The sequence below is a fragment of the Trichoplax adhaerens genome, genomic scaffold (genome assembly GCF_000150275.1).
Source record: "Trichoplax adhaerens TRIADscaffold_3 genomic scaffold, whole genome shotgun sequence".
Taxonomy (NCBI): domain Eukaryota; kingdom Metazoa; phylum Placozoa; class Uniplacotomia; order Trichoplacea; family Trichoplacidae; genus Trichoplax; species Trichoplax adhaerens.
Window position 1 is genome coordinate 3,419,768 of NW_002060945.1, and position 62,393 is coordinate 3,482,160.

The window sequence follows — 62,393 nt, forward strand, 5'->3', positions numbered from 1 at the left end:
ACTCATCCAATCATATCAAGAGACATCAGCAACTTGTTGAATCCATTTCCTATAATTATGATAGTATTATGAGTATTGGCAAGGCTTTAACTGAACGTATACGCCAGCCCGTTATTCGGATAGATAGCAAGATGACAATACAAGAGAAAAAGAATATGAAAAAGGCCATCCATATCATTGAGAAACGGTTGCTAGAATTACAGCATGCCAAGCATGATTTACAGGAAATCTGGGATTTCTATTATAATAAATATAGTGGCTTAAGACAGTACAACAGGTTTAACGAAAAAGCGGCTAAGGTTATTATTTAATCTAGTTGAAATAAATTACTATTTTCAACAACGTTAGCTTAAAATTTCTTGCTGTGAGAAGTAGGTGATTCGAATGTACATGCGATTCTTTTTCTAAAAATGATGACATCAATTCATAATCCTATTTCTTTCTTCTTAATAGTTATTGCTATGGATTGAAGAGAAAAATGCTCAAATTCGAAATAAGATGGCCATTGCATGTACTTTAGATGCGGCTAAATCAATCTATAATAAATTATTGGATGTCGGTAATGAAATTAAGGTAAATAAAAATTAATTTAGAAATAATGACATTGGCTAATTCTGGCTTATTCTTGTTGTGTTACTTATAAAAATCATGATGTCGAAATATAATTATTGCTTGTTATTAGAGGTTTCTAATATGTGCTAAAGATTTATATTCTATTATGTTATGGACTATAATGAATGACTCAAAACTAGTACTTATCCTAAAATAAAATTTCTCCTTAGTCAAAAAATTCCGAAATTGAGAAAGCACTCCGTGTTGGTCAGCAGCACTTGGACATTTTCCAAGAACAATCCAGTCAATATCAGACACTGGTACATGATCTGGAAGATTCTTGGGAAAATTTAAAAACCATGTCTATAAATTGGAGCAACGTGATCAAATGTGCAGTAAACTTCCACGAAAATATCGAAAAGGTATCTATAAATGTTTAATTGTTTTTAGATTAAATGATTATTAAATATGGCATTTTCTTTAACTTATCGGTAATATTATTCTATACACAGTTGCATAGAATAATTGAAGAAGCTGAAAAGAAAGCCAGTACCATGTCATTTGATAAATCATCTAATCTTAATCGTCAATTAAAAAACTACGATGAGATTATTGATCGTGGCGGTAAATATGTTGATGTGGTGAGCCAAAGTAGTCGAGAAATACTCAACTTAATCGAAAATTTGCAACAGCAAATGCAAGTTTCCGATAGTCCAATTAAACAAACACTATCATCGGCCAAGGAAAGATACGATCAACTTGTTCAAAAACGAAATATTATGCAAAGGAGTCTGGAGGAATCTGAAATGATTACAGACATGAGAAGTGATATTAAGCAGGTAAGCTGCTATGAAATAAAATCTGAAAATTAGCATTCTTGACGAAAGAGTCTTGATAAATATCATGTTAAAATTATTGCCATAAAATTCCAAAACAATCATAGATTGATTGGAAAGATAGAATTAACATCTTGCCTTTAATAAAGTAAATGAATAGAAGCGTACTGGTCCTCATATTTGAATCAATCTCTAATGCACTTAATAACAGATTTAATGATCATTTAGTAAGGACATAACGAATAAAACCAATTTATAATGATGTCTAATTATTTCGCTCACTGTATCCATAGTTGCAATTATTTATCGATGGGACGGTTGGTACTCTTCTTAGTAGAAATACTGATTATGGACGTAAATTAGCTCGAATCCAGCAATTTGAAAAGCTGCACTTAAATATCCAACAAGAACTAGAGGTGCATGGACTTATTTTTTATCAATATTTCTAATCCAAGTTATACGCCAGAGTTATTGGCTAATCAAATCAGATTAAGTCTACAGCAACATTTAACTCATCTTTTCATCTTCACTTTATGATAATAATTTGTAGAGCAATAATGAGAAATATCAAAAAATCAACAGTACTATTGGACAAGCAAAGATGGACCGAAATCTCGATCTTTCCACGATTGATGAAGACATTGATAAATTAAAGAATAGCTGGCCAGAATGCCAAGCTTTTCTTGAAAATCGTATATACTTAACTCAGATGGTAATTGAACTCCAAAATAAAGTCAATGAGGTAAGATGAATGATGGAGGCGAAATCTCATCTTTACAACTTTAAAATTTGAGATTTTTACTCTTGGAAAAACGCATAGAAAAATTGTTAAAGCACAGTATACGAAATAGAAATTAGCATCAAATCATTGAATAAAATTATAATAGCTTTTACACATATCAGTAAACTATTCAAAATAAAAGCAACGAGTTAGATTTGAGAAAGTAGACTGAAAAGGGATGCCTAGCTTTTTCGATAATTTCTAAAAGACTAATATAATCTTATGCTATTTGAGTAACATCTGTAGCCATTTATCACTAATCGAATTATCGTAGATTGTCAAGTCTACACTATTTATTAACTCTAAATTAATTTCCTACTTTATATTAGATGGTAAATAAATGCAACGATTTACTCTCTCAATCGAAAAGAAGCTCCCAATCGACACAAGGTAGTGATGACCCTCTGGAAATAGAGAAAGACCTTGAAAGCGATGTTGCTAGACTAAAGAATAAAAGGATAGAGATTCAAAAGTTCTTAAGCAAAGTTAGTATCTAGCCTAGCGCATATTTTCCCCATTTTCGAAATATAATTATAGCCATTTGATCGTTATAGTCGTACTGTATTGTAACTAGGGTAGTATTTCAGTGATGTAGGAATAAAGTTTTAATTAAGGATTCCTTTAAATTATTTAAAATTTGTGTTTCTTTTAACAGGATATATTTGATTCTTATTTGGATGGTGGTGCCATTATGGAAGCCGTCGCTCAAGTCTTAGCTGATTTGGAAGACAAAACTGCCAAAGCCAAAGTGGCTCTAGACACGAAGAATAAAATGCAAAAGTCAAATAAAGTAAAAGACGATCTAAAGAAGGTAAAAGTCTGGTTGTGTATAAAACGATATTTTCACAGATTTGAAATATTTTTGAGGATTAAATAAGTTCTGTATCACAATATGAACTTTCACACAACATCGTTAGCGACGGACTATGAAATATTAAAACTACTTTCAATTCTATTACGTTAAAGGCCCTACAAAACGTTCATGATCTTGATGAAGAAGTTGGGAAAGTGTCGATGGGAGAAGATTCTAGCAGTGTTGAAAAGGAACAAGAAAAATTGAAAGGATACAAATTTAAATTATCGGTATAGTCTATTCTTGTTGAAAATTGTTTCATCTAAATTGCATAACTGTGGTAAAGGCTGTATGTTAGATGTAAGTGTGAAGTAACGGAATATTCTTTCGCCATATTGTTTTCCTATACACCAACAGCAATTGAAACAACAAGTTGAAAAGTGTGCTAAAGATTGTACCAATGTTAGCGCAGGAGATGTTAATAGACTTCTAGATGATGCAAGGGATACATGCAATATCTTAGCTAAGAACTTATCATCATGCGAGTCTATGCTTGGATATGCAAAAGAATTCTTCTTATCTGCTGAAGAGGTTGTTCAATACCTACAGATTGTATTAATATATACTATATGATTTTCTTTTAATCACACTGAATTAGTGCATATTATGATTACTAAAGATAGTTTGATCAATAAGGTGTTAGCGTTAATCACAGTACTAAATGCATATTTGTTGCCATTTTGAAATTAGTATGAAAAATTAGTAGAGAAATCAAGGGAAATGATTAGAGGAAAACCTAAAACGACCGATCTACAACATGCTAAATCAATTATTTCTACCAGCGAATCGGCATTCCAAAAATTAGCTACGGCTTATGATAAAGTCTGTGATAATCACGCACAACTATGCGAATCGGTTAATTATTATCAAGAGCAACCAAATTCATTAGAACTGATTACTGATGGTATTCAACAATTGGCTGAAGACTTTACGCTGCACCATGAAGAAATCTCTGAAAAATGGAGTGATTACCATAAAGAGCTGGAAGCAAGTCTTGAAGTTAGTGCATTGGAACAAGTCTTGGACAAGGTTAGATAAAATAAACATCTTCGGTTAGACAACTAAAGTATTAAAACTTTGATTGGCTATAGTACAAAAATTGATTATGTTATGGGGGGATTCATAGTTTTCAGTTAACTTGATGAAATGGCAGCGGTATTCAGTATTAAGCTGCAAAACTACTTTCTTGTCCTCTCGGTTGATTTGAAAAAAACAATATACTTTAATTTATTGCCGTATTTAACAAGAATTAATCATTTTAGCCATGCCCGCTCATTTGATAAAAGAGTAAATTATACTTATTCCTAAGATAGAAATAAGGCTAGATCATCTAAAAAATGATCCTTGAAAGTTTGACCGCTAATTTTCAATTCAATAATTAGATTCGCACCCAAATCGATGCATTAGACAGCAGCATCAGTCAGAAGGAGAAAGTATTAATCTCGACATTACACGCTTGCAAGCGTGCCCGAAACGAATTTGAACAGTTTCAAGAAGAAATTAAGGTAATCTGTAGTATACGGTATAAATTATGTTTTCATGAATTCAATCATTTCCTATTTTATGTAATTATTATAAAACTGCGGTAGAGGCGAAGTTGCCAATTTTACTATATGTTATACCGTAGTTATAGAGTTGCTATTTGATAAGCTATCAAAATCTTTCTGAAGGTACTAAGTTATAAAATGCTCATTTTGGTCCTAGGAAACTGAAAAAAATGTAGAGCGCTTAACTGATATGGCCGCTGATCTAGAAACTTCTAATGCTGATAAAGCTGAAGAAATTGACACTAAAGCTGAGGACTTGGAGAAACGATGGCAAGAATTTATTGCGCGTGCTGAAAAGTATAATTTTACACTATCACTCCTCAGTCAATTCTATGAATATTGCAATGAGGTTAGTTGAGCAATTTCCAACATCTACTGAGTCTAAATCTCTTAGATACTTATGACTGTACTCGATAAATGCAACATAATTTTAAATTATGGTGATCTTATTAAAGTTATAGTATATTATATCTTGAGTGTCCTATATTGCTGTTAAGATAGAGTACTAGCATAGAGTTAGGAAGATATCCTGGTTTCACTTTGTAATTCGAGATGTGAATTTTAGGATGATTACCGTTAGTGTTTATACAAACGATATTAGTGTCGATAATAGTTTTGTTAAATCAACTATTACGTAGTGCAGGAACTAATGTCAATCCTTTTTTACGCAAATTGTAAACTTTCTAAATCGATATTTACTCTCTTGACTGGTTAACTTTGGTAGGGAGATAAATGGATAAGAGATACTAAAAAAATGATTGATGATTTTGGAGATAAAATCCCCAAAAGGCCTGGTCGAATTGAAGCTACCAAGATGCTAACAGAATTGATGAATAGAATTCAAACTGAAGAGATTGAAACATTGTTCATAGATATTGAAATTTTGGCCAAATATGTTGATGTTAAACCGGCTACTGACAAAGCAGGTACACTGTCAAAGAGATATAACGAAATTAAGCGAGATGGTGATAATTTACGACAGCAATTGGAACTCTTAAAGGAAGGGAAAATTAGAGGGCTATGGAAACTAACATCAGCTGCTAAAAATAAGGTCAGTAAATGGCTATGGTATTCTTTACATACAGTAGACTGATTTTACCCCAATATGATGATAGCATGTTTAACTTGACATCCTAACATTGGCGTTTTACAGGCAAACGCGATAGAAGATCAGGATGCAGATGCAAACAATGAGGATATTCCAAAACGTGAGAGATCTCCATCCAATGCTGTAAAAGATTTATTGGAAGCAGATCCTGCCTTTAAATCACCCAAAATGATAAGGAAGCGGCCTGGTCGAAAAGGGCGCTCTCTGCCAACGATATCTGAGACAGAAAGGAAAAATCTAGCTGAAAAGATCGGCCCGGGAGGAAAGAAATTGCGAAGGATTGCCTCTGATTCTCTAAATAATTCTCGCAATTCTAACCCTGGTAATTCACCTAAAATCGATATCAGCAACAACACTATTCCGGAGGTAGATGATGTCGATGGTGCTGAAAAGGAAGCTCCAAAGTTTGTAAAGCCACCACCACGTATTTCATCATCGTCGCTCAATAAAACTTCAGCTAGTAAGCCATCCGATGATCAACCAGATTCGCCGAGAAGATCAATCATTAATACCAACGGAAGAAGTTCATCGAATCTCAAATCACCTACAAGCTGGAATTCATCGCCCTCTACGTCGCTTGGTAGTCTGCCAGAATCGAGTCAAAAATCTTCGCCGGCCACATCCGTTAGTAGTAAACCACAAACCGATTTAAGAACAAATCGTCGAGTTTCATCATCTACAATGATCAGCCCTAGGTCTGAAACAAACGATAAACCAAATCAGAGATTTTCACGTTTGACATCGAATAATGCACCAGAAGATGACAAACCAAGCCAGAAACTATCGCGTCTGGCATCCAACAATGCATCAACAGATGATAAACCAAGCCAGAGAGCATCGCGTTTAATATCCAGTAATATATCAGCAGATGACAAACCGAGCCAGAGAGCATCGCGTTTAACATCCAGTAATGCATCAGCAGATGACAAACTAAGTCAAAGGCCATCGCGCTTAACATCCAGCAATACATCAGCATCAGCAGATGATAAACCAAGCCAGAGGTCATTGCGTTTAACATCCAGCAAATCATCAACAGATGATAAACCAAACCAGAAACCATCGCGCCTGATATCGAGTAATGGATCAGCAGATGATAAACCGAGCCAGAGACCTTCACGTATTTCATCAAGTAATGCATCGGATAGTAAATCAAGCCAGAAACCTTCACGCTTTCCATCAAGTAATGCATCAGATGATAAACCAAGCCAGAGACCTTCACGTTTTTCATCAAGTAATGCATCGGATAATAATTCAAGCCAGACGCCTTCACGTTTTTCATCAAGTAATGCATCAGATGATAAACCAAGTCAGAGACCTTCACGTTTTTCATCAAGTATTGCATTGGATAGTAAATCAAGCCAGAGACCTTCACCCTCTCCATCAAGTAATGCATCAGATGATAAACCAAGCCAGAGACCTTCACGTTTTTCATCAAGTATTGCATCGGATAGTAAATCAAGCCAGAGACCTTCACGCTCTCCATCAAGTAATGCATCAGATGATAAGCCAAGCCAGAGACCTTCACGTTTTTCATCAAGTAAAGCATCAGATGATAAACCAAGCCAGAGACCTTCACGTTTTTCATCAAGTAATTCATCAAATGATAAACCAAACACGAGACCTTTGCGCTTGACATCTAGCAAATCATCGTCGGAGGATAAGCCGAGCCCGTCCCCTACCAGTATTGAATCCAATGGTAATAAATCTACGAAAAGATCATCGCCTGTATCAGTTAGTAGTCGATCTCAGGTAGATGGTAATCTAGTTAAGAATTCGCCATCGATCCCTATGCGTATCGCAAGCTCATCTACAAATCGTAATTCATTGTCGTCTGCACCTAATTCACAAAAGAATAATGATAACATTAGAAAACCTCCGGCACGAACTGTCTCTAATGGTAGAATGAACAATGTTAATGCAACGTCTAAGCCCGTAACGCCAAACGCTAGTAATGAACCCCCTCGAAGGACGCCAATCACAAATAGTCGAAGAACAAGCGATAACAATCCTCCTGTTAGAAAATCATCGAATAGTGTACAAATTAAGAGAACACCATCGACGACATCGCCTGTATCTCCAGTTGCTCCCACCAGATCGGCACAAAATTCAACATCAAGGAATACTAATAACTCCGATCCAAATAAACGCAGGGTATCCGTAACAGCAAGGTCAAGGATTTCATCAAGCGATTAGCCATAGGCTAAACCAATAATTTACTACATAAATATTATTAATCGATACTATCACTAGCAAATTGTTTTTATCTATCGGTATGATAAGATATCTAGTAGTAATAGTGTATGAGAAAACAATATTTTTTATGGTAAACACATAACAAGCGAATCGGCTTCGAAAATTACAATATTAGCATCTCTTTATATATGAATTCAATCAATCTTGATCCTATTTTTTATGAAGTTAGGAAACTCTAAATAGCTATTTTTTTAATGTGTGATAAACCTATTTTTATTTAATGGTTGCAACGAATAGAAATTATAAGACCTATTTCTGTATACAAGTTTGTATATTACGAAATCATGATATCGCTAATTGTATTGCAGTTAATCCTCACACTAATACAGTAAATGCTGATGGCTGTAAAAATTGTTTACTAGATAACAGCATAATAAAACTGTATTATTACAGATTTTTGCAATAAAAATCTCTATTTAGCTAATAACTCTGCAACGCGGTCAGCAATAATTTCTACCTGATCTTGCCTTTTAGTGCTTTTCTACTACAAATCAAGAAAACAACTATTACATTACTATTGATAGCACAAGCCAATGTTTGGATTGATGTAAGAACTTCCTCAACCTAGTCGTAGTGATACGAGGTTAATATCTAAGATTAGGCTACCACCTTTTTGGTCTTATATACCATCTCTTATACTTTCATTCAATTACGATTATCATTTAGTTTTGTTATACTTCTCATCGACGTAGTGAATGCACTAAAGCTGAAGGTAAGAGTTAATTGGAGTTTGATTTTGGGTGCTATCAACAATTCTAAACAAGCGATTGTTTATTAGTCATAACTAGTCATTAATTTTCGTTCATTAATCGGCTAGCCAATACATAGCTTGAAAAGTAAACTTAATACTTAAAATTTCTTAAAGGATTGTCAAATCCAAAAATTAATACAGGCCATCATTAATACTAAAATATAGCTTTATTAACAGTGATATCAATAAAATATGGCAAAAATTGCATATTATGTATCTGTAAATAATTATATTAGGTGCCTTTATTATATTTCAGTATAATTGAGAAATAAATGACACTATATACACGTATAGGCAATCTATAGTACATTAGCCATTTTAGATTGGTGGATACTCTCATTACTTTACATAAAAGGATATAAACAGGAATAGAAATGTTTCGTTAGCTAGAAATGATTTAATATATGTAAATTTATCAGTAAATGCAAAGATATCAAATTATTAATGAATAAAAGCAGTTAGAATAAGATTCACATGGAAAAAGAGGGAAAGTTTTTAATTTTTCGCCAAAAAATACTTTTACATAGTCCTGTAACCTCTTTAATTAGTTGTATGGCAGTTAATTTAGTAAGTAGGTGTAGCCTTTCCATTTACGATAAATTAAACGCTTGCTAACACAATAACCGGGTAAGTAACTATCACTAGTACGTTAAATCTCCTTTTACATATAAATTATATATTCTCTCCAATCTTTAAATTATTTAATATTAATTATAATTATAGAAGTTTCTAAATAGAAGGGAGGAATATTAAAACAGGCTTACATGAATAAATAGTGGTGTGCTGCCCCGTATTAAGATACAGCATAGTAACCCATTAAAGCATTATATAGAGTAACAGTTTGTTAGGCATGAAAGTATATAAGATATGCCTTCATCATACCACTATACAGCTTTGAAGTTAAATAATACTTCGATGGTTAAACTAAGTTAATAAAGTTTACATCAAGTTGCGATCGATCATCTAGCATAACTATGAGAATAAAGTCATTAATCGTTAGAGCAACTGAATAAAAGAATATTATTGGAAAGTATTCACAACAAGATTAAATGCTCTAGAACAGTATTATTAGTTAAATGGCTATTTCCTACGTTCTTACTCCAATAAGACAGTTAAAGCTTTAAAGCAACTGAGTATTCTACCTCTCTTTAATGCCTAAAGTTACCCCATTCGATGCAGATAACGTTATTTTAGGCTCAATTCGTAAGGGAATTTCAGTTTCTTGTACTGGTTCGAACATCATATCTTGTAACACCTTCACCAATGCCATTTTAGCTTCCATAATTGCTAATCTCATTCCAATACAATTTCTAGGACCGTTGCCAAATGGAAGATGAGCAAATGGATGACGTTTAGCTTTTTCTTCTGGTGTAAATCGTTCTGGTATAAATTTTTTTGGATCTGGCCACAACTTTTCGTTATGATGGATACCATAAATTGGTATTGCAGCGACTACATCTTTTGGTATCAAGACACCACCGATCACAATGTCATTTTTCGCAATTCTGTTTACAATATATGCTGGGGGATATATACGTAATGACTCGCTCAATACCATGTCTAGATATGGTAAACTGGAGACTAATTCAGAAGTGACCGTTGTGCCTTTTGGGCATTTTTCGTCAATTTCGTCAAGAAGACGTTGCTGGACATCTGGATTCAGAGCTAATAGGTAAGATGTATAAGCCAATGCACTAGCCGTTGTTTCATAACCAGCCAATAAAAAGATAAAAGACTGACTAATGATTTCTTCATCAGTTAATTTACCATTTTGACCAGCTTCGACTAATAACTGCAGTAAATCGCGGCGATTTGTTAGACCTTGTTGTAAACTTTGACGCCTTTCTGCAATAATAGCTCTGCTAACACTGGCAATGTGATGAACGGAGTTTACTCTAGTTCGCATAAATTTACTGATATACGGATAAAGAGAAGGCATTATTGCACCTAAAGCCATCGCTAGATTTGAAGTACTAAAAAAACTAGCCGCTTGTTGTCTGATCTCCTGGCCCCTGACATCTGCAGTGACATGTACACCAAATGCAGTTGCCATAATAACTTCCATACTATATTCGCCATAAATTTTCCAAATGTTCGCTTTTCCTTGCTGCTTGTTTAAATTCATTAATTTATCGAATAAACTATCGCATGCACTGCTAATAATAGATTCTATTTGCTTCAATTTAGCAGCGCTAAACGTTGGTATGAGCACATTCCGAACGCGTTTCCAGTCATCATCTGTGATTGCTAGGAGATTCTTGTGAAATGGTGGAGTAGGTGGTATAATAGGGAAGCGATTCGTGAAATTACTAAAATGCTTAACCATAATATCTTTTACCATCGGCAAATCGGATATAACCATTACAGGCCTCCTGCCAAATAGAAGACCGTACACTTTACCATATTTCTTAATGCAGTTAATTTGCTTCGATTCTTTACTGAATGCACTTCCAATCAAAATATAAGGTTTAGGTCCGGGAATATTTAGCTTCTTAAAATAGCGAAGAGGATGAATGAAATAATAGTGAAAAAGTAAAGTTAAAATTAACACTGCAGCTACCCAGGCAATTTGTTGTGGAGTAATATTAGCAAAAGTCCACATAGCTGAAAAGAATAATATTAGCACGTCTATGATTACCTTTAAAACTAAGTGATAAAAGGTAAGCTCTAGGCTACTACATCGAAAAAGTGCTTTAGTAAACAATGTTTCGTCGCAATAAAATGGCTACCGTTATATATTAAGTAAAGACTAATTATGAGCAGAGAATTTAGTCAGAGTCTGTGCGTCCACTGGTCTGTATTCACTGCCAAGGTCATAGAGTGTTTGCAGGCTAGACAATATGGAAACTGGACTAGATATAGCTAGGGACTACTCTAAAAATTTGCAATTTTCTATAGTATTTACTAGCCAACTTGGGTCTGTTCTGGCATCCTGCAGTTTTATTGTATTATTATGGATAAATTGACTTTAAATAAACTCTATCTCTTATGTATCCTACCTATATAAATGCTTAGTTATAGTGAATACAACTATATCCTTTTATAATATTCAGTTCTACTGCTTTATTGCGCACGAAATTAATGTTTAATAACGAGAAAAATTAAGACTATTGAGGTGAGTAATCTTATCTAAAACTATCGACTTGCCTTATCTTAGAAGCTCCTAGATTACACAATGTGATATGTCACGTACACACCACACATAATTACGCCAATATATTCCTGAAATAAAATTTCAATATCAGAACTCGATACATCAAGAAATTGATTATATCATAAGACATGATTTGTCAGCCTATCATGTCATATAATCAACTATTGATTAACAGTAATACAGTGTATTTGACCTTGATTCCGTAGAGATTTGTTTACGAATTGCGTCATGGCGTCATTGGTAAATAAATCTAAACGGAATCAATGTCAAATAGACTGTGTAGTAATATCTCAGGTAGATGGACAAAGATTGTAGAGATAGAGAAAAGATCTTTATTAAAGAAGCAGATATACCTAGCTAGCAGAGATCAATTTTAGCATTACGTAATGAAATTAATTATACTCAATTATAGAGGAAAATAGCTGTATCTTTTGTACAGTTTATTAGTTCCATCTACTTATGCTTTTAGAACAGACCTGTCTATAAAGATGAACGATTACCGGTACTTTACCAGTATATCTTATTTATTCTAGTATAGTAAACATTTGGATTTATAATTCATTCTTAACTATCATAACACACCTACAGAGGGACAGCTGCCATACAGTAAAAAGTGAAATCGAACTTTTCTTACTCTATACAGCCGCCTGTTTGCTATAATGTTCAGTATAAGCAGTAGGACTGTAACAGCATCTGCATTGGTCCACCTAAACTCCATCTTGAATTCATTGTCATAGCTACCGGTAAGCATTCTTTTAGCCAACTATAGTATCAATACACTCGTTGCATGCTTACCATATGATTGCATCATTAATAAAGTTATCATAGTTAGTTTCCAAGCATTTTTCTACAAAAGTATCCACACCCAAGATATCATGGTCGGGTTGATTGATATTTCTACCCAAACTGCAGCTATAGCTGGCGTTACAATTTTATCTTTAGCGTACGCATTTTATCAGTACTTCGTTCAGCCGCTTTATTATTTTCAGAAATTAAATATACCGGGCCCTAAGCCTTCATTATTTGTTGGCACTGCATTTAACAAAGAGACAGGCGGACATCTTGGACAAATACATTGCATTAAAAAATATGGTAAAGTTTATGGCGGTTTACTAGGTGTAAGGCCAATCATGGTTATAGCTGATCCAGAAATGCTTAAAGAGGTTTTGGTGAAACAATTCAGTAACTTCCCTAATAGATATGCTGTTATACCGCCTGCTCCGGAATTTAGTAGAAATCTTCTTGCTATCAAAGATGATGACTGGAAACGTATCAGAAACGTACTTATACCAACGTTCAGTGCTACAAAGTTAAAACAAATTGAACCGATTATAATCGACGCTTGCGATACTCTAGTAGGTAAAATAATTAAAGAAAATCGAGAAAATGGGAAAGTTAATATCTGGAAACTATGTGGCGAATACAGCATGGAAGTCATTATGGCGGCTGCATTCGGTGTACACGTTACTGATAAAGTTAGAGGACAAAAAATTTGTAAAGCCGCGGCTGCATTTTTTGGCGGATCTGATGTAGCTTTGTTAATAGCATCAGTTGTACCTTCATTGTATCCTTTTCTAAGCTTTCTAGCTAGAGAAAGGACTAATGCAGTAAATCATACCGTTCAAGTCGCTAGAGCTGTTATAGCCGAGAGAAGACGAAATTTACAAAATGGCCTAACTAATCGTCGAGATTTATTACAATTAATGATTGAAGCTGCAGAGAATGGAAAATTAACTGATGACGAGATTGTTAGCCAATCCTTCATATTTTTATTAGCCGGCTACGAAACAACGTCGAATGCGTTAGGCTATACGTCTTATCTACTAGCATTAAATCCACAAGCTCAGCAACGTTTAATAGACGAAATCGACGAGAAATGTCCTAAGGGTACAAATCCGACGATAGAGCTACTTTCCGAACTTCCTTATCTAGATATGGTTTTCAATGAATCGTTACGAATATATCCACCAGCGTATATCGTAAATAGAGCTACAAAGCATGAAACAGTTATTAAGGGAGTTAAGATACCTCAAGGCCTGATAGTAGCGATTCCAATATACGGTATTCATCATAATGATGAATTATGGCCAGATCCAGAAAAATTTATACCAGAACGATTTACACCCGAAGAGAAAGCTAAACGTCATCCATTCGCTTATCTTCCATTCGGTAACGGTCCAAGAAATTGTATCGGTATGAGATTAGCTATAACCGAAGCTAAGTTAGCTTTAATCAAAATATTACAAAATGTAGTACTTGAACCAGTAAAAGAGACTCCAATTCCTCTAGAAGTTGAACCAAAGTTAACATTATCTGTAGCAAACGGTGTAATAATAGGTGTAAAGGAACGTTAAAAATCATCTGATGTAATCACTTTAATTTTCTAATTCATCAATGCTGTACTCTCGTTTGAGTTTTCTACCTTTGCGTTTAACTACTTATAACATAATAATGTCACATTTTAAGTAGTAATTGTTGTATAAAGTGAGTGAAATTTATATCTCCAATTCGATATTTTTATACTTTATATTTATGATTACTAGTAGAATCCACACTCGTAATATTTCAGGTACTGCATCCACTTATACTTTTTACTTTACAATCTAGATATATCTGCATCCTGTTATTATTATAATTACATGCTAAAAGTTGCAGATCGATTGTATCAACTGTAAACCTATTCAAGGTTATACACAATATATCAATGCAATAATGCATGAATAAATTTGCGTGAAAGAAAATTTATAGTATAGTATAGTACTATACTATACAGTAGTAAGTATTAGTAATTCTTGTAATTGGTCGTAACGTATATATATCGATTATTCTGTATATAAACTATGTGAACTTATAGCACAGTATACATCGCATATAACAATACAATGTCGACCTTTAATTACTTACTACATACTTTTACGATTATAATAAAATCTATTCCAATTGTGGTTATCCTATCAATCGATTTCTACGCAATATGTGTGAAGGGAAACGAAGAGAAATGAAAAGAATTTCATGGTCGTAATTACTGTCTGTAAATCACGAGATTTATGTGGCATAAGATATGAATCAATTTATATCATCACTCTCTATTCAACAAAATCTCGCAATTAACCACACGTAAATAATAAATGATAACTGATCTAGATAGCAGATATTTTAATAAGATAGTGACTAAAATCGCTGTGCACGCTGGCTATATGGCAATTATAATTTTAAATGAATTGACGGCCATGATTTATGTACGTTACTTGGTACGAACATAATAAATATACTCGTACTTTAAAAATATTACTATTCTAGAAGGGCTTTCTAACTCTCATGGCTGTAGGTTATGCCATTCAATATTGCAATGAAGTAACTACAAGGCATCATTATATGCACAATTTTTTTTTAGCATACTGTATTAAATACGTAAAATACATAGGTTTCCATTACTATGAGGATCAGATTTTGACATCCTCAGTTTACTTGTATGGCCAAGAGTCCATGAAGCGTGGGTAAAGATAAAAGTACCTTAAAATATCTACCGAAAGAACAGTTCCAGTTACTCAATGCTGATTTAAAGTAAATACTGTCCTTTTGACAATAATATTTGACAGTGACTACAGTACGCTGAGGCATAATGTTATAAATTACATCATTGTGATATTTATTTAATGCTGTATACATGTGGTTGTATCTTCCAGCTATCAGTTCTATTCATTTACCATTTAGCATAGAGTATACATACATATCGAAGGGATCTTTGCAATACGATTAATGCTATACTTCAGTTGCTGAGTAAATCTTGTAAAATTAAATGGTAATATACAGTATATATGTTACTCTACATATACTTTGCAGGATTGATAATTTTGACGGCGATCAGTCAACTTTTTTGTAAAATAAAGCTCTTAGGACTGTACAGCATTTACGAGATACTATTGTAGACTTATGGAATCTGCATTACTAATAGTCAGAATACAACATCAACAAAGGGCAATAATTTTGACTATAAATAGTCAATTATATTATTGTTTAGAGCTAACAACGCAGGAAACAAAACACCAATTTATTTTATTTTATTTTACCGTACTGAACGATATATATTTGCACCTGTATAGTTAATGCAGTATCATACGAGTTATTGTGTAATCTGAGTCAGTACTTTACATATCATATACTGTATGCTACGGGCAAATACAAAGCTCAATATGCTATGTAACCTCTATTACCATCAAGGTATGCTATTTTTAACTTACCATTAATAACTACAAGTCTACTTGATAACTGTCCTATTATATTAAAAGCAAAGAGGAAAAGCTGGCGTTAGAGCTGGAAAATTGAGCTCAACTTGCAAAGCTTGTAATATCAATCGCAATCATTCGGATATTGTATTGGTCTATCGAATATTAACACTAGAGAGGTCTGTTTGACAGTAGTAAATGTTGCACTGAAGCTATAAAATGCAGTACGTATAATAATACAGTATTCTATGTTGTGATAATTTGGTAGCCCTCCTATTTGCTTGTTAAAACTATAACAGAAATATATCATCGAAGTACCTAAATACACCCTGCTGATTTTTGACAGCTAAAAGAGTAGAATTCATCTGCTATACTCGACTATTCAGCAATATATTTAAAAAATATTATTGTATTACGTTATCCAACTCTTATAAGAGCAAACATCGACAGCTAATATACGTGTATCATGCTTGAATTCATCGGCATTTCTACCCACACTGTAGCTATAGCTAGCATCACAATTTTATCTTTAATATTCGCATTCTATCAGTACTTCGTTCGACCGCTCTATTATTTCCAGAAATTAAATATACCAGGTCCTAAGCCTTCATTATTTTTTGGTACTGTATTTACTAAAGAATATGGTGGACATCTTGGACAAGTACGTTGCATTAAAAAATATGGTAAATTCTATAGTGGTTTACTTGGTTTAAAGCCAGTTGTTATTATATCTGACCCAGAAATGCTTAAAGAGGTTTTGGTGAAACAATTCAGTAACTTCTCTAATAGATTCGATGTTATACCATTTGATCCAGCAGTTAGTAGAAATCTTCTTGCTATCAAAGATGATGACTGGAAACGTATCAGAAGCGTACTTATACCAACGTTCAGTGCTACAAAGTTAAAACAAATTGAACCGATTATAATCGACGCTTGCGATACTCTAGTAGGTAAAATAATTAAAGAAAATCGAGAAAATGGGAAAGTTAATATCTGGAAACTATGTGGCGAATACAGCATGGAAGTCATTATGGCGGCTGCATTCGGTGTACATGTTGCTGATGATGCTAGAGGGCAAAAAGTTTGTAAAGCTGCGGCTATATTTTTTAGTAGTTCTGATATAGCTTTGTTAATAGCATCAGTTGTACCTTCTCTATATCATTTTTTAAGCTTTCTAACACGAAATAGAACTAATGCAGTAAATCATATCGTTCAAGTCGCTAGAGCTGTTATAGCCGAGAGAAGACGAAATTTACAAAATGGCCTAACTAATCGTCGAGATTTATTACAATTAATGATTGAAGCTGCAGAGAATGGAAAATTAACTGATGACGAGATTGTTAGCCAATCCTTCATATTTTTATTAGCCGGCTACGAAACAACGTCGAATGCGTTAGGCTATACGTCTTATCTACTAGCATTAAATCCACAAGTTCAGCAACGTTTAATAGACGAAATCGACGAGAAATGTCCTAAGGGTACAAATCTGACGATAGAGCTACTTTCCGAACTTCCTTATCTAGATATGGTTTTCAATGAATCGTTACGAATATATCCACCAGCGTATATCGTAAATAGAGTTACAAAGCATGAAACAGTTATTGACGAAGTTAAGATACCTCAAGATATGATGGTAGCAATTCCAATATATGGTATTCATCATAATGATGAATTATGGCCAGATCCAGAAAAATTTATACCAGAACGATTTACACCCGAAGAGAAAGCTAAACGTCATCCATTCGCTTATCTTCCATTCGGTAACGGTCCAAGAAATTGTATCGGTATGAGATTAGCTATAACCGAAGCTAAGTTAGCTTTAATCAAAATATTACAAAATATAGTACTTGAACCAGTAAAAGAGACTCCAATTCCTCTAGAAGTTGAACCGAAATTTACGTTATCTGTAGCAAACGGTGTAATAATAGGTGTAAAGGAACGTTAAAATCATCTGATGTAATCACTTTATTCTACTGATTTATCAATGCTACATTCTCGTTTGAGTTTTCCACTTTTCCGTTTAACTATTTAGAACATTATAATGTAACATTTTATTAAAGAACGTTTATTATTTAGAGAGAGTGACATTATAATCCTAACTGCGATATTTTCGCGCTTTATAATATAGATACTATCTGTATCTTGTTATTATTCCAATCATAACACTTATGATGTATTTTTGATTACATAGAAAAGTTATAGATCGACCGTATTAACTATAAACCTATTCCTAGCAATTTAGCATCCATCAATGCAAATAAGCATGAATTAAGAATGCTTTAAAGCAAATTTGATATTGCACTATGAACCATTAAGATCTTTCTATGAGCACTTGTTTTCATTGACCTACGTTTTGATGAACTATTAAGTAATACACAGCAATATACTTTGTAATCATTCTATGATTTCAAAGATTCATTCTGGCCATAAATCGTATGCATTTACAGTACGTAAATTCATTTTATTAATCATATCAGACTACCGTAAATTAGCCATTTCTCATAAGCTTGAAACGAATAATAATTACGTTGTAGCTTTGATAGCTAAAGGTAATCTTTTGATGTCTTCTTAACTAAATCATGTTATGGCGTAATTACTTTGCATATCTATAATGCTGAATGTGTTTGGACCTTGGATTGTATGTTGAGACGTTGCTAAGATTTAGTTTGTATTACGATACGATGGACTGCTACTAGTTGGATGATTAGTACTTTTTGATTCTTTTATAGCCTGCAGCTCTTTCATAACTGTTACACTGTCTTTTATTATGGCTGTGATACCTCTATGTATAGCATTTGGTAATGCCAACGATATACAGCATTTAGCAGTATTGTTATTAATAAATGATGTTAATATATGTCAACAGAGGTGATTACATCTGTATACGTTAATATGCTTTATATACTCTTACTTATATTTATATTCAGTTTACACATATTAGTAGGTAAGTGCGACTTGAATAGGAGATTTCTGGTATTTTCTCGTTACAATTTTTTCTACTTGTACTCATATGCATTAATTACTAGTAATAAAAGAATCATCTTGTGTAATTGAATTTATGAAATTTTCAGTATGCGTGTATGTAAGTACGTCTCTATTCTGTAAATTTAACAGAAACCATCATAGACTTTAAGATTTATACAAATTATAGGAAGTTATCGAGCAGTATAATTGAATTACTATTGTCTTATTTGCATACTCATAACATGCAATATGACATTTAAGTTGAGGTACTTTTGTATATACTTGCGACTAGAATAAATTTTTTTCTAATTGAGGTAGTCCAATCTATTGCATTCCAGTCAATATTGGTCAAGAGGAATGAAAAGAACTTTAAACCGGAATTATTTTATGCAAATAAGAAAATTTAATGTCATCTGATATAAATCCATTATGTCATGACTTAATAACATTCGGTAAAGTCTCGTGATTTAACATAAACAGTAAATTCAATTGATAACTAAAATCTTGTTTTTAGTAATGATCATATGGCAGTCACGTATAATTTAAAGACGTAACTACTCGTTCTGGCTAATAAGATCCCTAAATAAATCGATAGCAATATTGTACTCTATATGATATGGGTATAGCTATTTTCTAAAAAAATAGAACGACCCTGGAAGTGCTTTCTTACTTCCATGACTATAAGTTTTGTTGCGAAATGATATTTTCGTTGTAGTTTCTGGATAGTGCAATATTGTAAGTTTACCTCGACGTTAATCGATTCTGTTGGTGACACTATCAAGATAGTAACCTAAACATTTAATGTTGAGTATTCTAGTGAGTGAACAATTTCGATTACCAACTCTCGGTTTACAGTAAATCCAATCGGTTTGGCAATGACATTTGACATTGGCTATATTGCGCTATGTTCTTATGAATTACGTCATTGCAATATGCCATATAAATACTATATCATTGGCCATCATACTCTTTATCCGGATATCCATTCCATCCACTTACCATTTAGTTTCAATGACTACAGTTTACTGTCCGCAATTGACATCCGAGCTAGCTGGTAGGTTGGTTTTGTGCAGTATGGTATATGTTTTCATTCATACCTTATAGTAGAATGACCGGATAAATGATCAGCTTCGCAATTATTTTGCATTGATAGCCGTTAGCTATCCCGTAGGTTTCTTTTTTAGTAGTTCCTAGCTATTACTCCTGCTATTACGGCATACTGTATACTTCTGGTAAAATTTGAATGTAATCTTGGTAGGCAACATCATCGATGAAGTCATAATATTTGCTGTAAATACAGTACTTCAAGAATTTAAAGTTCAGTTTATTATTATGACTCGTATTGATACACCTAATAAGACAGTAAATATAACACAATTTACAGTAATATGTTATTTATTCGATGACCTTGAGTGAGAGAAAAGCTCTTACCTCCCACCGGCATGGGTACAGTACACCATGCACTTTAACAATGTAATATTCAGTCTTGTGACCATCATTAATGATCACAGACAGACATACTGTAGCCATAGCGTAAAGGAAAAGCGGTGAACAGATGCTGACCTTGACCAAGTACTATTGAGTTGAATTCGGAAAGCTATAAATATTGATTGCTTAGAAGTTGAACTTGTTAGTCTGCCCAACACTTATATTAAGGAGATCCATTTCTGATTGCAAGCTCTGAAGTTGTGCTACACAGTAGAACGGTGCATCTTGGCTGAATTGTGATACTCGACGGTTGGCTCTCCAATTGAATTGCCATCACTGTACATGTAGGTACAGTAAATAGAGATAGAATTGATCCAGTTACCTACGCTAGGAATTTCAATCCAGTAATTACCTCGAAGTCATCAATCGATTTGACCTATTCGTGAGATCTTGTACTTGTTTCATTGCACCCAGTTCTTATAAAAGCAAGCATCAACATCCAATCTAATCATGCTTGAATTTACTAGCCTTCCTATTCAGATTACAGCTGTAGTAGGCGTCGCAATTTTATATTTAGCATTTGCATTCTATCAATACTTCGTTCGACCACTTTCTTATTTCCAGAAGTTAAATATACCTGGACCTAAGCCTTCATTATTTGTTGGTACTGCATTTAGCCAAGAATATGGTGGACATCTTGGCCAAATAAATTGTATTAAAAAATATGGTAAAGTCTATGGTGCTTTTCTTGGTGTAAAACCTGTTATAGTATTAACAGATCCAGAAATGATTAAAGAGCTTATGGTAAAACAATTTAGCAACTTCCCCAACAGATATGATGTCATACCACCTCCTGCAGCAGTTAACAGAAATATTCTGGTTATCAGAGACGATGATTGGAAACGTATCAGAAATATACTTATACCAACATTTAGTGCTGCAAAGTTAAGACAAATTGAACCTATTATGATCGATGCTTGTGATACTCTAGTAGATAAAATAATTAAAGGAAATGGACAAAATGGAAAAGTCGATATGTGGAGATTATCTGGCGAATACAGTATGGAAGTTATCATGGCGGCTGCATTCGGCGTACATATCACTGATGATGTTAGAGGGCAAAAAATCCGACAAGCTGCGGCCACATTTTTCGGCGGTTCAGGTATAGCCTTGATAATAGCATCAATTATACCTGCATTATATCCTTATGTAAGCTTTCTAGAAAGAGAAAGAACCGATGCAGTAAATCATATCGTTCAAGTCGCCAAAGGTGTTATAGCTGAGAGAAGACGAAATTTACAAAATGGTCTAACTAATCGTCGAGATTTATTACAATTAATGATTGAAGCTGCAGAGAATGGAAAATTGACTGACGATGAGATTGTTAGCCAGTCTTTCATATTTTTATTAGGTGGATACGAAACAACAGCGAATGCAATAGCCTACACATCTTACCTACTAGCATGCAATCCAGATGTTCAACAACGTTTAATAGACGAAATCGACGAGAAATGTCCTAAGGGTACAACTCCGACTTCAGAGATAATTTCCGAGCTTCCTTATCTAGATATGGTTTTCAATGAATCGTTACGAATATATCCACCAGCGTTTATTGTAAATAGAGTTGCGAAACATGACGCAGTTATTGACGGAGTGAAGATACCCCAAGATATGATGGTGGCAATTCCAATATACGGTATTCATCACAATGATGAATTATGGCCAGATCCAGAAAAATTTATACCAGAACGATTTACACCCGAAGAGAAAGCTAAACGTCATTCATTCGCTCATATTCCATTCGGTAATGGTCCTAGAAGCTGTGTCGGTATGAGATTAGCTGTAACGGAAGCTAAGTTAGCCTTAATCAAAATTTTGCAAAATCTGATACTTGAACCAGTGAAGGATACTCAAATTCCTCTGGTTGTTGAACCGAAATTAACCTTAGCTCCATCTAAAGGTGTGATAATAGGGGCCAGAGAACGGTGAAGTCGCTATCTTAATATCTCTTTATTCACCTCGAACTATCAATACCATACAAATTCTTATTAGAATTTAATATCTACATATGTTAGATTAGACTTATAAATTGTAACGCCATATTGTATTCCAATATTCTTACACAGTAGTAGTAATGCTATTAAGGAAGTAACTTTATGTCCACTTTGATAATAACTGCAACTTATAATTACGAATACATTTGAAAGCATGCTACTATGCTAACTGTGCACCTTTGGATAACTGATTATATCTAATGATTTGTAAATCAAACCAAGCTAATCTCAAACCTTTTATCGCTATTTAAATCTATCGATGCAACTATATATGTATAAATAGGCATGCAAAGGGAAATTTAATTATATAGTTATGTAGTATTAAGATCTTTATGATGATTAGTAACCTTATGATATGGATTTCTAAAGATTTTCGTAACCTTACAGTATACGCACGCAAACATAAATGCTCAATATATTCGAAATACAATTACTGTATGAGCGCCATCATATTCATTTTAGTACTCATACATGTATATTTTTATATTGGTCATCTCCACTAATCTTATAGCAGACGAGACTCGCTTTAATCTGAAAAGCTATCTTCTGAAGTTTTAGCTAGCATGTCGCATTTTTTACGCATAATATAATTAGTAACTTTTTTGTTTATCTGTAGATCTTAATTGCGATATTGACGTTATATAATGGAAAATGCTTCTGCGTTTTTAAATACACTTATTTATGGACTAATGTATGCTTAGTAATTACAAATTATCCCACTAGATAATAAGAATTTAAACTTTAGCTGTTGTGTCTGGACGTTATGAAGGTAAATGATAGATTATTATCTGTCTCTTTTAATGTTTTTCCGTTACAACATAAGATTAATATTGCGGAATAAATCGCATTAAAGACCTCAAATACCTACTAATGTAGCAACTAGCTATTCCTTTTCTGATATGCTGTCGCTATTATGCCATCTATGAATATGAATATTACGTCTAATGCATTCCAATAATGAATACATGTTTATTCATTTTTATGCAATAAAGGTATTTAAGTATTTGTCTGGATCGCTATTATTGGGGCAAAATAATTACCGTTATTGCATAGACACACTTGTCGATATGCGCCTGTCATAAAATAGTCTTTCATGGCCTACTTACTTGACAAATAGCGAATTATATTATAAGTAGATCGAAAGACAAATTATAATGAGAAAAATTTTATCAGTGTTGTTAAAATTTCATAATTTACAAAAATACTTCGGATTAACAGCTTTTGAGCTCTAATTGAATATCAAGTAAATATTCATTTTTATTATTTATACTTTGGCGAAACAACTGTGTGTGTTGCCAAGCAACATCGCCTTTTCCTCCGCTCAAAAACGCCGTTAGAGTAACTTCTTGGCAATCATGTACTTCTGGACATTCAATTACTTCTTTTCCTTCATTAAAATAAGAAAGTTGATGGTACCTTGAATCTATTTCTGGATACTCGATTTAGTTCAACTTATTTAGTTATGCTTACCTCCTGCCCACGACTTTTGTACTCCGTTTTCTCCTTTAATTGTCCATATCACTTGACCGTCTTCGTAAATTGCCGTAGAAGCAAATACAGAGATGGACTTCACTGCAAGACTAGCTTTCGATAAATCGATCTTCCAAGTTAATGATGCAGAATTGGTTCCTTCAATTCTAGCTAAGTAGACCTTTGGATAGCGAAGATAGAAAGAGAAAGCATGAATCTATCCTATCTTTAGTATTAAATTACGAAATTCATATGAACTATATTATTTAATAAATCAGATATAAATACATACCATCTTCCAATCGTGTTCAACTTTACGAAATAGAGAATTGGCTTCGTAAGTATAATTATCCCATCCACTGAGTTCATCTACTTTATCGTGTACATCGTCATTTGAATGTACGTAGACGTCGGTTGAAGGGCAATATCTCAATCGAAATCTGAAAAGATTAACTATACGGTAATTATGGGAGTTCTATTTCGTGTAGATACATCTCGTTTACGATAAACGTTGATACCGTAACTCACTTTTTATCAGATATGTCTTTTTCATTGGGCTCAAAAACAAAAGATTGACTTCTAGATGACGCATTTTTCGTTTCACCACGTGATTGCCTCCATGCTAGAGATCCAGATACCCTTCCACCGTAACCTTGCCCATCGGTCTGTTTTGGTGCAAGGAATTCCAAAATTTCAGCAAAGGATCGCAGTTGCAGCAACTGAACCCTTTCTGTAGGTTTATCTGACTGTAACTAAGTATAATGGAGCAAATGAATGATTAAAAATAGCACGAAATAACAAGGCTATTAGTTAAACTGTTTAAACATTTAATAAATCTATCTTTTATCAAATTTTTACCTTCCGATTAAATGAATTTATTGCTTGTGTTAACCAGGTTTCGCGACATTCCTGACGTCTTTGGCGAACTTCTTCCGATTTTGCGGTATAGCGCCACGTGACATCGACAACCTGCAGGGATTCAAAGATATTTTATGGCAGAAATGGTGATGGATGAACACTCGTGTACATAATAAACAAATTCATATCGAAAAGTGCATAGCACACATTTTCAACCTGCTCAGACGAAAAAGCAATGACATATGTTAATTTCTTCCCCCAACCAATTTCGTAGAGTAATGGTTTATCGCATGCATCTTCGCAAGGATCGCAATGTAGCCATCGTTGTTGACGATTAGAGAAGACCTCAGTCCAAACATGGTCTGTCCAATCAATTACAAGTCGCGCCTCAAATCCCATAGCTCGACAGCATAGTGTGAAGCAATTAGCCCATTCTCCACATCTTCCTTCACGGGTATCAAGCAATTTACTGGGGTGATTAAATCGTGGAAACCTTGTTATTAATCCACATATTGTGCATTTATAGGCTTCAACTCGTGATGCACCCCATTTTAAGTCGTCAGTAGTAGGAGGAGCATTTCCTATATTTGACGTCTGACCACCACAGGAGTTGCAAGGCGGCTGGTCAACCCATGAGAAGAAATTATTTTTAAACCAATGTAACAACTCTAAAAGTAAGTAGTCCATTATGATTTGGTCAGATTGATCTGGTCCGGCGGCGCCATCAATTTCCCGCTCCGAGAGTTTGATTGCTTTGGATCTAAGATCATCGACAGGGATTACAGAAAGTGCTTTCGCTTGAGAATCTTTCTGTTCGTAAACCATTACTTGTTGAGACCATGTTTCTAACTTTGCATAAAAAGCTTCTTCTGATCTAGCCTTAAAATAACATTTATAGATACCATGGTATTATTCAATAGCGTTTCAATTTGTTCGAGATATACATCGCATAACATTCAATAATGTATAATCAGAAATTCTTACTATCATTACGAGTTGTATACGCAGTAGATACAAAATTAAGACAAGTTTGAAGCACAGTACGAGTATTCATGTGCATGTACATGATCATTGGAAGGGGAAAGTAATATTCAAATTGATGCTATCTTACAAGCTGTGATGTCAGTTGTTCACGTGGCGGTGCTTGTTGAGATGCTTGATTTAAGTTACTTGGAGTAAGAGCTGGTGTTGCTACTAGTGGCGGTAATTGTAGATTTCTTCGAGTTCTTTCATTTATTAGCGATTGATGAATATCCGTTAAATCATGTAGCGGATATTGCAATGGTAGAATGTAATTGCCATCTTCCTATGTAGGAGAATGCAAGGAAAAAAGTTTATCAACAAAATTTAGAATGCAGGTAGGATTCAATTTCAGACAAGACAGTTTGTACCAAAGAAGCAAGGCTTACGAAATGTCTATTGAGTTCTATCCGTCTATACTGTATGTATGAATTAAAGCTAAGTATTTCTATGTCTCGATTTTCTTACACTATGTTATTAAGAAAGATGTATGTGGGACTGTCGATAGCACGTATGACTAACGATAACTATATTTTGTTATGGATCACTCGATCTCTAACGCTATCATTTCATTCAATTCCCGTCTACTGTGCTGTACTGTAGATCAACACAAATACGAGTATTGATATCGGTATCTTTACAATCTACATGTTGCTATTTTGTGATAAAGAAAGACGTTATTGGCCATCAATTACACTTGGAAAGACACAGTTATCCTTCGTATTATTCATAGTAACCCTCTACATCCGTAGTAAACACGTCTATACGAGTATTTACAATATTTTATAATATGCTCGTATTTACTTATGATGATGATTATACTACAGTACTGTCCAGTAGATCGCTTGAACAATACTCCAGTATGCGGTACTGTACTTTGTATTTGCCATCATTATAACTGGGAAAGGAACACTTGCCTTCGTGGATTATTGATTGTACTCAATATAACATCATACATATACATATAAGAGTTTAGAATATTATTAGTTGCTCATGATGAGCGAATGATGACTACCTGTCGAAATCCCATCGCCAGAAGGCATTCAATAGCGCCATCAGCAGGTAAAATTCGATTCTTAAAGATATCATTGGTAGTTTTAATCTTGCGAAACTTGATAATCTCTGGCTCTTTTAATATGTTACTAGTATAACGAAGTATAGCATATGAAGCATCATCGAAAACTTTCCCGCTATTTTTCTCTATCAATCGAATTACTGTAGCGTGCACCATCTTGTCTAGTAGAAGTTGGGAAGTTTGGAGTTTACGTTAATGCAGAACGATTTGCGATTTTACTTGGAGTTCCAAAGCTGCAGAAAATAATTTCCCTTTGAATGGGTTGAATTTACAGTTCTACTGTACTCTGCGCAGTACTGACTCAGCTGGCACTATAGTATAGAGCACTGTACTGAACAGTACGATACGGGGCTGTAGTGTACAGTACGTTCTACAGCTACAGACAGTGTACTGTACGGACAAGGCCAATGGCAATCTCAGATTCAAAAAATTTCTTTCCAATGGTGAACTTCTCGGAGCGAAATTTAACCAGCATAAATAAAGAATTCTTGAAGGCTGGTAATTGATTATCTTAGAATTTACAGGAATACTGCCACACCAAGTCAAAAGTTTCAAAAATTTCTAATCAGGAATTTCTCATGACCAAACTTAGCCAGCGTAAATAAGAATTGTTGAAGGCTGGTGTTTACCTTACAGTAAATAATGCTGTCGAATTTGCACCAATACTGCCGCATGAAGCAAAAAGTGAGCATTGCTAACCCCAACATCTTGGTATGCCACTTCTCGTTCGTTATTAATTACCGCATTATTTCAGGAGCTTTAATGAATTAAATTACTGTATTGTACACTTGCACAAGATAATGTTTAGACGTACACGGATAAGCCCATGGACTTGTATGCTGTAACATGGACTACTAAATTACATTTTTAGGTGCATCTAGTAATCCATGTCTGTAGGCATTGCATTCTGGACCGAAGTAGTGCGGATTCTCGCTCGTTAGATATGTGCCGACTACGTGCAGTAGTGGATTTTCAGAGGAGGAAGCTGAAAACTATAAATTAACAACTCGGGAAGGGATCTCTTACTAAAAGACAGATATCATACGTTCAATGTACTTATACCATAGTACAGCATGAGATCGAAATCACCTTGAAAGATATAGTAACTTGCACCTTATCGCTAAACAAATAAACCTTGCTCAAGATGGTACTTCTAAGGCGCATCAGCGCGATCAAAATCGCTTATTCCTTGTAGCTTTCTTTATCAGTGAATTTTGAGAACGCTATTAAGTAACTTGAATTACAATACTGCACAGGGTTTAAACGGGAAAGTATTTATGAAAATGATTGATGGTAATTACAATTCTGTGGCCATCATCGATTGGAGCTGATTCGACTCTATAACTTCACTAGTTAGAATTAAATTCAAGCATTTAACAGGCATGCTTTGCTTACAACTATTGTAAAATTGACATCTAGCTAATTACACTACTGTAGGATACCTGAATGTATGTTGAAAATCTCATTTCGTGGTCCAGTTGTGGACATTAAATTAAACCAATGATCATTGGTGATGGAAAGCAGGTGCAATATACCATAATACGCAAAATTTGCATACAAGTTTTTCGATTTTATCGAGCCTTCTTGTGCTATATTATAATAATATTTGTTTACGTATCATTAATTCATCTGTAGTACAAAGACAGGGAGCTTCTTCCCTTGGGACTACAGGCTGGCTCAATCTGTACCACTCTTACAACAACTCTCACTACTTGACATGTAGATTCTAAACTTCTAGCCGAACATTTGTAAAAGGCTTGTTTAGAATATAAAATAATCCGCACAGCATATAAACAGAGCAACAATCAATAGATCGTTTTCGTCGCAGTTTTCATCATCTACGATCACTACCTTAACTATGCTGTAGATGTGGTATGGTAATAAAGTTAGTACTTTGATTTTGGTGCTCTTTGGTTAATAGCCTGCGAATAAACCCTGCACAAGAATCCGTAAATTTAAAACGTCATCTATGGGTCCGAATCAATTGAGGTTGACACTTTTGTCAATGAATTATCTACGTTATGTATTTTTAGTCAAATTTCATGAATTAAAACTACTGTATAATATTGAGCTAGTTGAAATAAATTGCACCTATCACACTTATTGTAAGTTATGTATTCTAAATATCCATGATCAAGTATTGCAAAAAAACATTCAACTGTAACGTCGTCATATCGTGCATACAGTTTGTGCACTGTTTTGCATATTACTTTCATGCATTTCAAATTTTTTGTATGAGACTATGAGGCATCAAACCAATTGTAGATAACTATTACAGATTATATTTTGTAGTAGTATTAAACAGTAAAAGTATTATTTTTGATGAATGATAACATATCAGAGGGGGATAATTAGAATCACAGGCTCGCCCAAACTCTTTGATAATATCACGATAGCATACAAAGGCACTACAATAGCTACGCGCTATGTATTCGTCACAGCAGATACTTAATTGCAAATAACGTCTTATTATTTATGCAGCGCCATACGGCATAACGGTCAAAGTGAGTCAATTTACCGTTAAATAAAACTGTCAATAAGGATACTGCTGTACTACAACGTTATAGACAGACATATTTATATAGGTCGTTATAGATATATGTGCATTCATAAATAATCGCCAGTACAGTAGCGAACTAAAATTTGGAACTTAATCTGAAGCCATAGACTTCAATGGTTTAAATATACTCACATCATTATTGCTTATAGCACACAAACTGTCATAAATAATCAATATAGTGGCTTGTGATAGCGAGATACTCTTCGCGTTAGTAGATTTCAGCTAAAAGTAATGAAAAGCTTTCCAAGTAATAATTTTTATCTCGAATTTGCTCCTAGACATATCATGAAGTTACATAGCTACAATCAAATTATACTTGTATAGCTGATACGGACTTCAATCTACACTATCGAAATATTCTTACCTACTGTAATAAGTGAATTTAACAACAACAATATAGTACTACGGTACTTGGCATATACCTATTGGGCATCTTATCAAATAATTTACAGAAAAAATTGGCTAAGAATCGTAGAATCGTAAAATCTTTCGTGATAATTAAGCAAACTTTAATAACAAGAAAGAATATTACTGTGCATGATGGAGACCAAATCAAGCAAGACTGAAGTAAAAACTGATGACACATCTCCTATTTCAGTACGGCAAACAAGCCTCCCTGACAAAGATAAACGGATACGTTTCAGGAGCGAAGACAAGGTTAACCTAATTAGATCTTATTTTTACGAACTCTTCGACTATTGTATGAGTATACTACCTATACAGTTGTTACATGAATCACCTTTTAACTTAATCCGTCATTTAACGCCCTTATAACTTAGTTGAACTATTGTGCTGTAAACAGAATACTCATACAAATGCGTACGATACTCAAAGTTTTGTCATATAAATACCTTGAATGAATTACGCTCATCAAAAAAAGATTATCCACTACAACTCCTCTGATTCCTTCCAAAATATATGATTGAGCACAGATAATGCGATACTAAATTTTAATTTTATACCCTATTTACAGTTCAAGAAGGCATTAGTATCTAACCGAAACATGTTAATGTATAAACTATCGGTCTTATATAGAGTAGTTTAAATACTATACTATGTTGCATTATTAAATAAGCGTCTGTTGACTATGCAATATAGTACTGCAGTTGTCAGGTCGGTTATCATTTTGTCTTATATATTTTTGTAGCATCCCAATATCATTGCTCGATACCGTAAGCTATGATGACACAATTAGACAGTTCTGTGCTTTGAGTAAGAGATAATCGCTCGAAAGGAATGAATGTGAATTCCTATCAAATGTGAGAAGGAGTCAATAACATATTTGAAATACGAAAAATAGAATGCAAATATGATAGCTATAAAATTCTGTCTTTAGTGGTAGGGAAGTTGTCTCATTTACGTATTACGAATATATTATGACTTTGTCATGTATGGTAATAATTGAAAGTTGTCCAAGTGAATGCATAACTGCACTTTGATCCAGGTTCCACAGCAATATTATCAGTCACTATATCTATTCGTACATTGCTTTACATATACGTATAACTGCACAATTCCTAAAGATAATTTGATCAATCTTTTTGATTCATATACGCCTATTGAATATGAGCTACAACAAGTCCTGATAATACTTGTACGTATTCAGAAATTTAAATAGCTTATAAATTAATAAGAATTGGTGCATATCAGATCATATTAATTATCCACTTTTATATTTTTTGTAGTAGCCTCTACCTTGTGTGCCTCGCTCTGAAAAATTCATTGACGATCAGTATAGTAAAGAGATAATAAAAACTACCAAAACCCGTAAAATTCCACGGTATACTGTACTAACAACGTGATGCACGTACGTGCTATCGTAATAATATGATTTGAAGTGATCATTCTTACGAATTGCTGTAATATCACAAATATACGAATATTGTAGTAACAGCATGATTCATGATCTTGTGAAGAAACTAATTAATTATAAATACGAGTCGTACTTGTCATACCTTTATCATATTTTACAATGTCTTCAGAAATACAGTCATATTATAGAATACTATATTTTTCACTAAAACTTGCCAATTTATAAATATATGACTGTATAACACAATATTTTCAGGTTGCAGAAAGGTAATCTTCCACTTTGTGGTGCTCCACGCTGATAAAGTTTGTCCCTATGTAATTTCAGCTTGACAATAATCATGCAGCACAGTATTTGTATATTGCCTGCAGTGAATTATTAAGCCTTGTATTAATGGGAATGTAAGATAGACTTACTGCACTACATGTATACGTCATATGTACAATATACTAGGATTAATAACTACTAGAAAGCGGAACTCTAAATATCCCTAGCACGATTGCAGTTCTTTAAAACATCTTCTATATAGGATCCCTTACGGAACGTATACGAATCGTTGCAACTTCAACTAAACCATTTATTTTAACTGTTTACTTAATTTCTAACATTTAGACAGATTTGTCGTTCATATTGTGTACGTAAAAAATACGTCTATTACTATTCTCGATTTTTTTACTGTATGTATCATAACCCTTCATCAAAGTTCTCATGTAGCTGCAATGTGTAGGTATAGTTATAATCTATCACAAGATACAATTCAAGTATGTCCTTGCGCTAAGCAAGAAAGAACACGAGCGTTACCTATCGTTACTGCAATTTTTATTAAGCTTCATAGCTATCCCGCAAATGGTAAACTGTGCTCATTAAAAGATTTCTCTTGGATGATATCGGTAGCTAGAATGATTCTTTATTCGTCTACTGTAGTCACAATTTATATGAAACATAACGGTCACTTTTCTGCTAGCTACGTTGTACAGTAAGTACACATAAAAGCTTACACTACAGCATATAAAGTTTTAAAAATACAGGGAAGATGAAGTTTTAATGCAATTTAAAACACGGCTGACCAACACGTTTAGAATCTGGCTATATGATGGGTAGTTATTCTCTCCTAAATTTTATAGAATTGATTTTTGTAAATCCATTTTTTAGCACAAATACTAGTATGTACTATTGGATCATTTAGGAATTCTATTCACATTGGGATCCGCTGTGTATTATACGTATGTATGTATTTGGTAAAACATAACTTTACAAAGCAACATCAGGATATCATATCTTCGTTCATCTGTAGTAATAAAATTAAAATCGTTCATTTGGTATAAAGTAAACTCTTATTATACATAGTAATTTCAAATTTATAATATTGAAAACTTATTAGCAGACTAGTTAATCGATATATCAACACTATGTAAAGCTTGATAACTCTGTAGTCGTAACAGATAGACCTACAGCTAGTATAACCCTCTTATTTTATGATCGTTTACCATACACATTTGTATAAGATACCCAATAATAATATCTTTATATAAATCAGAACTAAATATATTAGTGTCAAAAATTGAAAAACAATAATAATAATAATGGATAGTATTCGCTAATGCAATTATTCATGGATTAGGACGACAATAAGTTGTTTTCTTGTGCACTATATCATTTATAGCAGTATGATCTCATGTTAAAAATACCTTCAGCAAAGACAAAGACGATCACTACTAAGTACTCTTTGAATATCAGGCATAAATAGCACTAGGTAGAATCAACGATAAAACTTTTAGCCTGTACAATGTGCGTACATCTTATATAATTATGAATTACAGGAATTGTAAATGAGTATGCGTTGAAACGGCCATTTCATTACGTGTGTAATAACTTACTCATACTTATACGCATATAATAAGATGAACATCACTTTCATTGATTACCCTTCTTGGCTTGTTTGACAGCCTATACCAGTAATAAAATTTAAACTTACAACTAGAGTATTCGACTAGCGGCATGATTTTCCTACCAATTAGAGAATATTCATCTGGTTGCTATTGATAATACGTATATATTGACTTTGCACACTTTTTTGATCATTTTAGGGAGTTCGTGGTGGAAGCGACCAAGATAAAAAAAAAAATAGCGTCCAGACCAACAAGGATTCCAATGAAATTGCAGAACCAATAGAAACAATAAAAACTATCCCGCATGACAACCTTATTGGAGGTAATAGTGACGGGGAAATAGCAGAAACTGTAGAAATCATCGGAGAGTATTTATTGAAAAAGCGCAAGTGGCCGATGAAGGGTTGGCATAAGGTAAGGAGTAATGCATTCAAAAATAAACGTTAGCAAGCTGCACCTGACTTTACTAAAAGTGCCCGATTTTGACTACCCAGCCCACGCTCCTCTAATCTGAGATGATTCAATATTATAAATTCAATAGCGCAGACAAATGTAAATCAATCTAGTTTAGAAAATTTGAATGAATCCTATTAATATGTAAATTAAAAAGGAAATACACAGTAGCTAGTGCTAAGTAATAATGATGGACAAGGTATTTATACTATAGCATCCATGATCAAACAATACTTGACCACTTTAACCCAGTAACCTTCATATCTGTTTCAATAATATTAAAAACAGCAATATAGATAGCCAACAAATGAGATTTAGCAATATTATAACTACAGAATGAGGAGTTCGATCAATAAAAATGAAAGTATTAACTCTATACGGACGATATTGACGAAACAAGAAGGAGACATAAGACAATAGGATAAGAACATAAGAAACGATCAAAAGTAAAAAATTTCTTTTGTTGATAGGTACTGTTTATCTTTAACTTTGCATTATTGTTATTTTTTGTCTTCTATCCTCATTTTCAATTATTCATGTTAAAATATGATCCGAGCATTGGCTCCTCTATCATATCTACAATATCATCAACGTTCAGAATTTTCTCACTTATTTTACTTCTTTAGAATTCATTTACAATCACCTAGGAATAGTGTTTACTTTTGTAAGAGTCTGCGCGTATGTATGTACATTATTAGCAAATGAATGGCCTTCTCTTTACAGCAGTATAAGGGTATGATGAAGAAAGCTGAGACTCTCAATAACAGTATCATTTGTATAGTCTTGAAAAGGATAAAAACTATATTGTGTTGCTGTAAGGTTGATAAAGTCGGCTGTAGTGGCTCTGCTCCACTCTGACTCTATTACCTTTTCAAATATCGGTCATCTTTTGTTTACATCCAGTCCTCTCTACAATGTATATTGGATTGTAAATTATATAGAAATAGACCATGACAGTCGTTATTTATACTTGTATTTATTCTCAATTTTTTCCATTCATTATGTTATTTCTGCCTTACATCTAATACTAGGATACCATCTATATACCGAGAGTCTACAACATATACAGTATTCTATTGTGTTGTCTTTTCTAGTTAACTTCATTATATTTTCAATAACATTCCCAATTTAGACATTACTCTCAATAATACTGCTCAACTCACTCCTCTAACCAATCATACTTTCTATGGTAATATTTGGCTCATCTATTGATTGTATGACGCAAATTGAGTTTAGAAGATTACCATACGGTTTTTAATAGTCAAAGCCATTGATTATATACTATAATAAGTCTCAACGTCATAATAATATTATTACCAACCTATTCAGATATAGCGTCATCACCCTACCAATTCTATCCTATTCTATACATTCTTCAACATTAGTCGATCACTGAAACTTTCACAACGAGAGCAATATCGATAGAGTAGAATATTCGATATTATTTTTCATCATCTGATCAAATACCATTTCGTATCAATTCTGGTTGGGTGTAATTGTGTAAAGTCCTATTTCACGCCCAACACATTAAATCCAATAACTGAACATTATCTTTAGAGCTGAAACTTTTTTGAAAGTAATAGAATCAACGTAAGTAAGATAGTCGAGCACGCTTTGAAGTCAAAATTGGGCTTAATATTAGATTTACTTCTTTCCATAATGGATTTTCTTAACCAAACTGACTAAAAAAGATGTTGCTCTACTTGCTCTTCTAATTGATTATTTTTTTAAACGATAGAGATTCTTTCGATTGGACAAGGGAATTTTAATCTACTCTCATACACAATCGCAAGTAAGTAAATTTCAAGGAAAAGTAATGATTAACTGCTTTAGTGTGGGTAAAGTAAGTTTGAAATTATTAATCTTCGACAAGTTCAAGAAGAGACACTAAATTACTGATGTAAAATATAAAATAAAATCAATTCTTTTAAAAAAGCAAATTGCTTTATTCTCTATATATCTGCTATAATTCACATACAACACTTTCAATTTCTTTTCCTATCTCTTATCCCTTCATTCTTTATTTTACATACGTCTTATCGGTTCTATAGTCATTATTTCTCTTGAATATCGGAAATTACGAAAGCGTTGGAGTTAGCAGAATATAAATTATGATATATTTCCTAGTTACAGATAGTACAAGTCTGCGTTGATCATATGATAGATTTTGAATACACTTTACTATTAGTTTAGTAAAGTTAGACTAATGACCATATTTACTGGCTTTGATAATAAATATGTTGATGGTGTTATAAATAAGACGAAATCAAAAATAACCCTTCATACGTTCATTGGATAGCGCTTTGACAACCCACTTACATAAAACAACATCCTATAACACTAGTAAAATGATAGATCAACTACATTTGTGGTATTAACAGACATTAAGATTTCCCTTTAATTTATTTTTACTGTGCTTTATGTCGTCTCATTTACGTATATGTAAATATATATGTAACATTATACATGGTCTCTAGCTTGAAATAATATCTAAGTTGTTGTAGTTGATTGTATGGTGAGTCTTAAAAATTAGAATTCTCACAAGATTCGGAATATCTCGAAATGAACCATTCATAATGTCGCGTTGCTATTCGCAATGTTCTACGTTAATATGATCTATCAAACCAAAGTTAAAATTTATCAACTTAACCTATCCTTCGTTCTTTTCTTTGATCATTTTTTTAATGCCCTTTTGCCAACGTAACAATAAATTTCTACAAATTCAATTCTGATTTATACTTGGTTTCCTTCGAAGTTTAAGTATTCAGCCAATAATCGAAGCTAGCGCTTTACCTTGTTAATTCTAATTATGATTTGTATACTACGTAGTTAACACTACATGTATATAACTTTCTTTTGAAATTGACTTCTTTGATTTGAGCATCAATGATGATAATCATATTTAATGTTATAATGATGTCAAGTGCCTGATAAAAAACTGCCTGAAAGATATCCTTAGATCTGATAATAGATTTTATCCAATGCCGTTTTTGGCTTTCTAATCTATTTTGTAGTTGACTACGTAATTTGCTAATATGAACATATAACACGGAGTGTACTTTATATTTTTAACTGCTATTATATATGCGATCTTTATAACTCTATAATAGATGCAAAAAGGTAAAATTAGTGGAGCTATCTCAGTAAAACAATGTGCAATATCTACCAAACGTAATGCACTACGAATCGATATCGATGAAGAATTCGTTTATCATCTCAAGGCAAGTCATTCTTCTATTTTATCAATACTCAGATATTCATAATCGTAAGCTTCGTAAATATAATATCAATGTCTAACAGTTGACTTTTACTCATCTACTTCCCTTTCTGAAATATTTACTGAAGTTACTGATATTACAGCATAATACCTATTATCATAAAGAATACGATAATATATACAGTCTGAAATAAATTTATTTTTTTACATCCTGTACGGTCTCTAATAATAAAAGAATATATTATTTGATAAATTGATCATGCCGATTAAAAAGGCATCATAAGTAGATTGACAGAGACGAATCTTTAAATTTCATCTTCTGTTTCTATCCAAATTAAAGCGTTTAAATTGAGTTCAAAGAATCATGAATATCGATAGTATTATTTTTAGTTTGCTTCATCATCAGATGTCTAAATCATACATAGAAATATTTTACTGCAGACTAGCTATTGTCTATTAAATTATATAATAATCTTTTGTGACAGAGCATAGTTGAGATGCTTTCTCCCTGTACATGGTATAGTATAGTTAGCACGCTTGAATTATATATGGTATATATATATATATATATATATATCACGCTAACAAACCTCTACGACTACATTATTTATCAGTATCCAATTTTCTCAATATGGTCCTTATTCAGTACGTACATGGGTAACTGTGTACAAGATACACTCGTATATGACTTTGAGAATTTTGTATAAAACGAATCTCATCTAGTTAGTATACTTGCCTGAAACCGATTCAGTTTTATTACATGATAATAGATTCCACTTATTAAGAGTAGGTGACACTTAAGTAATATAGGAATATTTCAATAAATAGAAATGATTTTACCCCATATTTTATGAATTATAATGGCTAAGATCAATCAATGTTGCAGTAGCATAATAACAAAATTAATAATGATCAAAGTTAACTATTTTACAATTTTAGTCTTTTAAAACGTCATTAATATTGAAAAATAGGCTAAAAATGATGAACAATTTTGTCGTTGGATCAAACATCTGAAAGCACATCGTGATTACTGCCATAAGTTGGCATCAATTAATTTACGTACATCATCGATTCAAAGTCCATCTGTATTACATCATTCTACTCATCGTATTAATGTTGATAAAAGTAGTACGCCATATAATCGAGAAGTAACTGTTGTTGAACCATCACCAAGTGACGGTAATGCTGAAGATAGCTATTGTCAAGTCACCGATAATAAGCCTGATATTGAAAAACTAAAACTAGGTAAATAAAGATCGTACCATTCAAATATTAGTGTTATATGATCTTCTCACAATTGATTGATGTTTTAGCTTAAATTCTTTTGCTCGATGTTTTTTCTTGAATCTTGATATATATTAGCGAATGTCAGTTATAGATACCTATGGTTAAACCTTGTATGTACAGTTCAGATTTGTTTGTAGGGTTCATTTAAATTTACCCATATCAAAATAAGAGTGTTTGAACTTGTATAACTAATAAAAATAGAGAAAATTTTATGTATTATTATTATAAAAATCAATATCTACCATTTCTACAGCTACTTTACAATCGATAAATTTCACAAATTCTATCATGATAGCAATAAATAGTCAATTACGTGTTCTTTGGACTATCAGTGATTTACAAACTTTACGATTACTTTATTAGAACTTCATGATGCCGAAGAAGGATTAACTAGCCTATCACATTTACTGACTAAAATGAAAAATTCAATCGCACATCTTGACAATATCAATGAAAAACATACTCAAGCCGCAGTATGTATTTTGTTATCGATCTCTTGATAAGAATATCTAAAAAATTTTTAAAATTAAAAAACCTTTTTCTATCGCTGTTGTTATTATTATTATCTTTCTATTCATTTTACATTCAATCAATTGAAACTGGTAATTTCTTTTTCACACTATTTAAATTAGTCATCAGGTACATCAGTGTCCGATAGTGAGGTTAATGATAAGTCTAAAAAGAAAGGGCGCAAACTAAACGTAAAGAATACTACAAATTCTTCCTCCAACACGGTAAGTCAGCGATGTGTTACCCAATTTCTATGAGGTTAACGAGATTGAAATAATAAGATGCTGAGAAAAAATAACGCACCGGTATTCGCTATTTTTAATATTTGAAATTAAATTAAGTGTGTAACTTAGAAAAATGCGATCGAAATCGTAGATTTTGTACTACATATTTTAATAAAAGATAGAAACGAACGATTTTACAAGTTCAGTCCACGATTTAAATCATCTACCTAATGATTTCTCTTATGGTGCATTTTATTTTGATTTAGAATCAACATAACAGCGATAATAAATCATCAGCATCATCATTAAAAAATCAAGAAAATGAAACACTACCACAACCTATCGATCAAGATATAAAAATTAAGGAAGAATTTACAGCTCAAGCTAACGTCGGTAAGTCCGAGTACTATATCAGTTGAATATTCTAACATGTCCAAATCAGTGAAAAAGAGTTGCAATTTTAATTTTGTTTACCTCTTAATCGTTTCTTTCTTTTAACCGAATACATTCATTTAATATTTTTAATTTGATTTAGTTTGTAGTCAACTTAAAGCTATCTTTATATTAATGACCGAAGAACGAGAGAAATTAAAAACGGTATAGAAGAGTATAATTTAATGGGTGACAATCTATTTATACAATAGATGTTAATTTTTTAACATGTTTACAGTATGCTAGCTATACTTCGATTGAATGATAAATAATGACCATAATTACTAGTAGATCATAGCAATAAGTATACACCAGTCAATTTTGAGTTATTTTTATAACAAAATATATTCTGTTTATAATCCTATTAGACCATCGCTGAACAACCAGACAATACTGTAGCTGCTTATCAAGCTCATATAAAATCGTTACGAAATGCTCTTAACCAAGTAAGCTTGCCGATATAGTCCAGAGTTTGAATGAAATACTTGCATATGAATACAGCTATTTATAAATCTCTTTCTTACGATTAGAATATTACATTTAACGGATAATCTCTTACATGATTGCAATCGGCATGATAACGAGACAACCGTGTTAAAATGTTAATAATTATTCATCCGACTCGATAGGCAGTAGCTCACAATGAAGATTTACGGCATAGATTATTGCAGATACAATTATTAACCGAATTTGGCGGTAGAAGTAGTTCTTCTGAAGGTCATCTGCATTTGGTAAAATGACTTATGTTATGACCTTAAATATGATAAAAAGAAATGATCAATTTAAAAAGAATTTTTTATCTGATTACCTTGTGATATTTTATTGTACAATTATATAAATTTGATCAGAAACCCTCTGTTTCAACCGCCTCAGTCCTATCAGACTCTGCTACGCTATTTTATGATGCAGAACAGGTTAGAAATTGAATGATTAAATTCAAGTCCTAGTGTTTTCCTTTCCTCTACAACTCTATATTTGAAAACAGTAAAGATGATATCGTAACGATAGCAATGATCGATTACTTTTTATAATTATTTAGGGATTTCTCTCGGAAAATGGGTCCTCAGATATCGATGTACGTAATATTTAGTAACTAAACAATACGAATTCTTATTGTACAACATAAACGGATTTGTGCTTTGCTTCTTGTATTTCTAGGATTCTGATATTGAAAGTAGTCCATGCGATTCCGATGATACCTCCGATTCTGAAGATGTTATACAAGGTATCGCACCCTTAGCACTGTTTTATGTATTACTAGATTTAGATTTAAATTATAATTATATATGGGTTACAGTGCCATATTTGTACTTATGTTTGAAAGTTCCATCCAAGAGTTTATTTAAATCGGTTAATAATGGTGCTATGAATTAAATATGGCTAGAGTGCATCTTAACTTCTATTGTTTCTGATTCTGTACCATTATAAATTTGATACATAATATATATATATATTATAACCATCCTTAGAATCTAATATATTAAGCATATTACAAGATGTAAGAGTAGAATTTAGGACTCTTAGGTCGAGAATAATACAAAGCATAACGAGCCGTTGTGTGTTAACGGTCGTGTCTAAAAAGATACTACGTCTTTTAAGCTCGGTACTAACCATTATTCTTTTAATTTAGGTATTCCAGATGATACCTTTCAGCGACGATGTATATTACCAGCATTTAAAAATCCGAGGAACGATATTAGTATATTTGGGTTATTAAGTAAAAATATTGGCAAAGATCTTTCTAAAATATCCATGCCAGTCAGCATGAATGAACCATTAAGTGCACTGCAGGTATATTAAATACTGCTAACTTTAATTATTAACCTTATTCTTGTTGAATTTCGTTCATAATCTATTTTATTAAGCTAAATTTAATTCGATCTTTTACATTTTAGTATCGTATCAATTGCTTTATTTGTAATCTTTTTAGTCTGATTCTGATTCTATAACGATTTCGCTAAATAAAATTTAACCCGCTTCTTCAGCGTCAGTGTGAAGAACTTGAATACAGTGATCTTCTAGATAAAGCTGCAATGACTGACGATGTTGTAGAACGAATGGTAACTATTAAATTATAGGATCATCTTTCATCGTAAATATCTATATTGCTTTACAAGCTATCAAGCACAAAAGATAAGAATCGGAGGGTAAAGCTATTTTATTATTTTTCGAATATAGGCTTATGTTGCTGCATTTGCTGTTTCTGCGTACAATAACAGCCATTACCGAGCAGGTAATTCACTTAATACTGTACTGGTACAAGACATTATAGATGCACTATACATACCTTTATTGATTTTGGAAATGGTGTAAAGAAAATTTAATTAAATTGCATGCTTATCTAGCCTACTTTCTAATACGATCTTTAGGTCAAAAGCCTTTTAACCCAATATTAGGTGAAACTTACGAAACAATTCGAGGAGATCGTGGATTTAACTTTATTGCTGAACAGGTTACAAATAATTATTAAAGCAACTATTTCGGCATAAGATTGAAAAAATTGTAAATAAAAGAGTAAACTATAATTATATCCGAATTGTATCTTCAGGTTAGCCATCATCCACCCATTTCAGCATGTCATGCCGATTCTGAAAGATGGAAATTCTGGCAAGGTATGAGTCTGAATTTTATTAACTATGATAATTCATCGACACAATATATAATGGATTAAATATTCAGAAATATTTTATTTTCCACTTTAGATACACGTTTAAAAAATAGGTTTTGGGGTAAATCTTTAGAGATTTTTCCAGTAGGATCCGTAAACCTTACTATTCATAAGTATGTGTAATGTTACTCGCGCCAATTATCGCATTATTAAAATGATGCTTTATTTCAAAAAATTCCAGCTAAAGTATTTTATAGTATATAATCGAAATAACTTTATTACATTCATTGTCCAGATATAATGAGAGTTATAAATGGAATAAAGTAACAGCTTGCGTACACAGCATTCTTCGTGGCCAACGCTGGATCGAATATTATGGAGATATGATTATAAAAAATTCTGTTAATCGATTAACTTGCAAGTTAACGTTCAACAAGGTATTTATCTAAAACAACATTTACCGATCTCATTGAAGCTGTAAGATTTGTTTATTTCTAAAAACGTTTTTAATTCTTAGATATTAATTTGGTAAACCTAATTGTTTAAATGGAAATATTCTTCTATAGGGCGGATCTTTTAATAACAAGAAATGTGATGTGAAAGGACAAATTCTGGATAGCAATGGAAAAACCATACAAACGCTTTTTGGTAAATGGAATGAAGGTCTATACTTAGGCCAACCTTCATCAGCAATCTGCCTATGGAGGCCAGGTATGTAGCTTAGGGGATGCGATATGATTTTACTGTTGAATTATTTAATCAAAACTAATATAGTACAGTAAGGTGTCTTCTTTATCAAGTTATATTCCCGTCGTCTATAATTGCAAGATAGTTAGAGTCACGTTCTCATAACTTTACGAGTTACTCACAGCATTAGGCAGCTTTCCTAAATGAAGCTTCAAATTTACTTTAATTAATAGGAATTATGCCTCCAAACTATGAAAATTACTATGGATTTACGAAATTTGCTATGGAACTAAATGAAATCGAGCCAGATCATCCAGAAATTTTGCCTTCTACCGACTCAAGATTTCGAACTGATCAGAGGTATACAAAAAAGTTCCGCAAGTTATGGATATTAAATAGAGCTGACACATCATAAAGTGAAAAGCTTATGATTATATTTAATTACTAACTGATGGTTCGTAATATAGATATTTAGAGGAAGGAAATTTAGCTGCAGCGGAGACTCACAAACTGCGAATAGAAGAAGTAATATAATTAATCTAGCATTACTGAAATAAAATGATAAAACTGATAAGCTTAAGCTTACTGTCTAATCTTAATCTTTTAAACACACTTTTGTTTCTGCAGCTACAGAGGAAAGCTCGCAAAGCTCGAGAGGCAGCTGGACATAAATGGACCCCTCGATTTTTTGAGTAAGAATATTTACTGGAGTACATTCAATAATAAATAGGAAAATATTTAACTATGAATAGAGAATAAAAGTTAGAATAACATTGATCAATATGATATTTATTTAATTATTAGGAAAACAAGTGAAGGAAACTGGATTTTCAAAGATAATTACTGGAAATTAAGGGAAGAGAAATTTTCCACAATGTCTCATCCTCAGCTGTGGTGATAATTATGGATAATTACTTAGTCAGAAGTTTTAATAAAGTTAGAGATTTGTAAAATGCTAACCCTTAGTCAATCATGGATATCGCAAGTTTCTGGATAACATCTTACCTTAAAAAAGTTATTATTTATAAAAAGTTGTTAGCTACATGGCATGCGCCTACGCTGTTCCGCCCTCTGTGGCTATATTGATAGCTATTTCAAGGATGACAATTTCTACCATTACAGTAGTTGATTAAATAAATTTTTTGGTAAAGCGTAGAGCTTATTTCTGTGCACGCTACTGCTACTAATACCAATTGATTTGCCCATACGCTAATTAAAAGTATTGGAAGTAGAAATTCTGCCAAAATCTGTTATTTCATCATGCATACCTCGTATTAATTATATTAATTGCTTGTATGAACAAAAATTATACTATGCATCAGTTATACTGAGCAATGAGCGGTTGCTCGTAAAAATTTCTGTCAATGGTTCTTATATATCAACCCTAATACTTTGTATTTATGAAAATATTTATAATGCTTTGAACGTGACTGTACTTATTTATCAAAATTTCGTTCATTTTATGGCCTTTAAATATCATTCAAATACAGTTAAGAGTATCACCTTTTGTAGCTGCCTTTTTCTATAATTCTACTTTAAGAGATGGTTAGAATGATAGATAATATGTGATCAATTTTATAATTTAAATCATTTCTATCTATTACCCTGACCTGAATTTGAATAATTAGATAATGGATTCCTGCAAGATCGTTATCAGTATTGATGACTAGTTATAATATTAAATTAAGTATTGATTCTACTACTAACCTATTCTATACATTATAAATTACAGATTTCTAATCAATTTATAGTAACATATAAGCAGAATAAAGTATTCATTTAGTGTCAATAAATATAAAAGGGTAGATAGTGTAATATAAGAAAAATTGTTGCCACTATAAGTTAAACGTCGTAGAATACTGCTGAGCTATCGCTAGTGTCTTGATAAAAACTATCTCCGTTGCTATTTATATATATATATTGAATATCTAACCACTTCCTTGTCAACTCATTCTCCAGGTATCTACATACAAACTAATATCCATCTATATATCATGAAATGACTAATTATGTGTTAAACATTTTGTTGCTAACCCTTTAAATGTAAGTGTGGAACAGGCGTGACTAAAATACAGAAATGGCTATGACTATGAGTACAGCTATCGTTCTGATAGTTCAATTTATAATTTTTAAATGCTTCCATATGATTATTAGTCATTCAAAATCATGATAAAATTCCTGATTCTTATTCTGATGCAATGTTAACTTGATCATCATATTATTTGCACTTTAATATGGAGATTCCGTATAGTGGACTTGTAAATGATAAAATAGTATTTACTCAAGAATCAAGAATTATTATACTGTTATCCATTCTACATGGATAAAGAATTGTAATAAATATGTAGTCGCGTAATCGAATAAGATACCATCATTTGCAATTGGAGCATTATATTCGATTAAATGTTAGAAGCTCTAACGACCAGCATAAAAGACACTGCTTACATGCAATAAAGTAATTGCTACATACTCCCTTTACAATATGGCTGTTAGATTTTTATAATGATTTTATTTTGTGAAGCTCGAATGAAGCAGACTAATTTCAAAAGGCAAAGTTATATAAATTTTATTACAAGTGCTAGCAGACAACAAAAATCTATTAGTCATACAGTATGTAATAATATCTCAATTTAATTGAGATTAAGTTTAATAAATTTGGAAGTAGTGTACTGTACACGATGAGTGATTGTGCTATTAAAATCAGATAAATGAATCCACATATTTGAGAGTTGCCAGTAATTATAATTTACCGATGACGGTCTATGTGTATTACCAGGAATTTAATAAAAGCTATGCCCAATCTCTACCGTACTGTGCGATAAAAAAATTACCGGATCTACTGCTTGTGGTTACAAGGAGCATAAATATTTAATTTTATCTTGCTTCGTTTACTCCTGGTTCTTTTCAGATTGAACGACCATTGACAGATGACCATTAATTGCACATAGCGGGTCACTAGAAAATGCAGGATGGCTGAGTACTTGCGAAAAAATCTCCTTTTCACGGGCTCTAGAGAAATGATAATACATAACACCAACGTTTAACAGGATTTCATGTATAATTATTGCAGCTATGGCAACAATTTCTTTTTTTTAGTATATTACTATATACAGGTAATATGTAAGAGAAGAAATTCTTTCTTTTAAAACTATTTACATACAATCCTCTTTGTCTCTGTTTCCTTTTCATTTTATGAAGTGGTTTGCTAGTTTTTTCATCTTTACTCCTGCGTTGGTTTTGACAGAAACCAAAGGAAAATAAGCATTAGAAACGATAATTCAATTCCTCAAACTTACTTCTTAAAAAGGAGCCTAATATCATCGTTTGCTAATTAACTATTAACATGCCTATACGATTAAATATCGTATCTTGCAGCGTACTACATTTGTTTGAGTAGGCCTAAGGTACAGTATATCCAACATTCATAATGATCATCACTATTTTCTGGTGTTTAAACTGTGCTATCCAATACTTGGCAAACAAGTAATCTTTCATCAACATGGCGATGAATGGTCTGTGTACTAACTTGGGTATATTCTGACTTTCTCGAATTAATTCCTCCAACGTTGGTAATGCCATCTGTAACGGTTGTAAATCACCAACAACAGGAGTTTTCCTTCTTTTAGCAGCCTGGATGTCTTCTTTTCTGGTTGTATAATATGCTTCGATGCCTAATTATTAAGAAATAGTGGATTACTTCAAGAGAAACTTAACTACTTGAATATGTAATTGCGTAGGTCTTATTGGTTTCTAATTTGTATAAGGTATACGTACGCATATGCAGATAATTTACATATAAGCTATCACATGATATCTATATCGATTCAATCTCTTACTTTGGTTGTATTGAATTACATTGCAGATTATTAGAAGAGACATGGCGCAGTCTTGCAGTAACTTTTGCGCTAGTAGCTTTCTAATAATTGTCTGCACATACTGTTATACGCGTATATCCTTAGATGCATGAAAGTATTACAGAAGTTGTAAGCTAAACTGAAATGATTGCAATACTTACGCCTGGCCCAATTTTCTTTCTTGATCTGCCTTTTCTCTTTTTTAGTCAAATTATTCACCGACATCCGTGAGGTCGTAGAATAGATGGTACTTAATTTATCGCTTTCATGATCATCTTCCACATCCATAACCGGGTTTAATTCTTCACTTCCTTCTCCATCTTGAAGATTGTCTGCAATGGTAGACTTGATGGTTCGATTTATACGCTTGGTTCTTTTTCTGAACTTTCCCATTTCGATCTGCAATAGTACCAAGTTATTTAGGCATTGCCTGAGGTTGAAATAATGCAAAACAAAAAGGAAACTATTGCTTAGATTGCACGATTTCCCTTTAGTCGAAATCGTGGACAGTATACAGGACCCAAGGACACTGAGGATAGGACTACGCTAATGTACAATTTCCCATACAGTTGCTTATAGACTCACTAATAACAGTACAGTACTGTTTTACTACGTACTGTAGTTGACGGATCTTATACTGTACTGTCCATACAGAACAGTATAAGATCTAGAAGTGTACAGTGTACAGTGTATAGTATTGTACCGCACATGCTACCATCCGGCAGATAAGCTGTTTAATAATAATTAATTATTATCATTATTATAATTAGTTAATTAATTAGGGTAGCAATGGAATGGCAGCCAAGAGGATAGCAAATTCCTCAATGGAATGTAGTATGCATCATTAGCCGTTTTTAAATCTATAATTATCCAACTCGGTATAGCTAGTGAAGTACAGTGGTTATAGCTCTATTTCACCTACATTTGCGGTTAATTTGTTTGCTTTTAATTAGATTATTTTATTAGGTAACTGAGCGCTTAGAAGCATAAATCGATTTTTTGACATAATATACACTTTTGTAATCAAACTAAATCTTAACATAGCCATTAAAATTAAGAGCAACAACTAAAGGTAGACTGGTATATATATACAATACAATAAAAGATATCGAAGGAAATGGTGACTTATGATACAGTTATTGAAATATCATTCATACACTGCATTTACATGTTGCATGTACTCGTATAAGATAACATTTAGATACTGCAACGAATTTTCTGCGCTTTTTTATAAAATAAATCAATTTATAAAGTATGCATTTTTTGTTAATGAGATAACAGCGAGAAATTGTAAATCATGCACTCGATAAATCTGTGAATTTTAATGACAGTAAGCGAAGCGATGAATAAGAATGTAAACTTTAAAAGCGGAAAAGAATTAATTTGCACGGTTATCTATTTGCAGGCGTATTACGCAAGACAATATCAGCTAAACGCTATATGAATAGTCTGAAAATTTTAAGAATTGAAAACATAGAAGATATCAGTAATTTAAGGAAATAAAAATCAATCCATTTAGCAAAATTTAGAGTCCAATTATTTCAATCAAGGGAACGGCGATTAATCATTTTCTAAGCATTTGGAAGAAACCCAGGCAAGAGCCCACTTCAAATTTGTTAACATAAATTTCAACGCCTTTGTCCAGCGTTCCTCAGAATTAAATTGTGTCCTAAATTAGCAAACATGTCCACGTAAAGCATTAAATAACCCTTAAGATTTTCTGTCCTAAAACTAATCTGTTCATCGTATCAAGCAGTCAATCAATTAGTCAATTAGCTATTTACTTAATTGAGTAAGATCCTCCAGATCCACTAGAATCTTCAATTTTTCCCTTAGACATTCTACAAAATAGAGATTGTTTCTTGTATTTACCCGTTTTTAACTTTATATAGGACACACTGAAAACATATCGACTTTTAATAATATGGCTACGATATTTTTTACTTGTAAGGCAAGCTAAATCCAGAGTCATGTTTTTCTACTTCTTCTTTAAACTGTAATACATTGCAGGAATGGATAAATCAAATAAAAGTACCCGTTGAGGCCGAGAGATTCTTAACAAGTAGCCTTAGAGTAATTTATTATCGATTGGACTAAACTTCTAAGCAAATTTCATTACTGTGCAGTACCTGTTGTAAGCAGTCTAGGAAGGCCACCATTGCTAGATCAAATCTAATTAGTTCCAGAAAAATAATTAGAGTATTGATAGCAATGCCGCATCTATTTAATGAATTGTGATCAATATACAAGTTATGACAATAGAGATACTCACTTTGAATTCCATAAATATCGAATTCCTCCGTTACAAAACCTACGGGAAAATACCATCGTGACATTACTTTCATTTCCTAACTATGTAAGTAGTTAAACCATCTCGATAAGGTAATGCTATTCAAATCTATGGCTAACTAACAGTGTTAATTGTCGCGACTTGTCAGACAAGGGCTCAATAAAGGAATAACTTCCATAAGGTACCAATCGATACCTATAGAAAAATCAAGTGCAATTTTGTTATACAGGATGTCATTAAGAAAGCGAAAAGTAGTTACATTTATTAAAGTCTATAACCTTAAGAATGTAAAACCAATTTTCTTTGCTAGGCAGTGTAATAATAATGCCGTCTGACCCCATGCAGCGTTAATTTCATTCCATTCAACCTTTACAAAATTTGAGAATAAATATAGATTATGTCATAACATAGACAAAAATCAAGTATTTTTAAAGCAGTTATCGTGGTGATGAAACCTACCGGTACCGTCGGTAGGCGTCCAAGTCTAAAATTGTTTATTGTGCCAAAATGGCCTCTATGCCTAAAATAAATTTTAAATGAATTAGAATTGAAAGGCTGAAGTTATTCAAAATTAATCTTGGCACTGTTTTACATTTAAATTTTAATTTAAATTTTAATTTAAATACTAACCATATATGAAACGCGCAGTTAAATATATTTGTTCGCTTTAATCTTTCTATTTGTAACTGGGCGTAAATCATTTGGTAATCAACACTACAAAGAAGAAGAAAATTACATCATCGTATTGCATTGATATGGCTGGTAAGGTAAAGCTAAACATCAACATACCTTCTATCTTCATTTTCAAATTCAATTCTTCGCTTTTCTAATGAATGGTACTCTAACATGAAACTAAGAAAAATGAAATAACTAGATTTTAGCATCCAGAAATCCATTATTGTACAGTATACGTATTTCTAAAATGAATTTTAAGCATTTTCTTCAATGTTGATATACTTTTCTTCTTCTTGATCTAATCGTAACGCCTCTTGTTTTTGTGTTTCTCTTTCCTCTAGCAGACTTTCTCGTTCCTTTTCTCCTTCTTTAAGTTGCTTTTGCAAGTTTTCTTCTTCCGCTTTTAGCTATATATTATGGAAAACACAACATTCCATTTTAAGACATTAACATCCTTTACCAATTAATGTAGGTCGTTATTACTTTTTGTAATTCCGCTTGCAAACTTTCAATATCCTCCTCTCCATCCTTGTCGGAACTATCTAAAAATGCACTAACAAAGCAATAATTCAACGTTTACGTAATGAAGTTAACCATAGGTTGATGATTACATGTCGAAACGCTTCAACATTATAATCATCCCAAATAGTGGTGATAGACTTAAAAATATCTACCTGTAAGTTCTACAATCAACTTCAGCTGCATCTAATTCTTGATCGAGAAAATCTAGTAATAATCCACCACATTCGTCGCATAATGGATGATCAATTTCAGATTGTGAAGATAGAATATCGAATAGCTTGGCCCGTGACTGTAACATGAATTTATACGAGTATGTCAGTCAACTATGTTAGAAAGTGGAATGGCGTAAGCTTTGACATGTTCCAGTGCGTAGTGAGTGCAAATTATGAATCTTACTTTTATTTTATCGTTATAAGATTTAGCTTGGGCTTCAGCAGCTTCAAAATTTGCTTTTTCTTCTTGGCTACGTCTAGATAAGAGAAATGCAGGAAGGTACTAAAGTGAAAGTATTTAAGTGCTAATAGGGACTGTACTTTCTAAAATGACGAGATTTAGAAAAGAGCAACAATAGCTACATAACTTGAGCCAATTTTAAAAACTCATTAGTAATTCTATTAGCAATTTAACGTCTATGATAGTGTAATTCTGGAGGTTTATCATAATGACAAGATAGTTGGCTGTGATTTTTGATATTATTTAATTATATTGTGCTTCAGTACCTATAAGCAGCGTGTCAAGACAGGTAAGAAGTAATATAATAGTAGTTTTACCTGACTACTAAACGATCAACTTCATCCTCTTCATATCTATTAGCCTAAAAGGCAATAATGAAACTGAATCTATCAATACAAACCAAACAAATCACCATATATAGTTGAGTTATCCAGTTGAAGGACTGTGTTCAACCCTTCTTGACCTACATGTTCTTTGTCAATTGTTTTATTGCTACTGTTATCCCCTATAATGGAGTATTCAATTTCGAACGATTAATCGATTCCGTCTTCAATACAACATACTCAATTATTTGACTACAAGTTTTAATATTGCTGAAGCTAAATTGAAGTAGAATGCAAGTATGATGATTCATCCATAGTTAAGTGTTGCAATGGTAGTAACGATTACTCGGTAGCGTCTTCAATACAACATACTCAATTATTTGACTACAAGTTTCAATATTGCTGAAGCTAAATTGAAGTAGAATGCAAGTATGATGATTCATCCATAGTTAAGTGTTGCAATGGTAGTAACGATTAATCGATTACGTCTTCAATACAACGTACTCAATTATTTGACTACAGGTTTCAATATTGCTGAAGCTAAATTGAAGTAGAATGCAAGTATGATGATTCATCCAGAGTTAAGTGTTGCAATGGTAGATCAGCAGCTAGCGTATATCTATATTATCTACGTATTGGTAATGTAGTGTCTCAGTGGCGTAGTTTTAAAAATTATCAGGAATGGTAAATCGACTAAGGTCTGGATTGGTCTTCATCATAATCTAATTTCTGTTTCGATCGATAAATAATTGATTGCTACAGCTGCGTTAACGTTGAAGGATGGAAAATCAGTTTCTTCACATTGACTCAAAAGGCAACCAAGGACACAAAGTATGTTCAGCATGCAAGCATAGAATTGATCCTATTATATTATACTGTAATCTTTTGAGTCCTTACCTTCATCTAATCCATAATCTGTAAAATCTTGGTCAAATGATGGATCTAATCGAACTGGTTGACAACATCGTTGACATACAAAGCCTACGACTTCACCATTTTTGTCAGCCATATTTACTACCTGATACTACTGAGCCTGCGTTACTGTACAGTATTTTGGTAGTAAGGGTCTAAGGGATAGTCGAGTTCTTTATTGCTATCCTGGTCAACCAAGTACAGTACAGTACAGTACAGTACAGTAGGTTTAATAGGTTTAACCTGCTTTGGCAGTACAGTACAGTACAGTACTGTACAGAACTCTACAGTGTACTGTACTGTACAGTACTGTACGCTTCTGTACTGTACTGTACATTCAAAAATACTGTAGATTGTAGACTGTAACCACCACCAGAGATGACCATAACAAATATGATGTCACTATTAATACTTTATTTTAATAGTATAGTATACTGTATTATGGGCTAACGCGAGTCAAGTTCTTTATTGCTATCCTGGTCAACCAAGTACAGTACAGTACAGTACTGTACAGTATAGAACTCTACAGTGCACAGTACGCTGCCGTACCGTACATTCAAAAATACTGTAGATTGTAGACTGTGACCATTTCCAGAGATGACCATAACAAAAATATAGGGGCATATGGTTAATTTTCCCTAACAAAAATGATGTCATTATTAATACTTTATTTTAATATATAGTATATTATGAGCTAACGCGAGTCAAGTTCTTTATTGCTATCCTAGTCAACCAAGTACAACTATGATGTCACTATTAATACTTTATTTGAATACATAGTATATTATGGGCTAACGCGAGTCAAGTTCTTTATTGCTATCCTGGTCAACCAAGTACAGTACAGTACAGTACAGTACTGTACTGTATATGCAGTATACTGTCATACAGTATACCGTACAGTATACAGTAGAACTCTATAGTGCACAGTACGCTGCCGTACCGTACTGTACATTCAAAAATACTGTAGATTGTAGACTGTGATCACTTCCAGAGATGACCATAACAAAAATGATGTCACTATTAATACTTTATTTTAATATACTGTATAGTATATTATAGGCTAACGCGTAAACTAGGCCTTCCACGGCGTTGCTGCTGGTCTCCCTAATACATTATTGATTCTCATTTTGTATATCCGTTATCCAGTATAGCTTGATAGTAACATGAGCGAAAATATCTACAGTATTGAAAAGTAAAATTACAATAATATTCTACTACTCCATAATTCCAAACGGCTACCGTAAGCTCGGGTGAACATTGTACTGCCTCCACGCTGCAGTACAGGCAGTAACGACAGAAACACCTCCTACCTCTGACAACGGACTACGAAAGAAAAAGTTGATCCTCCTAAAATCTCAAACCAATCCCCCTCTAGCTAAATGAAGCCTTCCCTCCACCCCTTTCTCCTTACCAAAAAGAACCAGCTTCATACTGTAGTACCGTAGATCGCTAGCAAACTGTGTACAGCCTCCTTTGATCGTTTGAGGACAGAGCCTGCCAGTACCTCCCTCATACACTCCAACGTTTGCCCGTCGTACTGCACAGTTACTCATTCAAAATTTAAAGAAACTAAATGGATCCACATCAAGCACATTGGATTTTATAATTTGAGGGGAATATTATTATATTATTCATCGACGTAATTAACCAAAGATATGCTTCAAAAAGTTCCTTTTGTAAAAATGCATGGTCTCGGTAATGATTTTGTTATTGTTAATGGATGTCATATGCCTAAAAGCTCGGATATTCACAGCTTTGCAAAGGAGATTTCTGATAGAGAACTTGGTGTAGGTTGTGACCAGTTTATTATTTATAGACAAGACAGTGATAAAATAAATATGACGATTTACAATCAAGATGGGTCTGGTGCAAAAGCTTGTGGAAATGCATCAAGGTGTTTAACTAGATTATTATTTGATCATACAGGAGCTAAAAATATAAAGCTTGATGTTGATGGGAGGGTTGTTTCTGGCAAGTATATTGATAAAAATACAATAAAAGTGGATATGGGTCCGCCATCATTTGAAAGTAGCTGGATGCCTGATAGCACTGACTTGTGCTCACTTGCAGAGCGTTATATGATCGAGCCTAAAGAGATGATATGTGTTGATGTTGCTAATCCACATTTAGTAATTTTTTCTAAACTTTCGAAAAAAGATATGGGGATGATTGGTAATGATTTCCAAAAATGTGAGCTGTTTCCAGATGGCGTAAACGTTAATTTTGCTAGGATTGAAGACAACAAGATCAATTTAACGGTTTGGGAAAGAGGTACTGGCTTTACTTATGCTTGCGGAAGCGGTGCTATTGCAACTTTTGCCGCTGCAAATAAGCTAAGTTTTTTCGGTGATGAGGCTGAGATAGTCTTTAAACTCGGTTCTTTAAAAATGCAAAAGCAAAATGATAGTGTTTTAATGAGTGGGCCAGCTAGCTACGTATTTACTGGAGAGTATTTGTATAGCCAATAGTTAACAAGTCATTACGTTTGGCTGTCGTTTTAATATTTATGACAGAGAGATTATCAAGGATAATTTATTAAAATCTGGTAGTGATGCATATCCTAGTAATGTATTTTATTTGTATTCAAGGCTACTTAAGCGCGCTGCTAAATTATCCAATGAAAAAGCTGATGGATCACTGAAAGCATTGCCAGTTGTTGATGCGCGAGCTGCTGATGTATCTGCTTATATTCCTATAAATGTGATCTCCATTACTGATAGTCAGGCTTTTTTTTTGAAAGAGAGTTATTTCATAAGGATCTAGTGCCAACTGTAAATCTTGGTATATCGGTCAGACGTGTTGGTTCAGCTGCGCAGATTAAAGTAATTGAAAAAGTTGGCTCAATGAAACTGAAACATGCTCTATTTAGAGAGATGGGAGCGTTTGCTTAATTTAAGTCCGATCTAAATACATCAACACAACTAATTAGGCATGATTAGAAATTGGCAGAGCTTTTAATACAAGTAAATTTATTTTTGATTAAAAGGACGTTAGTTCTAAGAAGGAGAAGTTCAAGAATAAATAATTTAAGTATATGAAAGTAATTGAGACATTTTCAAATTCATTCTCTAATTTCTTTAGAAATCCAAAAAGCAGTCTCACATTAGGCAAGTTTGTTTGGTTTTTTATATATTGTATCTTTACATTATACCCTAGCCAAGCAATTGATAGAGTACTGTAATTGGTTTTGGTAATTTAGATACTCAATTGATGCCAAGAGTTGGAGTTTATATTCAAGAATTTGGTGTTCAGCGTTTTGTAATTGTTACTTAATATTGATAGTATTGATTACAACAATAATATTTAAAATGATTGATATTCCACTATATTACTTTCCGCGAAGTTATATAACATATGTAGTAATGGTAAGTAAAACTCAATATACTATTACTGGAATGATACTTGCTATATCTGCAGTACGCAGTTTTGTTACCGTTAATGTTAGAATGACAATATACGCTGAGCTATGTATTGATATAAGTTAAAATTTAAAAATCGTATTTTACAGGAGATGAAGAAGTTAAGGAATAAATAGACTTAACATTCATCATTAAATTAATCAATATTTAAGAACAGAATGCAATCAATATAAATAGTTACTCTATCACTGATGGCATATTTTTCTTTACTGATCTTATGTATATGCACATAATAATATAAAGACCTAACTTGTAAAACAAGTTAATTTAGTGATAATCATCGCGTTAACTTATGGTTTATTTGGATCCCAAATTTTTATCTAATCGTGAAAAATAAAAATAGAGATATACTGCTAGCCTAAAAATTATGCAGCAGTGGATGAATAAAATAATGGAAAATTTATCCTTTCAGAAAATTATACTAGAGCTGCAGAATTCTTGGTAAGATCACGGATATGCAACTTGGTTGGAGGGACGGGTGTGCCTTTGATCTGCTCGCGATTTCATTCCTATATTGTACTGTATTGTATCCTATATTGCCGTACATTCATAATGGGAGATTGTAGATATTTCTCCTTTAATATATAGTTAATGGATTGGTTATTGAGATGTTCCTGCTTCTAGATCCCCCCCCTAGTATCTAGAAGCAAGGACCAACTGCTAGAAGTCCATGCAATAAATAGGCATAGAATGCGTAAAGCCGAGCGGACAGTACAGACGATACTAGGTATCAAGTCTGCCACACTATTAATAATATACGTACCTGAACATGGCCTAAAGTAGCAAGATATTAACTGCAACATTAAATGCTTACTGTCTTCGGCTAGATATCCATATAAATTCTATATACATACTCAAACATGGTATACCACATACTCTGTAAAGTAGAATATGATCCTGTCCGGTGTCATCATATCCGATCGCTATTTTATTTATTTAAAGCCTTTTGGCCTGTAGATAGAGCCAAGCTAAAGATGCAAGAAATGCATACTATCTCGACGTCTGGATCAAGTTAATGCCCCTAATGTAGCATTTTCTTTCTAATTTCTCTATTAGCATTGCTTTCATCGCCCAAGAAAAGGGATTACTTAGATGGTGTTTTAATCGATGCATCTCAGCCTTGTATAATTTACACGTATTCGTATATAGCATAGAATAATCACTACTTTAGTCATGGTTGCCAGAATGCAAGCAATTGTTACCTTAGTATGCATATTTATTACTTATACCATTGCTTTAATAATCTTAGTTCGTTGCTTACCACCTCTTGAAGACATTCATAGGTATGTTCTATATCATAGATGCATAAATTTAACTGCGATGACTTTCTATAACATGATTGTATGGACAAATGTACATGGTACACTACAGTTTACAAGTCAACAGTTGGACACGCAATGATTATGTATATAAACATTCACTCCCTACGCTGCAATATTTTGCAACTTCTATCTTATCCACTCCGAAGTGCAGCCCTTCTGAATCATGCGTATATTGACGATATAATGAGTTCTCAGCAGTTTATCATCTTAACTTTTAGTGTGAAATTTGTATTATATACGAGTACATCTGCATCTTAGATCGCTACAACAGTTTTACAAGCCCATGATACCCTCCTAATCCAATTGAACTATATAATCTAGGTTACATTAATCATTGTAAAAATATCTACTACTATACATATTTCTCAATTCAATTATTTCTACATTCGTAGCAACGTTGCTGGCTCGTCAGGTAAATCTTGTATCCTTATTATGTTCAGGATAGGATTCTTGATCAGTATACTATTTTCTATGCAGTTCAGTTCCACGGTATATCCAACTTATTAATAGTTCAAGAATACCTTTGAATCAGTCATCGTTTGCATGTAAATTTCTAATGATGGATGTAAAAGCTAGACCCATATGCGAATTTGCGTCATTTTGATGGCTTAAACCGATGATGTTACAGTATTAGCGGATCTCTACTCTATGTGTACTTCCTATTGGACTGACAATAGTAACTACAGCTGTAACAATACTGCTATAATTTTTGATACAGTGCGTATACTGAATACAGTATCTTATTAATCTATTTAATAGTAATGAACTTAAGTTTCCCAAGGACGTAAATGAATTAAAAAGGCTCGTCCATATCTTTCATCAATATCAGCAAGATCACTACTGGCACGTTCTGGTAATCTTTGTAGCCGCCTATTTATATAAACAAACATTTTCAATACCTGGTTCTGTCTTCACGGTGACTATATAACTATCTACTGTACTACGTCTTGAAATCAAACTGAAATTAAGGCCTAACTTCTTTACTCTATTACTATCTATCGAAATATAACGTCAATTAACACTGTTTATGGTTATAGAACATTTTCGCTGGTGCAGTGTTTGGTTTATGGCAAGGATTCTTACTGGCATCCGTTCTGACTGCTGCTGGCGCTACTAGCTGTTTCCTATTATCTAAATTTGTGACCAAAACTATCATAGGATATTATTTTCCAAATAAAATGAAGCTGCTAAGGGAAAAGGTATGACATTACATCAGGTTACAAAATTAACATTAGATACATTTGCATTTAATCATTTTATTTGCTTGATCATTCAATATGTATAATATATATATCGTTTTAATCCTTAACTTTATTTACCATTAGGCAGAACAAAACTCGGACGGCTTATTCTTCTTTCTCCTTTCCTTGCGATTTTTCCCAATGACTCCTAATTGGTTTCTGAATGTGTCACTTCCAGCCATTGGAGTACCAATAACATATTTCTTTTTCTCAGTCTTGATAGGTAAGCAATTAATACTAATTCGGTACGCAACAACTTGCTATGCGAGATAGTTTGAATATAAATAGCTGTCGTAAAAGTCTTGATTTTAAAGCAAGAGCAGTGTGCTAAACTGATTAATACCGTACTTATTGATTGCTAACGTTATAGACGCAAAGTAATTTATTTCAGATATCAATTATAAGTGGTTGAAATCTTTAATTGTGCTAAATATCCTAAAATCTGTAGAATATTAATCATGCTAGAGGTGAAAAGTTTAATTAACCCTAACTCTAACGCTAGTCCTATTCTTATCGGCGAGCACAATTTACTTGCAATATTAAAATTAATGAAATCATAAAATGGATCAAACCAGTACAATGGTTGTTAATTATGTATTTGTTGACAATGATAGCTAGTCAGTTTACTAATACATTATATATTAAAACTTGCAGATATTTGACGAGAGGTTAATTACAGAAATTTATGCCCTTACAGTTAACTTGCTTAGATTGTTTTAGTATCGTTATGTCTGCAGTTGCAATAGATATGGCTTTATATATTACGCACTATAAAATTTCTAAAGTCGATTCTGTTATGCTTGTAATATCGGCAGAGCTGTAGGAGATGTTTGTTCTTGTTAGATTTTTTCTCTCTATCAGTAAGAATAAAATGACTACTTTGATTACAAGCACTAATAGCTACCGTACTTAATATGACTGAATTAAGTCAATTCTTAATTTACTGTAATACAATACAACTCATTCTTGCTCTTGACCTCAAATTGCAACTGTAGTTTATCCTACGCTGTTGGAACCTGATACTTAATTACCTATGATTTAATAGGACTCATACATTTATAACAACAGTACAATTGCAATCACTTTCAATTTCCATAATCCTTCTTATTGATATTTAGGTTTAATGCCATACAATTATATTTGCTGTCAAGCTGGTTTACTTCTATCCAAAATGACCTCAGTCCATGACTTACTCGACCTCAATACCGTTTTAGGCATGATTGGAATGGCTGTAGTAGCATTTTTACCTGGCGCAATAATTCGTAATCGTGCTAAGAAAACGAAATGAAACTCATAGTAATTAAGACCCACAGCCCAAATTCAATTCACCTAATTTATTCTTTCAAAGAACATTTTGGTAACGTTACCCAGGTTAAAAATTTCGGTAGTTTAGGTTAAATTTAAATTATTTCGATTTATCTATCAGGCTTTTTTGATACTATTACCACTTGTCAATACTGATTTACACCCTTAGATACTAGATCTCTATTTTTATTGTACATCTCTGGTCATTTACGTGTATAATTCTGTTGGCAATAAAATTATAAAGATCTACTTTATGAAATAGATTGGTTTTCTCAATTTTACAACTTTGTAAATTAGCAATATCTTTCTACTGTATATAATCGATTTGGTAGTTAGTTCATAATTGTTCTACTTTTAGGTAACCTAGAATTAGAAATTACCGGTAGTTCTACAAATCAGATATCTTAAGGCACAGCGTGTTCTATGATGTTAATATTAGCAAAGTGATAATACAGATGCCATCTGTTTACTTCAACAACTGATGACAGGAATATCTTTGTTGCTAAGCGAATGTGTTATTTACTCCATTTGAATACTACTATATCCTCTATCCTCTATAAAGAATTCCCATCATTAATGTATCTTTTAGAGATTCTGCCATATCTCAACAGCTGTATCAGCATTCATACCCATACAGCATAGTAAAACTTTTAATATCTTGGTAGGAGTAACCTATTTGCTTTACGATACAATTATTAGGACCATCCAATCAATAGTTTTGTTATCGAAATAAATTGAACTATTTTGTAAGTTAATAATATCTATCAACCTAAACCTGAATCCTGATTCCATGTCAAGATAGTACAAACCGACAATCTCAGCTACACATTCAATTGTTATAGGGATAATATGAGTAATCTCTTACTCTGGTAGCTTGCTTAAAATTAAGTTGCAACTCAATCGATCAATAATTAATATCTCTGGCAGCTGAATCATTTCATAAAGGATAGCTAGAATGATCTTTCGTTATATAACCTAGTTTAATTATAATTAGACAAATAATTACTAATCAATTATATATTTATTCACCTAATCCAATGATTACCTTAACTTCTTGCTTAATTATTCGCCGTCGATATTTAATGTTTTGACCCATTCCATTGTAATATAAATTACATGATTTTCTTTTTATATTCCAGGGATTCGCTACATTATAATCAGCTATTGATCATTGTAATATTGTTAACATTTTAGCAACTTGTTGAAATAAAAATCTGACACCAATAATGACCAGGCTGATTGGTGCAGACTCGCCCATTTTGCACAATTTACTGCTTTCTACGTCAAAACAAAACCGTTGAGAAGTTAATACAAACTATGTTAGGCTTGATTATAAACATAATCTAATCAATGATTATATCATACTATCGCTGAGAGTCTAAGAGTTCCAATGTGTTAAACCTAATCCATTTAGTTTACTAGATATTCTCTCGCTTAAAGAGAATCTGCTATTTAATCAGTATAATCCACCTTATATGAGGAGTAATATCTCTAAGTGCTTTTAAAGCGAGCGAATTACTTCATTCCAGTTCGAATCAGCTGTGAGAGAAATTATTTAAAGTGCAGTTCATTCGTCTGTCTATTAATCAATCACAGTCTTGGTTGTTATTTTGAATAGTTAAATATGGCACATAATAAGAGTGTAAATTTATCCTGTTTTCCCCACGTGATAAAAATTAGCACATTGGATTAAAAATGACTATCCCATGTTAGTTAAGGTTGGAATTAGATATGAACTATATTTAGTCGAGTTTACAATCTTTACCGGATAGAAATCCACGTATAAATTGAAGACTGATCGGTATACACAAATTAGATGCCCTATAGGTAATAGCTGGTGAAGAAGAGAATAAAAAGAGTTCTAATTCTTGACAAACCCTCAAGCAGGTTTATTTAATTTTCAAATATTATGATGATGATGGCAATGATGTAAACATGGAGATCAAGTTCTTAATAATCAAAGCGTGATTAATTTTATGCTATATTCTGATTTATCACTATAAGTACCGTAATTGAAAGCAAGTTTACTTTAGTTTAACCTGACGAAAGTTAAGGTTTTCAGCTAAAAATTAAAAATGATGAAAGGTTTTTATCACTCGACAAGATGCTAGCTATCGTTGCTACATTATTCTAGATCAGTGCTGATCAAAAAGGCTTCATTATCTCTTTCTCAGGTGCTCTCTACGTCGATAATTGGCATCAAGCTTACTGAAAATTGTCGGCCAAAATCTACCCAAGGAGCCTATATTTCACAACTCAAGACTAAGTTAACTGTCTATTCTCTACTTTAAAATAATCTTAAAAGTGTTAAAAAAGATGAACAACGGTCCATATGAAGAGGTAAGATTCTTACCAATACATTGGGTAAACTTACCTTTTCTGATCCTACGCATCTTCATGGAACACGATGATTCTATTTCTGATCTACAAAACAGAATAAATTACATCAGTAGATTTTTTTATGAATTGAACATTTCCAAACTGATGATGATAGCTTATCAACAAGCATAACATATTTTGAATTCCTTATCCAATACGGATGATGGCGCTATGAAAATCATCCTTGATATTCCTACTGATTATTTCCACCAATTAGTATTCTCTATTGTATATGAGAAACGAAATGATAAAATAAGAATCGATTGGTAAATGATACCAAGAGTTGAAAGCTGGTTTTTATAATGTTATTTCCGTTGAGTTTCAACCAGGGTAAAGCATTCCTTACAACTTATATATTTTGTGTCGATATGATTTCAAGCATTTCTGTCAATCATTATACAATTTGTTTCAAGTTATACTAGGAGCCAAGTATTTGTTTTTCAATCGCTTTTTCTGGTTAAGGTTTAACCAGAGTAGTAGGGTGCGATTCTTTTGTGGGTATAAATGACGTCGAAATTTTCGTTAGTTGGTATAAAAATTAGTTTTTGAATTTTTTGCCTTAAGAATTTTAGAAACATTTTTCCGTTAGGTTTTGAATTACGGTAGAGTACTATTTACGCGTACAGGGTCATATACTCGTACAATATGGCGTAAGCTAAATATGGCGTAGTCTTTATACCAGAATTTTTCGCCAATTAGCCAGTATTCAATAGCTCATCGCATGATGGATAAAAGATATGACAATTTTTTTCTAATTATTTGCTAAAGAGTTGTAAAATGTTTTACGATCGTTACAACTTCCGTTCACCTTAACACATAGTAATATGTTTCTTTTAGGCCATAAATGGCATTGACGTTATTGCAGTTTCGTAGCTTTATCACAGCATTAAATTCGTTTTCTAAAATTACCTGAGGATTGTAGACTCATTCGCAACTTTCCGTTCAATTTTTAACCTGGATAAAAATATTTTACCAATATGAACTGATCTTGAACCGAACCCTTGACACATCTACGCGTAGTTAGCGCTGATAATATTAGAGATATATTTTCGTCAACTAGTACAGTATTCGATAGTTTACTGTAAGAGAAG

General features: G+C 32.9%; 10 protein-coding genes across 10 annotated transcripts; 6 read left to right on the forward strand and 4 right to left on the reverse strand.

Annotated features, from left to right (window-relative positions):
* Nucleotides 1–9,819: 9,819 nt before the first annotated feature.
* Nucleotides 9,820–11,283, reverse strand: TRIADDRAFT_50001 (uncharacterized protein; the record flags this gene model as incomplete). Its single annotated transcript, XM_002110896.1, has 2 exons — nt 9,820–10,526; nt 10,596–11,283. 2 exons carry the CDS (start codon nt 11,281–11,283, stop codon nt 9,820–9,822), a joined length of 1,395 nt encoding a protein of 464 aa, XP_002110932.1.
* Nucleotides 11,284–12,710: 1,427 nt separating this feature from the next.
* On the forward strand, nt 12,711–14,189 carry TRIADDRAFT_54379 (uncharacterized protein; the record flags this gene model as incomplete). The annotated part of the gene is made up of 1 exon (XM_002110374.1): nt 12,711–14,189. One exon carries the CDS (start codon nt 12,711–12,713, stop codon nt 14,187–14,189), a length of 1,479 nt encoding a protein of 492 aa, XP_002110410.1.
* Nucleotides 14,190–16,527: 2,338 nt separating this feature from the next.
* TRIADDRAFT_54380 (uncharacterized protein) lies at nt 16,528–18,006 on the forward strand (the record flags this gene model as incomplete). Its single annotated transcript, XM_002110375.1, has 1 exon — nt 16,528–18,006. One exon carries the CDS (start codon nt 16,528–16,530, stop codon nt 18,004–18,006), a length of 1,479 nt encoding a protein of 492 aa, XP_002110411.1.
* Nucleotides 18,007–21,041: 3,035 nt separating this feature from the next.
* On the forward strand, nt 21,042–22,424 carry TRIADDRAFT_13672 (uncharacterized protein; the record flags this gene model as incomplete). Its single annotated transcript, XM_002110376.1, has 1 exon — nt 21,042–22,424. A coding segment is annotated over one exon (1,383 nt), but the record flags the coding sequence as incomplete, so codon positions are not given.
* Nucleotides 22,425–23,718: 1,294 nt separating this feature from the next.
* Nucleotides 23,719–27,086, reverse strand: TRIADDRAFT_22754 (uncharacterized protein; the record flags this gene model as incomplete). The annotated part of the gene is made up of 8 exons (XM_002110897.1): nt 23,719–23,894; nt 23,978–24,158; nt 24,270–24,417; nt 24,506–24,729; nt 24,836–24,946; nt 25,052–25,714; nt 25,947–26,141; nt 26,871–27,086. The coding sequence occupies 8 exons, from the start codon at nt 27,084–27,086 to the stop codon at nt 23,719–23,721; spliced, it is 1,914 nt and encodes a 637-aa protein (XP_002110933.1).
* Nucleotides 27,087–40,962: 13,876 nt separating this feature from the next.
* On the forward strand, nt 40,963–43,303 carry TRIADDRAFT_21915 (uncharacterized protein; the record flags this gene model as incomplete). The annotated part of the gene is made up of 11 exons (XM_002110377.1): nt 40,963–41,103; nt 41,298–41,372; nt 41,491–41,545; nt 41,682–41,764; nt 41,861–41,924; nt 42,015–42,093; nt 42,216–42,357; nt 42,487–42,631; nt 42,841–42,967; nt 43,075–43,132; nt 43,235–43,303. Coding segments are annotated over 11 exons (1,038 nt in total), but the record flags the coding sequence as incomplete, so codon positions are not given.
* Nucleotides 43,304–45,495: 2,192 nt separating this feature from the next.
* Nucleotides 45,496–46,854, reverse strand: TRIADDRAFT_54384 (uncharacterized protein; the record flags this gene model as incomplete). Its single annotated transcript, XM_002110898.1, has 4 exons — nt 45,496–45,616; nt 45,768–45,833; nt 46,134–46,278; nt 46,623–46,854. The coding sequence occupies 4 exons, from the start codon at nt 46,852–46,854 to the stop codon at nt 45,496–45,498; spliced, it is 564 nt and encodes a 187-aa protein (XP_002110934.1).
* A 1,167-nt stretch (nt 46,855–48,021) lies between these two features.
* TRIADDRAFT_54385 (uncharacterized protein) lies at nt 48,022–51,733 on the reverse strand (the record flags this gene model as incomplete). The annotated part of the gene is made up of 17 exons (XM_002110899.1): nt 48,022–48,130; nt 48,246–48,302; nt 48,406–48,455; nt 48,591–48,633; nt 48,734–48,772; nt 48,875–48,946; nt 49,030–49,118; nt 49,211–49,271; nt 49,382–49,465; nt 49,541–49,603; nt 49,709–49,833; nt 49,910–49,979; nt 50,101–50,237; nt 50,345–50,417; nt 50,719–50,762; nt 50,869–50,906; nt 51,622–51,733. 17 exons carry the CDS (start codon nt 51,731–51,733, stop codon nt 48,022–48,024), a joined length of 1,266 nt encoding a protein of 421 aa, XP_002110935.1.
* A 1,558-nt stretch (nt 51,734–53,291) lies between these two features.
* Nucleotides 53,292–54,527, forward strand: TRIADDRAFT_54386 (uncharacterized protein; the record flags this gene model as incomplete). Its single annotated transcript, XM_002110378.1, has 3 exons — nt 53,292–54,085; nt 54,225–54,312; nt 54,357–54,527. The coding sequence occupies 3 exons, from the start codon at nt 53,292–53,294 to the stop codon at nt 54,525–54,527; spliced, it is 1,053 nt and encodes a 350-aa protein (XP_002110414.1).
* Nucleotides 54,528–57,140: 2,613 nt separating this feature from the next.
* On the forward strand, nt 57,141–58,906 carry TRIADDRAFT_21897 (uncharacterized protein; the record flags this gene model as incomplete). The annotated part of the gene is made up of 4 exons (XM_002110379.1): nt 57,141–57,293; nt 57,415–57,576; nt 57,703–57,841; nt 58,737–58,906. Coding segments are annotated over 4 exons (624 nt in total), but the record flags the coding sequence as incomplete, so codon positions are not given.
* Between the last annotated feature and the right edge of the window lie 3,487 nt (nt 58,907–62,393).